General features: G+C 35.4%; 2 protein-coding genes across 31 annotated transcripts; one reads left to right on the top strand and one right to left on the bottom strand.

Moving 5' to 3' along the window:
• The first annotated feature begins 35,124 nt into the window (after nucleotides 1-35,124).
• Nucleotides 35,125-47,625, top strand: LOC112766359 (uncharacterized). 30 transcript variants are annotated; one of them, XR_011874994.1, is made up of 13 exons: nucleotides 35,195-36,009; nucleotides 37,480-37,829; nucleotides 38,300-38,357; nucleotides 39,020-39,131; nucleotides 39,282-39,395; nucleotides 40,336-40,393; nucleotides 44,181-44,237; nucleotides 44,343-44,438; nucleotides 44,818-44,902; nucleotides 45,405-45,516; nucleotides 46,171-46,551; nucleotides 46,725-46,818; nucleotides 47,144-47,532. XR_011874994.1 is itself a non-coding variant. In XM_072222465.1 (9 exons), exons 1-5 carry the CDS (start codon nucleotides 44,025-44,027, stop codon nucleotides 45,478-45,480), a joined length of 357 nt encoding a protein of 118 aa, XP_072078566.1. In that variant the 5' UTR covers nucleotides 42,925-44,024; the 3' UTR covers nucleotides 45,481-45,516; nucleotides 45,618-45,671; nucleotides 46,171-46,551; nucleotides 46,725-46,818; nucleotides 47,144-47,625. The 30 variants fall into 30 exon arrangements, 10 of the variants coding, with proteins under 10 accessions (XP_072078570.1, XP_072078569.1, XP_072078568.1 ...); XR_003184277.3 differs by lacking the exons at nucleotides 37,480-37,829; nucleotides 38,300-38,357 and adding an exon at nucleotides 44,527-44,655 and having other exon boundaries at nucleotides 35,125-36,009; XR_011874997.1 differs by lacking the exons at nucleotides 37,480-37,829; nucleotides 38,300-38,357 and adding an exon at nucleotides 44,527-44,655 and having other exon boundaries at nucleotides 35,125-36,009; nucleotides 44,333-44,438.
• Nucleotides 47,626-56,833: 9,208 nt separating this feature from the next.
• On the bottom strand, nucleotides 56,834-65,436 carry LOC112764040 (AP3-complex subunit beta-A). The gene is made up of 11 exons (XM_025809561.3): nucleotides 64,976-65,436; nucleotides 64,115-64,191; nucleotides 63,510-63,759; nucleotides 62,655-63,269; nucleotides 61,174-61,347; nucleotides 60,934-61,060; nucleotides 60,360-60,469; nucleotides 59,910-60,110; nucleotides 58,464-59,443; nucleotides 58,114-58,383; nucleotides 56,834-57,422 (listed from the first exon to the last, which is right to left on the bottom strand). Exons 1-11 carry the CDS (start codon nucleotides 65,189-65,191, stop codon nucleotides 57,059-57,061), a joined length of 3,384 nt encoding a protein of 1,127 aa, XP_025665346.1. The 5' UTR covers nucleotides 65,192-65,436; the 3' UTR covers nucleotides 56,834-57,058.
• Nucleotides 65,437-72,089: the final 6,653 nt, after the last annotated feature.

Here is a 72,089-nt window from a genome sequence, read left to right as displayed (position 1 = left end):
TTAAACCGATGGGTTCATTTTGAGTCACTGGATTTAATTTTAAGTTGTTTGATCATAACCTGTTAACGTGAGAAATGATGAGTATGAATTGATCATAGTTTGATCTTGGAAATGTCAAATTTATCAATATTTTCCTTTCATGAGTTTCTTATTTTTAGTTCGTTCATTTATTTTCGATTTTTTTTTCATATGTTGCATTTGCTCATTCTAAATATTTCCTTTATTATTATACTTTGATTGATTGTGTTTGAATATTCTGTTTTGTTATTGTTGTTGATGTTTAAAAGTAGAAATCTCCAGGTGATACTATTTTTTTCTTATATATGCTAGCTTCTAATTTTGGATGCAACATCTATGTCCTTTTCCTAATCTACTCTCTCAATTATTTGCAATACTCTTATCATTTTTGGCCTTTTAGAGTCTTGATGATGATGTTGATGAGGAATGGTTATGGAATAAAGAATATGGTGAAGCTTTTTCGGTGATTTCAACATTTACTTATGCCCTAAAGCCTCTTATGCTATGCTGATATTGTTCTGTTGGACTTTGTTTTGTTTTGTTCGCTTTCTAGTTTTGTTGAAAAAAAAATCTATATTCTATCTAGCGATGTCACATCTTGTAGTATGATTCTGAGCATGGTGCATACGGAGGACCAGAAATTATAACCTGCGAAAAATAGTTCTTCTAAACTCTTTCGTTTCTTTTATTTAAGTAATGGTAATCATTAAGTTTGGGAATGTTAAATGTTCTTCTTGGGATGATTTTTGTGGAAGTATGCGCTATAATCGTGCTACGTGATTTGATGTATCGTTCATTCTGTTATATTTCATATCGGGGGTTCCTTGTTTTAATTCTTGTTGAAATGAAATTTAATTATTTTGTTTCATGTCCTACATCTTATGCATATCTCGATCTTATCGTGCTTTTGGCTATTCCATAGATTCTCGACAACATAGGTGTTGACGTTGAATTCCTTTACATGAATTATGTAACTCCTTGATGTAATCTGAACTTGCTTTACTATGATACATCATATCTTCTAGTATTCTCGAATTCTTGTTCCAGACCTTCTTTGAAAAAGTTTTTGATTTGATTCTTTTCTTGCCTTATCGTGTCCCCAATCACCCACTTAAATCTTTGTAAAAAAAAAAAGAAATTGCCATTGACTTTGGTTGCCTTATTTTGGTGAACCTTGTATTTCTTTGATTCCAGTTAAACTTGTTTTGACCTAATGCACTATCTTTTCTATTATTGTTTCTATCAAACTTTCTTGATTCAGATTTTTCGTTAAGATTCAATTGACTCTCTTTCTGGGACACTTCATTGTTTCTGTACATCATTGCTTAATTGAAATCTTAAGCATCCTTCCACGTTCGTGCAAACACCATCTGTGAGGTTTGCTCTTCTCTTCCTAAGTTTTGAATCCTTTCGAGTAAACTCGTGCTTGCTTCGGTATCACGTGCAACTCCCAGATAGCAAACGATACGTTAATTTATTAGGACACAGCTTATCGATGCTGAAGTTCGAAAAGTTGTAATTCTAAGACATGACATAAGACTGGTTGCTTCCATGGATATATACTATAGAACCAAGGAGAGTATGAAATAAGATTGTATTTTGAGGAGATTGACGAACGAAGTGAAGAGTGCTATGTACATTTGAGCTGTCAAGGGAATGAGTCGGTGAATGTCAACCGCATATTTTTAACAAAAACCTATCTTGTAACTTTTGCACCTCTTTATACTTCTTTCTCATGTTTGGTAAAGTGCTAAAACCATGTAAAGTCTTGCAGATTATATCAATTTTCGAGGGCAAAAATTTTTATAAGGAGGATAGAATGTAAAATCCCTATAATACCCTTATTCATCTTTTTCCCAAACCAAACATGAACCCTAACTTCCTAAATTACCAGCTCACACCCCCCAAATCAGAGAAGAGAAGCAGAGAGAGTGAGTATCGAGAAGAAGAAGAGAGAGGAGGAAGGGACGGCACCAGCGGGGCTGGGAGCCGCCGTTGCCGTCGTTGTCGCGGATCAGGAAGAGAGAGGGAAAAGGAGATCGAAATAGGGAATGAGGGAAAGAGAAAGGAAGAAGTGCGAGAGAGGAGATGCTGTCCCGTCGTCCTTGCCGTCACCCCTGGACACCGTCCCTGCCACAGCCGGAGCATCCACTGCCGTCGTCAAGGACTCCATCGCCGCCACGAGAAGCCACTGCATGTGGAAGAGAAAGACGTGACACACAGAACAGAGGAAGGACACGACATCTCGTCGCCGCCGCTGAAAGGGGAGCTCCGTCATCGTCGTCGCGACTACAGATATGGGGCTTCGAAGAGAGAGAGGGGAGCTCACAGAGGAGAAAGAAACACAACATCCAGAGAGAAAAAAGTCTCGCGAGGAGGAAGGAGTTGGTACGCCTCTACTGTTGCTGTAGGCTGCACCACCGCGCCTCTGGTCGCCGGGAGCCGCGCTAATGTCACCAAAAGCCACCGCCAGAAACTCTGCAAGTTTGCCCTATCTTCACTTTACTTCAGCCGGTGAGGATCACCAGAGCTACTGATGCTCCATCCTCTTGTTTCTTTTGGTAAGACTGATCTTGTTCTTCCCTGTCTTGCCGTAAAGCTCTATTATTCACTTTGTCCTATCCTGCTTGATGTCCTTGTCTGCCTTTGCTCAATTTTAAACCACCGTAGGCTGTTAGATTCGCGGTTGCCTCTTGCTACTAGGGCTATTGTTGATGTTACCGCAGTGAAAATTGAAGTTATTTCTATGACCCCAGTCCAAATTCTGCGCAGTTTCGTACCCTTTAATTCGACATTCCGGGTTTGGTCTCTTCGGTCCCTTAGGACCATGCTATGAGTAGGCTTTACATTTATAACCGTTAAGCTTTTGGTTTATGCTATTATGAGTTTTTAATTATATTTATAAAACTATTATTGAAGGATTTTGATTTGATTTGATTAGAATAATTGATTTATTATAGTTGAATAATTATTTTTATGAAATTCATATATTAGAAATTTTACATGAGACTATATATATGTTTGATAAAGCTTTATATTATTTTAGAATATTTATTTTATTCGAATATATACTTTGAAGCATTAAATTATTTGTTGGCACTCACTTTAAAATTATGAAATATGTTTTTATGATTGAGAAAGTATGATTTGAAAATATTTCTGATAAGAAAGTATTATCTAATTGATTTGATTTGATACCTTATATATTTGAGAGATTAAAGATTTATTGTATTTGAAACTATATGTTTTGAATTGGTTTGGGAGGCTCGTATTAGAAAACCGTAGTTAATGGCGGTTATGACGTTACCTTAAATGCATCTTACTTAGACCTCAGCTAGCAGGGGTGTTGCTAGCCTAACGTGTAGGCCACACACGAGAGGAAAGGGCTACTCATTGAGGTGGAGCCGCCCAAGTGTGAACCTTTGATTTGATTTCTGTATGAGAACTCCCTTATTGATTCACTTATTATTATCAACTATTACTTTCGAATTAATATTACTTTGATAATAATATTTATATCGTCTCTTGTTGATTATAGATATATTGTCTAGTCACTGAGTTGCAAAACTCACCCCTGTTTTCTAAAAATATTTTTCAGGAACAAATATTTGACTATGTAAGACTTTCTATTCAAGAGTAACGGTCTGCAATGAATACCTATCTTTGTCGAATTTCTAGAAGTATATGCTCCATATGTCACAGGCTGGATCCAACCATTCTTAGTTTTTTTTTTGTTTTTTTTTGTTAAAATATATAACTATTTATTTTAGAACTTGTAAAATATTCGTAACTTGCTTATTCAACTTATATCTAAGTATGTTAGACTTGTTATAGGATTATTTTCCTGAGCGCCGGTCATGATTCATTTTGGGTTGACATTTCTTTTGCTCAAACTCTACGACAAATCGAATAACAGAGTTTTATGAAGAAACTTATATTGGTTGCACCTTCCTGGTGGAGACTACAAACTACTGGAGCCATAGAGGAAGAAGAAAATACCACTCAAGATAACATCAGAGATTTTTGTCGAAGGGTCCACTTATAGATTTAAAATGAATGTGGAAAACATATCTAAAGGACCAAACATCGAAAACAGTTCAACAGAACATGAACTGGGTTGGTTTAAGAGATTACACAGATGCATTGGTGGTAAAAATAATGGTTTGAAGGTATCTGAAATTAAGGGAAATGGTATAGGTGTTGAAATATAATCATACTATTAATGTATGTACTTATTTCCCCCCTTAATGCCATATCATTTATATACTTGCATTATGTAGCACTGTAGCATATTATACAAGCTGTACTGTTATTTTAATATGAATTTTGAAGTGATCACAAAAATTGACATGAGCCACAATTTAAGGTTGGGATGCAACAATGATGAGAAAATGTATTAAAAGATCATCATATCGCCTTCAGGAAGCTATTATTTGAAGAAAAGATGCTTGCTGTTTTTCCAAATAAACTTTGACCTTGTCCTGACTTGTGTTCATCCTCGCCAAATAAAATCTGGACCACATAAAGGTCAATGAACTATCATATTGATATATGGGATTAAATTTCATCCATAATCAATGTAAAAGTTTATACTGATATCTAATCACGTGTGTGTTTTAATAGAAGGGCACCACCTGTGTTAAATGCTTTTACTAATGTAATAATTCATGATTGACTTTTCGCTAAAAACCCTGCTTATACTCGCAGGTCATATTGCATTAAAATTGAATTCTTTGAATATCACTGCACAGAAAAAATCTTGAGATACTTCTGGTTTTGTATTATTTAATGCATGTATAACATCTTTTGGTTCAATGTGGTTAACCAAACAATTTAACATATTGCCTACAGCATGAAATTTGACCAAATTTGAATAAACAAAAATGACCCTGAAACATTTGGGGGAAAAAAGATATTGATTATTGAATCACATCTAGCAAAACAAATGGACCAAATAATCCACTTTCACGGTGGTCTATGGTAGCCTGGGTTTGGGTAAGAGCAATATGCAATTATTTAAAACTGATACTTCTTATGAGAAGGAACAGAAGAGCACCTGAAGATTGCACCGAATGGCATTGGGCGCATGTGATAAACTGTTGTAAAAGTGCTGCACAAAAATTGATCAGAGTTTAGTCTTCTGATAGTGTTAGAATAACCAATACTCTCCACAATTCTGTTGAAATAAGTAGTAAACTCAGCAATTAGTAGTTGAAGGACCAATGATGGTATTCTTGCCTCTCTTTCAAATTTTGATGCTGCTTCTGAACCTTCAACTATATAGTTTCCAAATTTGAACATTGCTTGAGTTGGTACCATTCTGCCTCTTTATAGAAGGTTGTAATGTTGCATTCTTGCTGTATCCGATCCTCGTCATTGGGAGACTCCTTGCTGCATTCTAATTGGCGCAGTGTTGCTTTCATCAAAACTTTCTCTTTGCTGAAACATAGATAATACAGAATGATAATTAACTTCAATCCAATGTTTGTCATCATATGATAATTAACTTTTAAATTCAACAGACATTTTACAGTGAAAAAAAAAAGAATGAAATTCAAAAGCTTGGAATTGGAAGCTCAAGGCAGCCCGAAAAGCTGTTACTGAAACAATTTGGAATATCATCACATAAATATCCTGCAGCACATATATTACAGCCCTGTTAAGAAGAATTAAGAAATAGAATACGAACATGGTACCAAAATCAAGTCCATTATGTCGAACATACACAAATGCAACATAAACATTGTTGTCACCATAACCACTGCGACTGCATCAGTGCAGCAATTGCAGCTATGTCAACCAATTTTTCCAACAAGTTTCCGCAATTACAGTTATATCTGCCAATTTGTAAGTTATCCACAAAATGCAGTCATTACAAGCCATATATACTCAATTATTATTATTATTATTATTATTATTATTATTATTATTATTATTATTATTATTATTATTATTATTATTATTATTATTATTATTGTAACACCCTACTACATAGTGTTTTACGCTTAAGTCGTAGAACAGAGGTAGTGTTATGTTACGGACCTCTAATCAGTTAAAATATACATATAATAGTGAAAGAGATAATATACTAGGATCCATGAAAAATGGTTAAAACAAATTCGCAAAATGAAAAGCGCAACACTCAAGAAATAGGATTACTTGCGTGCTAAGAAACCTAAAAGGTAACGATAGAGATAAGCAAGAGAGTAAAGAAAAGCCAAAAAAATAGCATAACTAGCTCTTGACTCAGCCTGCGAAGCCAAGGCTGGCCAGAGAATATATATACATACATATACAGATATCCCAAAATACTCAAAACTCAAAATAAGACCCTAGCTCTCCTTTAACCTCTATGAGGAACAAAATAAACAAGTTTCTTGGAGAGCAAGCTAAGTACATAGGTACATATATATACAATCATAGAACCCAAAATAACTCAGGGATTACTCCGCTTCAAGATCCAGACGCCTAGCGAGGAGCCTCACAACCTGCATCTGAAAACAACAATATAGTATGGAATGAGAACCAAAGGTTCTTCCCATGGTAAAGGTGCCACGCGTATAATAGATAAGATCCTAGGAATGCCAGAGGCAATCCAAGAACTCCATCATACAATCAGTGGCGGAACTTGAAATAAAATTTTGGGGGGGCCAGATAGAAGATAATTGTTAAGATGTTTTTGATATGGACCCCATTTAAGATAAGTTCGCCTAAACTCACTCAATTGTAAACCTAACATAACACCAAACCATTTCACCCTTTCCTCCATCCCTCTGTCATCCATAATTCAGCAGAGACAAGCAAACAAACAAGTTCACGCATAAGTGATAAGCAAGTAGTGCAAGTAGCAAGTATAACAGGTAGCAGGAGGTGTATATTCAATTAGGCAAACCCAGGAAATGCATAGCAATTAAAACAAACAAATGCACATGATTTATGCCTGTCCTATGGTTGATGAGGCTCATCTGTCGGTTATCCAACCAACACGACAAGTCTAAAAACCTTAGACTGTCCCCCATCGCGCATCCCCAAGAGTCTATGCATAGATTTCACATTCATTCATCATATAATCACTCAATGGGGGCTATCCATACCCGAAAATTTATACGTGCCCGGTCACCCTTACGACGTAGGGTCAACAGAGTATCGAGGTTCAACCTAGAACACATGGTGGCAAGCCACGATTCTTACCCAGGAAAACTCGTATCTCAGATATCATCATTCATAAGCCATTTCATTTTCATAATCGATATATAATCATTTATCAAGCCATGGCATTAAACTTCATTTAACATCCTCATCTCCTTCATATAACTCATCATTTTACCTCTTATTTTACCCCCAAGTTATCTTATTTTCCTAGCTCCAATTAGCTACTGAACTTAGTACTATACTTTAAGTCTTAAAAGGAAGAAAATGGAGGTTTAGAAGTGAAAATATGGTTTAAAACAGCCAAAATCCAGTTTTGCAGCAAACAGAGGCCATGCGTACGCGTTGGTCACGTGCACGCGTGGAGCGAACAGCAAGTCACGCGCACGTGTGAGTCATGCGTACGCGTGAGCATGCGCATTAGCTTCTCACGCGCATGCATGGCTTCTCGCGCATACGTCGTTAAAATGCCACGCCACGCGTACGCGTGGGCCACGCGTACGTGTGGATGGACGTTTTCCAAAATTGGTAGAATGTCCAGAAAGCTGCTATAAACCAGATTTTAACACCCGGATCACAATTTTATATACCAAATTTCTGTCGTCCATAACTTTCTCCACAAGATTCCATTTTTCACAAAATTGGTATCATTCAAAAGCTTATTAGACCATCTTTCAATTGAAATAAACCATAATTCCATCCAAAATTTGAGGAGCAAGTTATGGACTTCCAAAGTTCACCAAAACTCACTTTTTTTCAAATAATACCCAATCCTCATTTTCACCAAATTCACATTTCCTACCCATAAAATCTGCATATTATCAACATATCAATCCCATTCATCAACAACCACTCCCAAAATTACCTTTAACTAATTCAACAAGTCTTAACCACCAATATATATCAACATATAACACATATATGATCAACCCTTCATTAACATGCATCAACACTTCACATATATTATCCCTTCAACACATATATCAACTCTTTATTAACACATATCAACATCTTCATCAACCCCTCATTAATGATCTCAAGAACACATGTTCAATACTAATAATTCATGCTCATAACTTCCAACACTAGCTCAATTACAAGAAACACATATTCAATAACTTCAACAACTCATAAATTTCAATACAAGTTCAACCATAAATTTATCCAACAACTTCACAAGACTAATCATTTAATGCATTTAACCAATTCAACTTAACCTATGGTTCTCTAGCCTAAGTTTTCACAACACCTTAAATGTTAAACGCGCGAAACCTAAACCATACCTTGGCTGATCACTTTATTCAATCCAAGGCATTCTCACAAGCTATAAAACAGCCCTTCAAGCTTAGAGTAACCAGCCACAAACTTAGCGTCAATCACCACCAAGCCTCCAAATGTCCACTTTTCAAGTTCAATGCTTATATACAAACTTAATTCACTCATAACACACATATATATATCCAAATTCAGATTTTTACAAAATGACATCAAGATTAGATTAGGGTTTAGGTGGTCCTTACCACACCCATACGCGTAGTAACTCAAACCCAATAAGCTTCACAAGCTAAATCGAACCTAAAACACCAAATTGGGCAAAATCTCACCATAGGGTTTCAAATTCAATAATAGAAAGGGAATAGAGATTTTGGAACGAAAATGGAGCTTACCGGTAAAATTGATCCAACAAAAATGTAGAGGTCGACGCGCTGGACGCGTGGCCACGAACGGTGTGGCGATCGGAGCTCAAACGAGGAAGTTATGGTGGTTGGAAATATTGAAGAGGGTTAGGGAAGCTCTCCTCCTCTCCCCTTCTATTTTGGCATCGCTGAAGCTAAATGCGGGAGAAGAAGCTGCTGCTTCTTTTAAGTTATGGGTCCGGTTGGACCCACGGGTCCGGTTTGGGCCTTGGTTCAACCGGTTCGGTCTTTTTGGTCCAATTTTGGGCTAAATTTTTTGAAATTGGTATCAAAATTCTCGTTTTGAAGAGCTCTATCCTATTTTGATATTATTTTTGCATTTTTTATTTTCCTAATTAAAATTCAATTTATTGACTAATTATTTATTGATTTTAGCGGGGTTTACATCCTACCCACCTAATTAGGAATTTTGTCCTCAAAATTCAGAGTGAGTTTCCTGAAAAGAGGTGTGGATAGTCCTTCTACATCTCGGATTCAAGCTCCTAGGTATGTTCTTCAATACCAGCCCGACTCCAAGATACTTTCACCAAAGAAACCTCTTTCCCGCGTAAACGCTTAATGCTAGTATCATCAATTCTAACCGGAGTTACTAGAAGCGTCAGATCTTCTCTTACTTGAACTTATTCCGGCTTTAGGACATGTCTAGGATCAAAAGTGTATTTACGAAGCTGCAATACGTGAAACATGTCATGCAGGTTCGAAAGATGTGGTGGCAAAGTGATCCTATACGCCACTGGTCCAATTCTCTTCAGGATTTCAAATGGCCCAATGTAACGGGGATTTAACTTCTTAGTTTTGATAGACCTCCCTATTCTAGTGGTCGGAGTAACCTTCAGGAAAACGTGTTCTCCTTCCTCAAACTCTAAAGGCTTCCGCCTTTGGTCAGGATAGCTTTTCTGACGGCTTTGAGCCACAAGTATTCGACTGCGGATTTTCTTTATTTGCTCAGTGGTTTCACTTATCATTTCAGGTCGTATCAAGCTCTTTTCTCCTGGTTCATACCAACATAACGGAGACTGACATTTCCTTCCATACAAGGACTCATATAAAGCCATTCCAATACTCGCATGATAGCTATTGTTGTAAGCAAACTCTACCAAAGGCATATATCGATCCCAGCTCGCTGGCTGGTCCAAAACACAAGCTCTCAGCATGTCTTCCAAGGTTTGGATTGTTTCTTCTGATTGGCCATCCGTCTGAGGATGATATGCAGTACTTAGGCTTAATTGAGTGCCAAAAGCTCGCTGAAAAGCTCCTCAAAACCGTGATGTGAAGCGAGGATCTCTATCAGATACAATGGTGGATGTAAACCCCGATTAATTAGTAGATAATTAGTCAATAAATTAGTTTTTAATAAGAAAAATTAGAAATATGAATATTATATTAAATTAGGATAGAGCTCAACGAAACGAGAATTTTGACACTAATTTTGAAGGAAACGGTCCAAAATTGGACCGAATGGACCGAATCGGTTGAACCAGACCCGAACCGGGCTATCGGTCCAATCGGACCAGCCCTTTTAAGTGAACCCAACAGTGCCTTCTCCCTCATTTTCAGCAGCATGAAGCTGAAAGCTTTTCTAGGGAGGAGAGGAACGAAACACCCCGTAACCTTACGATAAATTTCCAACTCCGTGACTTCTCCGTTTGAGCTCCAATCGCTGCACCGTTTACGATCACGCGTACACCGCGTCGAGCTCTACGTTTCTATCGGAACAATTTCATAGGTAACTCATTATTTCACACTCAGCCTTCATTTCTCCCAATTTTCAAGTTTTGAGAAGGGATGTTGAATTTCTTTGATTTTTGATATTTTAGGATCCAATTAGCTTGAGAAAAACTTTCACTCTTGCTTATGTGAAGCTTGGGTAAGGTGAAGATATGATAATTCTATTTTAATTTCATTGGATTTGAGCTTTGAGTATTAAATTGGATATATATGTGTTATAAATATGTATTAGGTTGTGAATAAATAATTTGAGTTTGAAATTGTGAATACTGGAACTTGGAGGAAGCGGATTAGTTGAGGTTTTGAGGGCTGTGTTCTTTTAGGAAAATTGTCTTGGAATAATACTTGGGAATCGGCTAAGGTATGGTTTAGGTTTCTTGTATTTAATATATAATGTTCTGTGAAAACTTAGGCTAGATGACCATAGGATAAGTTGGAATGCAGGTGTATGTTTAATGTTTAGTAATTTGTCGATGAATATATTTGGTTGAAGTTTATTAGATAATTAGTTATTAATTTTAGATGGTGAATGTTGTTATGTTAATTTAGAGAGAATTATGGTTGAATGTTATTATTGATGAACATGGTTGGTTTGGTGCTTGTTGATTAACTAATGATTTGGTGAATTATAGATTTGAGGTATAACTATTGTGGAGGTTGTTGTGATAATGAGGTATTTTGTGTTAGAAGCCTAGGATTAGTGAACTATGATCCTTAGTTGAATTTTGGTTGTTGAATTTGAATATTGTATGAGTATAATTGTTGATCTAAGGTAGATTTATTGTGGTGACTGTTATGATGATGAGGAAGGGTATGTTGAATTGAAAAGAATGCAGGTTTAGACCCGAAAATGGTGGCAAAGTCTGAGTTTTAGAGGAGATGCTGCCAAAATTTTATAAAAATTAGATATTTTGTTTATATGATTATTTAAAAAGATTTAGATTCAAAGGTTATATGGTTTGATTTAGAGTTATTAAGAAAATGAGCATGTTTTAAGTTTGATTCATTTAGAAAAGAATGAACTATGTTTTGAATTGGAACTATTGATGGATGGAATGGGAGGTGTGATAATGAAGGATAAAGATTGAATATGATTGATGTATGATGATGAATGAGATGCGATTGAGAATGATGTGGATGTTGATGAATTATAATTGAATTATTTATATGGCTTATGAATTTGAATGATCTGAGATACGAGATTCCCTGGATAAAGTGTCGTCGCTTGCCACCACGTGTACCAGGTAGAAAACTCGATACTCTGTTGACCCTACGACGTAAGTGTGACCAGGCACTATATAAATTCGCAGGAATGTTACCCCCATTGAGCAATATTGATTATTTGAGAAAAAGCTATGCATAGACTCTTGGGGATGCACGTAGGGGGGACAGTCTAAGGATAATTCAGACTTGTCGGGTTGGCTGGATAACCGACAGATGAGCCTCATCAGCCATAGGACAGGCATGCATCATATGCATATTACTTGAACTACTTGCTTGTGCCTTAATTGGGTGTGCCTATATGTACTTGCCATGCTAAATGTGTATTTGTTACCTGTAATAACTGTAACCTTCTTGTGTTTACCTTTATCTATCTATTTGTCTGTGAAAATACATGGCGGAGTTGGAGGAATGGAGGAATGGCAGTATGGGACCTAGATTTAAGGTTAAGTTAGGTTTAAATATTTTTTGAAAACCACTTTTTATGGCTTCTGTTCAATACTTTAAGCTCTATAATCTGAGTGTTGGCGTTCTAGGATTGCCTCTGGCATTCCCAGGACCTTATATCTTATGTGTGTGGCACCTTTACCATACTGAGAACCCCCGGTTCTCATTCCATACTATGCTGTTGTTTTTCAGATGCAGGTCAGGAGCCATCTCGTTAGGCGTCTGGACTCTTAAAGCGTAGGGGTTACTGGGTAGTTTTGTTGTACAGTGATGTATATATATGTACTTAGCTTTCTCTCCGCATAACTTGTTCTTTTTTATCCTCTTAGAGGTTTATGGAGAGGCAGGATTGTATATATGTACTTTTAGGTTTTGGATACGTATGTATATATGTGTAAATATTCTCCGGCCAGTCTTGACTTCGCAAGCTGAGTTAGGAGCTTGTTATTTTGTATCTTTGGCACTCTATTCCTACTTTTGTTATCTTATGTTTAATAGTTAAGGTTTTCTTAGCACGCAAGATAACTCGTTCCTTGAGCGTTGCGCTTTCATTTTGCGATTTTTATTTCTCCTACCCTTTAAGGCTCCTAGCATATTATATTTCTTCTGCTATTATATGTATTTATTTTATTTTAGAGGTCGTAATACCACACCACCTTTGTTTTACGACTTAAGCGTAAAACTTAGTTTGGTAGGGTGTTACATTATGGTATCAGAGCAGTTCGTTCCTATAGAGCCTGAAAGACGGACTGATTATGCTTCTGTGCATTCTCTGTATATGTGTTTATGTGCTATTAGGATATCTGACTGATATATATGGCATAAAAGTTTGTGAGCATGCATTTGGAACTTAAAGCATTAGACATGCGATATTAAGACTGATCAACTTAATATCACTTATTTAGTGTGTATAAGGACCAGATGTCGACTCGCGGACGCGGTCGCGAGCGAGGTAGGGGTAGGATAGGCACCGTTACTCCTAGCCCGGTAGGGAATGATCCAGTAGACTTTATGGCTACTCTGGAAAATATGGCTGTAGCTATGTAGGCAACAGCTGAGGCACTGGGTAATAAGATAAACCAGGGTAATCACGGGAACAACAATGATGAGGACAATCTTATGACACTTGCTACATTTCTGAAAGTTCGCCCTCCGACTTTTGGGGGAACCTCAAATCCCACTGACGCAGATAATTGGATTTAGGCTATGGAAAGGGCGTTGCAGGCTCAGCAAGTTCCTGAAGAGCAATTGGTTGAATTTGGAACTTATCAACTACAAGGTGAGGCTCAGTATTGGTGACAGGGGACATGATGTATCCTGCAGGCAGGTGGCGCTGTGATAGTCGGGAGATTGGTTATTTAAGAATCCTATTTTGCTTGATTGTTCTGAGAAGTCAGTACAGTTTATGCCGGAAAGGTCAGAAGCGCCGATTGTGGTGAATAGTTACTATTTGAACTCTATGATAGTAAACTGTTCTGGGACTGAATGTCAAGGTATTATGTTATTAACTGCGGGAGTGTCAGGTGATTATCAGAGCTCAGAGCAGATTCCAGTTGTAAGTGAATTTCCAGATGTGTTTTCGGATGATATTAATGAATTTTCACCTAACCGAGAGGTTGAGTTTGCAATTGAATTAGTGCCTGGAGCCGGTCCAATTTTGATTACTCCTTATAGGATGTCACCTTTAGAAATGACTGAACTGAAGACTCAGCTGGAAGATCTATTGGGTAAGCATTTTATCCGACTAAGTGTTTCTCCGTGGGGAGCGCCAGTGTTACTGGTAAAGAAGAAGGACGGGAGTATGCGTTTGTGTGTCGATTATCGGCAATTGAATAAGATCAATGTGAAGAACAAATATCCGCTGCCTAGAATCGATGATTTAATGGATCAGTTACAAGGTGCCGGTGTGTTTCTAAGATTGATTTGCGATCCGGGTATCATCAGATAAGGGTCAGAGATGAGGATATTCCGAAAACTGCTTTCAGGACGCGTTATGGTCATTATAAGTATGCAGTGATGTCTTTCAGGTTAACTGATGCCCCGACAGTATTTATGGATTACATGAACAGAATTTTCCGGCCATACCTGGACAAGTTTATTATTGTCTTCATTGATGATATTCTTGTTTACTCTAAGACTGAAGAGGAACATGCTGATCATTTGCAAACTGTGCTGCAAATTCTGAGAGACAGGAAGTTATATGCTAAGTTATCTAAATGTGAGTTCTGGAAGAGCGAAGTGAAGTTTCTCAGTCACGTGGTGAGTAAGTAGGGAATAGCTGTGGATCCTGCTAAGGTGGAAGCAGTAATAAATTAGGAGCGACAAACTTCAGTGACAGAGATCAGGAGTTTTCTAGGTTTGGTGGGATATTATCGCAGATTCATTAAGGGATTTTCACAGCTCGCTTTACCTTTAACAAAATTGACTAGGAAGGATACGCCTTTTGTCTGGACTCCAGAGTGTGAAGAGAGTTTCCAAGCATTGAAGCACAGGTTGACTACTGCACCCGTGTTGGTATTACCTGAACCAAGTGAACTGTTTGAAGTGTACTGTGATGCATCGCTGAAGGGCTTGGGCTGCGTTTTAATGCAGCACCAGAATGTTGTAGCATACGCCTCACGACAGTTAAGGCCGCATGAAATGAACTATCCGACACATGATTTGGAACTTGCTGCTGTTGTGTTTGCTTTAAAGATTTGGAGGCACTACCTCTATGGCGTTAAGTTTCATGTCTTCTCAGACCATAAGAGTTTGAAGTATCTTTTTTAGCAGAAAGAGTTGAATGTGCGTCAGAGGAGATGGATGGAGCTTCTGAAAGATTTATCATCCAGGGAAAGCGAACGTTGTGGCGGACGCTTTGAGTAGGAAGTCTTTATATGCAGCTTGGATGATGATACGGGAGGAAGAGTTACTGAAGGCATTTCAAGGTTTGAATTTGGGAGTTAGAGAAGAATCTGGAATCCTGTATTTGAGTCAGTTGTAGATTTCAAGTGATTTTAAATCAGAACTTCTGAAGGCTCATCGAGACAGTGAAGCGTTGCGTAAGGTATTATCAGCAGTTGAACAGGAAAAATAGTGGAGAGTGTCAGAAGGACAGGATGGTTTATGGAGGTTCAAGAACCGGAATATTGTGCCGGATATTAGAGACTCGCGACAGAGTATCTTGAAGGAAGCTCATAAGAGCGGGTTTTCAATCCATCCAGTGAGTACTAAAATGTATCAGGATCTGAAAGCGATGTTCTGGTGGCCAGGTATGAAGAATGATGTGGCATGCATGTATCTAAATGTTTAACATGTCAGAAAGTTAAGATTGAGCATCAGAGACCATCAGGGATCCTTCAGCCTTTGGAGATTCTACAACGGAAATGGGAGATTATTACAATGGATTTTGTGATAGGTTTGCCTAGAACCCGATCTGGTTGTGACGCTATTTGGGTAGTTGTGAATCGACTGACAAAATCAGCTCACTTTCTTCCTATCCGAATAAGTTGCACAATGGAAGAATTAGCTCGAATGTATATTAAAGAGATTGTCAGGTTACATGGCGTGCCTTCTACCATTATATCTGATAGGGATCCCCGTTTTACATCAAAGTTCTGGGGAGCTTTTCACCATGTATTTGGGACTCAGTTAAGCTTGAGTACTGCGTATCACCCTCAGACAGATGGTTAGTCAGAGAGAATTATTCAAACTTTGGAAGATATGCTAAGGGCTTGTGTATTGGACCAGCCGGCGAGCTGGGATCGGTATATGCCATTAATAGAGTTTGCTTATAATAATAGCTATCATGCGAGCATTGGAATGGGTCCATATGAAGCTCTGTATGGCAGGAAATGTAAATCTCTATTGTGTTGGTATGAATTTGGAGAAAGGAGTTTATTAGGGCCTGAGATGATAGCTGAAACGACTGAGCAGATAAAGAAGATTCGTAACCGAATGCTTATAGCCCAAAGCCGCCAAAAGAGCTATGCTGATCAGAGGCGAAAGCCTTTGGAGTTCAAAGAAGGAGAACATGTCTTTCTGAAAGTTACACTAACCACTGGAATAAGAAGGGTTATTAAGACTAAGAAACTGAATTCCCGTTATATTGGACCGTTTGAGATTCTGAAAAGAATTGGGCCAGTGGCTTATAGAATTGCCTTACCACCTTTTATGGCTTCTGTTCAATACTTTAAGCTCTATAATCTGAGTGTTGGCGTTCTAGGATTGCCTCTGGCATTCCCAAGATCTTATATCTTATGTGTGTGGCACCTTTACCATACTGAGAACCCTCGGTTCTCATTCCATACTATGTTGTTGTTTTTCAGATGCAGGTCGGGAGCCATCTCGTTAGGCGTCTGGACTCTTAAAGCGGAGGGGTTACTGGGTAGTTTTGTTGTACAGTGATGTATATATATGTACTTAGCTTTCTCTCTGCATAACTTGTTCTTTTTTATCCTCTTAGAGGTTTATGGAGAGGCAGGATTGTGTATATGTACTTTTAGGTTTTGGATACGTATGTATATATGTGTAAATATTCTCCGGCCAGTCTTAACTTCGCAGGCTGAGTTAGAAGCTTGTTATTTTGTATCTTTGGCACTCTATTCCTACTTTTGTTATCTTATGTTTAATAGTTAAGGTTTTCTTAGCACGCAAGATAACTCGTTCCTTGAGTGTTGCGCTTTTATTTCGCGATTTTTATTTCTCCTAACCTTTAAGGCTCCTAGCATATTATATTTCTTCTGCTATTATATGTATTTATTTTATTTTAGAGGTCGTAATACTACACCACCTTCGTTTTACGACTTAAGCATAAAACTTAGTTTGGTAGGGTGTTACAGTGGAAGGTACACCATGTAATCTCACAATCTCCTTTATGTATAACCGTGCCAACTCCTCCATAGTACAACTTATCTGAATAGGCAGAAAATGAGCTGACTTGGTCAGTTGATCTACAACCACCCAAATAGCATCACAACCTATCTAAGTCCTTGGTAAACCCAACACAAAATCCATAGTAATGCTTTCCCATTTCCACTGTGGTATCTCCAAAGGTTGAAGGGTTCCTGCTGATCTTTGGTGTTAAATTTTGACTTTCTGGCAAGTTAGGCATTTGGAGACATACAACACCACATCATTTTTCATTCCTGGCCACCAGAACATCGTCTTTAGATCTTGATACATCTTGGTGCTTCCAGGATGAATGGAGAACCCGCTCTTATGAGCTTCCTCCAATATGCTCTGTCACAAATCCCCGACATCTGGCATAATGATCCGACCCTTGAACCTCCATAACCCATCTTTATCTTCTGACACTCTCCATTGCTTGCCTTTGTCAATCGCCGGTAAAATCTTATATAACTCTTGGTCATTCTGATGAGCCTTTAGTAGTTCGGCCTTGAAGTCGCTTGAAATATGTAACTGGCTTAGGCATAAAGTCCCAAACACTTCTCTGATTCCTAGTTTCAATCCTTGAAAGGCTTTCAGCGGTTCTTCCTCTCTTAGAATCATCCCAGCAGCACGTAGGGATTTCCTACTCAGGGCATCCGCCACCACATTCGCCTTTCTTGGATGGTAGTTCAGCTAGAAGTCATAATCTTTTAGGAGTTCCATCCACCTCCTCTGACGCATATTCAACTCTTTTTGTTCAAATAGGTACTTTAAGCTCTTATGGTCCGAGAAAACTTGAAATTTCACACCATAGAGATAATGCCTCCAAATCTTCAAAGCAAAGACAACGGCTGCAAGCTCCAAATCGTGAGTTGGATAGTTTCTTTCATGTGGCCTTAACTGACGTGAGGCATAAGCTACAACTTTATGATGCTGCATTAACAGGCATCCTAAACCCTTCAAGGACGCATCACAGTATACCTCAAACGGTTCTCTTGGCTCAGGCAACACTAACACGGATACGATAGTCAATCTTTGCTTTAAGGCAAGGAAACTCTCCTCGCACTCAGGAGTACACACAAAAAGAACATCCTTCTGAGTCAGCTTGGTCAAAGGCAAATTGAGCTGTGAAAACCCTTTAATGAACCTCCAGTAGTAACCTGCCAAGCCTAAGAAACTCCTGATCTCCATCACTGAAGTTGGCCGCTCCCAATTCATTACCGCCTCAACCTTAGCAGGATCCACTGCTATTCCTTGCTTACTCACCACGTGGTCAAGAAATTTCACTTCAGACTTCCAGAACTCACACTTGGATAGCTTGGCATACAACTTCCTATCCTTCATGATTTGCAGCACTGTTCGCAAGTGCTCTGCATGCTCATGCTCTGTCTTAAAGTAGATAAGAATGTCATCGATAAACACAACAACAAACTTATCCAGATATGGATGGAAAATCCTGTTCATGTAATCCATGAATATCGTCGGAGCATTAGTCAGTCCGAAGGACATCACTGTATATTCATAGTGGCCATAACGCGTTCTGAAGGTAGTTTTGGAAATTTCCTCATCTCTGACCCTTATCTGATGGTACCTGGATCGCAGGTCAATCTTGGAGAATACACCGATTCCCTGTAACTGGTCCATCAGGTCATCAATCCTAGGCAACAGGTATTTATTCTTCACAGTAATCTTATTCAACTGCCGGTAATCCACCCATAATTGCATACTCCCGTCTTTCTTCTTCACCAGTAGTACTGGCACACCCCACGGAGATACACTTGGTCGGATAAAGTTCTTACCCAATAGATCCTCCAGTTGAGACTTCAATTCGGCCATTTCTAGAGGTGACATCTTATAAGGAGCACTCGAGATTGGTCTGGCCCCCAGGTACTAACTCAATGGCAAACTCAACTTTTCGGTTAGGTGAAAATTCCTCAATATCATCAGAAAACACTTCTGGAAACACTTCTGGAAACTCACACACAATTGGAATTTGCTCTAAGCTTTGAACATGACCTGAAACACCCGCAGCTAACAACAATATTCCCTAACATTCGGCCCCAGAATAGTTCACTGTCATGGAATTCAGGTAGTAGTTATTCACCACAACCGGCCCCTCTGTGTCTTCTGGCATAAAGCACACTGTTTTTGCAGAGCAATCGAGTAGAATATGATTCTTGGATAACCAGTCCAATCCCAGAATGAGATCAAGACCAGTCATCGGCAAACAAATTAGGTTATGCACAAAGTCACGCTGTTGTATCCGAAAGGGAACTTGGGGGCACCCTAACCTAGTCACCATAGCCTTGTGGGTGGCATTATACACCTTTAAATCATACCCTAGGACTACTATTTTCAATCCTAATTCATCAGCCTTCTCAAATGCAATAAAAGAATGTGTAGCTCCAGAATCAAACAAAGCATTCAAAGTTTTACCAGCCGTCTCACAGTTACCTCTGATCAATATCTCTGACCCCTCAGCGCCTACTGAAGAAGTAGTATATACTCTCCCTGGTTGCTACACTCGGCCTGTCTCATACCTCTTCTTCTCTGGGCAGCTATTAGCCAAGTGTCCAGGCTGTCCACAGGAATAACAGACTCCAGTCCCAAATCTGCATGGCCTTGAATGGTACTTCCCACATCTGTGGCAACTCAAATCCTGTTGTGGCTGCTTCCCCTGTCTTCTTCCCTGATTAGCATTGGTATTAGGCCTCCTGAAGTTGCCTTGTCCTTGGTTATTCTGAGGGACAAAGCCTCTACGCTTGAACTGTCTACCCCTAGGTGCAAAATTCCTCCCTGTGGTCCTCTAGAATGGCATCTTTATACCCCTTTTTCTGCTGCAGCCCTTCTGACACACTCCTCGGCCACCCTGCTCATATTCACAAGCTCAGAGAACACCCAAATCTCCATAGGTGCTACAAAGCTCTAAATGTCACTCTTAAGGCCTCCTTCATACTTTATGCACTTCCACTCAGCAAAATCCTCAGGAGCTCCCTGACAGATGCGTGAAAAACGGCACAGTTCCTCAAATTTGCTTGTGTACTCAGTAATGGTCATCTGGCTCTATTTCAGCTGAAGCAATTCAAGTTCTTTGGTATTTCTAACTGAGTTGGGGAAATATTTCTTATAGAATTCCTCTCGGAATAATTCCCAGGAGATCACAACCCCATCAGGCTGCAGGATGTGCCTCATGCCCTGCCACCAATGCTGAGCTTCACCATGCAGCTGGTATAGGTTCCAAACTCAATCCACTGTCCATCAGAAACCTGCTGAGCCTGTAATGTCGGCTCAATAGCTTGTATCCAGTTATCTGCATCAGTAGGGTTTGAGGTCCCTCTGAAGGTCGGAGGGTGAACTTTCAGGAAGGAATAAAGTGACATAGGACCATTATCGCCATTATTGCCATTATTTCCATTATTAATTTGATTTCCCAGGGCTTCAGCTGTCGCTTGCATTGCTGCTGCCATATTGCCTAAAGCAGCCATGAAGTCTACAGAGTTAGGAGTATTCCCTGATGCTTCAGGCATAGCATTGCCTATTCTTTCTCTATCTCACCCGCGTCTGCGTCCGCGAGTAGACATCTGGTCCCTATACACACCAAACAAGTGATATCAAGTTGATCAGTCTCAATATCGCAAGCCCAGTGCTTTAAGTCCCAAATGCATGCTCATGAACGTTTATGCCACATGTATCAGTTAGATATCCTACTAGCACATAAACACATACACAGAGAATGCACAGAAGCACAATCAGTCCGTCCTCAGGCTCTATAGGAACGAACTGCTCTGATACCATAATGTAACACCCTACTACACAATATTTTATGCTTAAGTCGTAGAACAGAGGTAGTGCGATGTTACGGACCTCTAATCAGTTAAAATATACATATAATAGTGAAAGAGATAATATATTAGGAGCCTTGAAAAATGGGTAAAACAAATTCGCAAAATGAAAAGCGCAACGCTCAAGAAATAGGATTACTTGCCTGCTAAGGAACCTAAAAGATAATGATAGAGATAAGTAAGAGAGTAAAGCAAAGCCAAGAAAACAGCATAACTAGCTCCTGACTCAGCCTGTGAAACCAAGGCTGGCCAGAGAATATATATACATACATATACAGATATCCCAAAATACTCAAAACTCAAAATAAGACCCTAACTCTCCTTTAACCTCTATGAGGAACAAAATAAACAAGTTTCTTGGAGAGCAAGCTAAGTACATAGGTACATATATATACAATCATAGAACCCAAAATAACCCAGGGACTACTCCGCTTCAAGATCCAGACGCCTAGCGAGGAGCCTTACGACCTGCATATGAAAACAACAATATAGTATGGAATGAGAATCGGAGGTTCTCAACATGGTAAAGGTGCCACGCGTATAATAGATAAGGTCCTGGGAATGCCAGAGGCAATCCTAGAACTCCGTCATACAATTGTAAAACTTAATTTCTAAACAGAAGCCATAAATAGGGGTAGGTAATCTAAACCTGCCTAAACTCACTCAATTGTAAACCTAACATAACACCAAACCATTTCACCCTTTCCTCTATCCCTCCGTCATCCATAATTCAGCAGAGACAAGCAAACAAACAAGTTCACGCACATGTGATAAGCAGGTAGTGCAAGTAGCAAGTATAACAGGTAGCAGGAGGTGTATATTCAATTAGGCAAACCCAAGAAATGCATAGCAATCAAAACAAACAAATGCACATGATGTATGCATGTCCTATGGCTGATGAGGCTCATCTGTCAGTTATCCAGCCAACCCGACAAGTCTGAAAACCTTAGACTGTCCCCCGTCGCGCATCCCCAAGAGTCTATGCATAGATTTCACATTCATTCATTATATAATCACTCAATGGGGGCTATCCATACCCGGGAATTTATACGTGCCCGGTCACCCTTACGATGTAGGGTCAACAGAGTATCGAGGTTCAACCTGGAACACGTGGTGGCAAGCCACGGTTCTTATCCAGGGAAACTCGTATCTCAGATATCATCATTCATAAGCCATTTCATTTTCATAATCGATATATAATCATTTATCAAGCCATGGCATTAAACTTCATTTAACATCCTCATCTCCTTCATATAACTCATCATTTTACCTCTTACTTCACCCCCAAGATATCTTATTTTCCTAGCTCCAATTAGCTAATGAACTTAGTAATATACTTTAAGTCTTAAAAGGAAGAAAATGGAGGTGTAGAAGTGAAAATTTGGTTTAAAACAGCCAAAATCCAGTTTTGCAGCAAACAGAGGCCACACGTACGCATGGGTCACGCGCACGCGTGGAGCGAACAGCAAGTCACGCGTACGTGTGAGTCATGCGTATGCGTGATCGTGCGCATTAGCTTCTCACGTGCATGCATGGCTTCTCGCGCATGCGTCGTTAAAATACCACGCCACGCGTACGTGTGGACCACGCGTACGTCAAGGGGTGGCAATGGGTAGGATAGGGTAGGGTTTGGATCCAACCCTAACCCTACCCGCAAGTTGAGATTTTTATATAAACTCAACCCTACCCTACCCGCGGGTTGAGAATATCCCAACCCTAACCCTACCCGCGGGTACCCGACCTTACCCGCGGGTTACAAAAAATATACAATATTATTATATAACTTGATGATAATTTAAAATAGAACTAATTTTTCTATAAAAAAAAAGATATTAAATTATCAGTTAATGATTTTCTTTTAGTGGTTAAGGATATTTTGCATTTAGTGAGAGGTCTTTGGTTCAACATCCACTTAAAACATATTTTTATATAAGTATATAACATAAACATATATAGAGTGCGGATTGGTCGGGTAGGGTTGAGGCTCAACCCGCACCCTACCCGACCCGCACGAGAACCCTACCCACACCCTACCCTACCCGCTGTAGATCGGGTTGACAACCTACCCGATCGGGTGGGGTCAGGTTGGGTACCCGCGGGTAGGATACATATTGCCACCCCTCAGTACGTGTGGATGGACGTTTTCCAAAATTGGTAGAATGTCCAGAAAGCTACTATAAACCAGATTTTAACACCCGGATCACAGTTTTATATATCAAATTTTCGTCGTCCATAACTTTCTCCACAAGATTCTATTTTTCACAAAATTGGTATTGTTCAAAAGCTTATTAAACCATCTTTCAATTGAAACAAACCACAATTCCATCCAAAATTTGAGGAGCAAATTATGGACTTCCAAAGTTCACCAAAATTCACTTTTTTCCAAATAATACCCAAACCTCTTTTTCACCAAATTCACATTTCCTACCCATAAAATCTGCATATTATCAACATATCAATCCCATTCATCAACAACCACTCCCAAAATTACCTTTAACTAATTCAACAAGTCTTAACCACCAATATATATCAACATATAACACATATATGATCAACCCTTCATTAACATGCATCAACACTTCACATATATTATCCCTTCAACACATATATCAACTCTTTATTAACACATATCAATATCTTCATCAACCCCTCATTAATGATCTCAAGAACACATGTTCAATACTAACAATTCATGCTCATAACTTCCAACACTAGCTCAATTACAAGAAACACATATTCAATAATTTCAATAACTCATAAATTCCAATACAAGTTCAACCATAAATTTATCCAACAACTTCACAAGACTAATCATTTACTGCATTTAACCAATTCAACTTAACCTATGGTTCTCTAGCCTAAGTTTTCACAACACCTTAAATGTTAAACGCGCGAAACCTAAACCATACCTTGGCCGATCACTTTATTCAATCCAAGGCAGCCTCACAAGCTATAAGACAGCCCCTCAAGCTTAGAGTAACCAGCCACAAACTTAGCGTCAATCACCACCAAGCCTCCAAATGTCCACTTTTCACGTTTAATGCTTATATACAAACTTAATTCACACCTAACACACATATATATCCAAATTCAAATTTTTACATAATGACATCAAGATTAGATTAGGGTTTAGGTGGTCCTTACCACACCCATACGCGTAGTAATTCAAACCCAATAAGCTCCACAAGCTAAATCGAACCTAAAACACCAAATTGGGCAAAATCTCACCATAGGGTTTCAAATTTAATAATAGAAAGATAATAGAGATTCTGGAACAAAAATGGAGCTTACCGGTGAAATTGATCAACAAAAATGTAGAGCTCGACGCGCTGGACGCATGGCCGTGAACGGTGCGGCGATCGGAACTCAAACGAGGAAGTTATGGTAGTTGGAAATATTGAAGAGGGTTAGGGAAGCTCTCCTCCTCTCCCCTTCTATTTTGGCGTCGCTGAAGCTAAATGAGGGAGAAGAAGCTGCTGCTTCTTTTAAGTTATGTGTCCAGTTGGACCCATGGGTCCGGTTTGGGCTCTGGTTCGGTCTTTCCAGTCCAATTTTGGGCCAAATTTTTTGAAATTGGTATCAAAATTCTTGTTTTGAAGAGATCTATCCTATTTTGATATTAGTTTTTTATTTTTTATTTTTTAATTAAAATTTGATTTATTGACTAATTATTTATCGATTTTAGCGAGGTTTACAATTATTATTATTATTATTTTTGAGCTGTATTTTTTTATTGAAATATCAAAAATTTTGTAAGAGACGTGATTCTCCTCCTAAAACCAATCTATTCTTAATATATAAAAGTAGATAGATAATTTTATCCACATTACTTGTAAGACATATTTCTCTGCCTACTAATGTCATGTTAGCAACATTGCTTATTTGGCAAAACTTTAGAAACAACCACTCAATCTTTGCCAAATCAACTATTATTTCCAAATCAGCAAAAAAATAAAATATACAAAAAAATATACAAGTAATAGAAATATATGCAAATTAGGCTACAAAATTACCATTAACAATGAAAATAATTAGAAATTAATAGTGTCTAACCAAATTTGTAACCTACAAGAATCCATATCTCTATATTTATTATATCTTACCGTTATAAATAATACAATAAATTTATAACCCCAATAATTAATTTATTAATTTTTATAAATAACTCAATAAATGTAATAAACATCCATATTACAAATGTCATAATAATCTATTAATCATAATAAATTTTACGTTACAAATATTCAAATTCCATACTATTTGAACTACTTATATAAATCTCTTATCACTATTTCTTCAAATAACATCAAGCACAAGAAATTTATTTTCGCACTACACAACATCTCAAATTTACTCAATGGAGCATCATTCTTTGGACAATATCACCAAACAAATGCAGAGTCTATAGGAAATATTAACACCCACAAATGAAGAAGATTCTCTTTGCTTAGACATGAATATATTAGATGAAAAGGTACAAAAAAACATATTTATTGTATTTTTAAATTGAATTTACGAAAAAAATACTTTTAATTATTTTTATTTTTTATACTTTTTATATTATTTTATAATACTTTATATATAATTGTATTTTAATATCATTAAAATTATACTTCTTTCAATATGCTATTCATTGTGAACTTTTTCTTTTTAATATTGTATTACTAGAGGTGAAATCCTTTATCATGAACCAAATTGTGTGTTGAACACAACTATGGCCATTTACAAAACGTCAATGACGTTTTGTGTTTCTTCAATTAAAATAATATTTTTCTAACAAAACGTCAGCGACGTTTTGTGTTTTAATAATTAAAATAATATTTTTTTTATTACAAAACGTCAGTGACGTTTTGTTCTTTGATGATTAAAAAAAATTTTTTATTACAAAACGTTAGTAACGTTTTGTGCTACTACCACAACCCTGTAGAACACCAAAATCATCAAATATTTTTGTATTTCACATTAAAATTATCCATATATAAAAATTTTAGCCATTCATTGTTCCTTTTCTAATAACTTAAAAAAATGTAATCAACCATTATTTTAAATTTGCTAACTCTCTGCAGGAAACACCTCTTCATGTAATTGTAAAGAGAAATATGATGAACAAATTCAAACATTTGTTACAAGAAGGAAAAGTCTATACTATAGACTAATTAAAGATATAATGAAAGCAAATTTTTTACTCACAACTGTTGCGAAAGAAATTAAAGATCCAATTTTGAATATTTTACAACATTATTTTAAATTTGCATCACTTGAGACATTGTCTAAAAGAGTGGGTCAAAGAAAAATATTAACAGGTAATTTCACTTTATACTATTTCAATTATTCTTATTAAAAATAACTTATTCGAAAAAAATTCTACACATTTTTGTTCTTTTTATTGTAGATATCATTGAAAAACTGCATGCACAGCAAGAGATTAAGGAGAAAGAAAACCATACAAATTCAAGACACATCTTCGAAAGAAGAACATACATGCAAAAATAGAACAAACAACACAATAGAAAGTGCATACAACTCAACAATTCATAAAGATCATGACTTTACAAGAACCTATGACAAAAAGAAGAAAGCAATAACTCTAACAATAACCAATCAAAAAAAGGAGGACGAGTACCACATAAGAAGATTAAGTCCATCAACTAAAACAAATGCAAAAATCAAACCACCAAATAAAAATATCACTTTATACAACTCTAACATCCAAATCTTTTGTACTACAAATTATTTTAAACAAAATACCTTTTAAATTTAACTTCAATTTATATATATTTAATTTAATTCTACAAAATATAACTATTATTAATATTTATTATATACTATCATTAACTTACCGTCCGCGCATCGCGCGGGTCTCATTGTAGTGATTAATTAAAAGGGAAAAAATATCAGTTACTCTAAACGACCATGTGTTGTTCAAAAACTCTAATTTCAGTGACAATTGATGTCTCTGCTATCATCAACCGTGGAGTATATATGATTTTGAACCTTTGTGTATAAATCTTTCACCTATTAACAAACACAATTGTTCAAAAAACTCTAATATCAGATTTTATTGAGTTTAAATTACATTCCAACCCTTGAATTTGTTCCCCAGTTAACTATTGTTCGTTGAATTATGGAATTAATCATTTTCTTTTCACCTAAGTTCACAGGGTTCACCAAGATGCATGAGATGGCAAAAATCAGAGTCAGCATGAACGCCCAATTAAAATACAATATATATATATATATATATATATAAAAGAAAAAAAGAAGGGGCATGTTAAATGGCCCTTTTTCATTGTTAGTTTTTATGAACAATGCCTGCATTCTGAATCTTCAAGAGGATTAATTTAAAACAAACCATTGACATGATGGAAATAATTAGCCACTTTTTTTTTCTTTCATAAAATCACCAAAATCATATTTTGTTCTTGTCTGGTACATATTGTAATCAATATTTTCCATTCTTCAAAAAAAGTTAGAAAAGGAACAGGAACAAAGGCTCTAAACAGGTTTCCACAATTGCAATAATAATAAACTATAAGAGCAATGATAATAAAAGATGCAGTTCATTTAATTGGTCAAAAAAACGAATCAAATTTTGTTTTCTTTTCCTTTGTTCTACAAAGATACACTCTCTCTGTGAAATCAATTTTAAACCTGAGATTTGATTATCTTTTTTTTTTCTTCTCACTATTTTATTTAATTTATCTTATTTGTAATCTTTTCAAATCTTGAAATTAACTTACCTTTTTTAGAAACAGAAGATATTGATTGATTGAAAGATTTAATTTTAATTTGTCAAACCCTATACGGAGGTGAGACCAAATCTCTATATGCGAGAGTTTTCGAGACAATTTTTGAAGGGAGTACTAGAAGAGAGAATTGTCTGATCAACTATTTCTCAGTGGAAGCGCCGGTTATGCCGGAGAAGAAGGAAGAGAACGGCAAGAAGCCTTATGCAAAGAGAGTGTGCCAACGAATCTTCGCGACTCAATCTAATCCTTCTTTTGAAACCTACATTGAAACTCTGTTCGGAGCTCTTCCTAAATGGCTTGATTACCTTTCTAATTTTACTCCTTATGCACATGAATCTTGTTTCTTCCAGGATGAGTCTGAGCTTGTCTTGATATAAACGCGTAATCCTTGAATCTTGTGTGCTCGCTGTGAGTAGAGTTGCTCTTATTCGCAAACCGTATTCTTCAGAGTCAGCTGAGATTCCTTTGACTCTCTATACACTTTGTTCTTTCCACCAAAAGGTCATTGATTTGAAATCTTTTCTTGAGATGCACTTAGGATCCTCTTCTTGTGCATTCCATTATTTCAGTACAACTCTGTTTAACTGTATACGAGATTTTCTTTCTGATTTCTCACAAACATCATTCGTATTGTTTATTCATCTTTTGAGCTTAATGACTTCTTGAAAATCTACTCGAGTCTATACTAGTATCGCGTATGAATCCTAGCTGTAACCGTCGAAATGTTGATTCCTTAAGAGCAAGACTTTTGGACGCAAAAGATAAAGCATGTAAGCGTGCGCCATCAATAGGAGTTTTGGAGTTTTAAATTCTTGCCAACCATAATGTCTATGATTAAGTTAACGCACTAGCTAGAATGCACCGTTTGCATGGATACCCGAATGCAAAGAGAGCTTTTCGAACTCCAAAAGAAGAATTAACCGCTGTGCCAATAGTCATGATACCCGAACTTAATTAACTAGTCGGAATTTTTGCGATGCATTACTAGAGGGGTTGAGGATGCGTGCGAATACAACATCGTGAATTGGTGACGGACGCCTTGAGCAAGAAGTTCCTGAGGAATGCTTGAATATAAATTTCGGAGGAAGGAATGCTAGGTAAGTTGGAACTCTAAGTTGGATATCGAGAGTGTAGCTGAAGGAGTCAAACTAAACCTATTAAAGTCTTAAAACATGGCAAAGACGAGATACAGGAAGCGTAAGAAGACGATAAAGAGCTACCGAGGATGTCGAAGTCTGGTAAATAAACAGAAAATCAAGAAGAGATCGAGGGAAACAAAGAATGAGACTGGGAGGAATGAAGAAACAGATCGAAAGTACAAGAGATTAGTATGCCTAATGCAAAGAGTAGGAACGTAAACCATTGTCCGAAGCCATCAAGGACGGATCTCAATTCAACCGAGGATTGCTAAGGCGTATCACAAGTATAATAAGATAGGGTTGAGTGTCCGATACGATGGATAATATGATGACGAGTGTGACTGAATATCTGACATGTTCGAAGATAAGAAGCAAGTACCAAGAGTCATCTTAGTTGTGATAACCATGGAAGGGTTCACAATGAAAGTACAAAGGATTGCTACTGATTGTGAAAGGGGTTATCGGGGACTAGGATAGGAAGTAATGTTGTTAGGTGATCGTGGGTCAGTCAACCCAAAGCTATTCCACCCATCGGGACAAACTGTTTATCGAAGATATTAAACGAGATTAGACATCAGAAAGTAAGTAAGGCTTCACGGTGCGCTAAAAGCCTCTGTGCTAATTTGAAACTGGAGCATCAAACATTTTCATTTCCTGAATCTGATAGTCGAGACGATGGAGAAAAGCTACAATAGATTCAAGTTAAGATTCTCACTATGAAAAGCCGATAGAAGAGTTATGCGAACCTAAAGAAAAGACTTTTCAAGTTTGAAGAAGGAAGATATGCATTTCTAAAGATTACTTCAACGAACTAGAATCAGATGAGCAATCGAAAACTAAGAAGTTAAACACCGCTACGTTGGTCCATTTCAATTTCGGGAGAGCATTGATGGCTAGTGGCATATCAAATAATTTTCCTGCCGTACCTTTCGAACCTTTTCGACGTACTCCACATTTCGTAACTTCTGAAACACGCTTCTAAAACAAATTCATATCTTACAACCTGCGTTAGTTTAAACGAAAGGAGATGGACACTTCGAGTGATGAGGTCAGCTTCAAAAAACTCTAAGTATGCGGAAGGACTACCCACACCTCTTTTTAGATAACTGAATCTGAATTTTGAGGGCAAAATTCTTAATTAGGTGGGTAGGATGTAAACCCCACAAAATTAGCGAATAATTAATCAATAAATTAGATTTTAATAGAATAAATTAGAAATGTAAATTTTATATTAAAATAAGATAGAGCTAATTAAAATGAAAATTTTGACACTAATTTCGAAGAATTTGGCCCAAGATTGGCCGAACAGACCGAACCGGTCGAACCGAACCCGAACCGAGCCCGTGGGCCCAACTAGCTCACTAAATAAAATGAGCTGAAGCTCATTCTTCCCATTTCTGCATGCAAAAACACGCTAGAAGCAAGCAAACACGGGGGGAGAACAAGTAACAATCCTAACCCTCACTCATATAATCAAATCTCAATAACTTTTGATCCGGAGCTCCGATCGCCGTACCGTTTGCAGCCACGCGTTCGCGTCGTTGAGCTCTACAAAACCCAGTCATTAATTAGGTAAGAAAATTACTTCTTTGTTCTAATTTCTTCCTTCTCAATTTCGAATTATATAAGCAATTATGTTGAAAATTGCTTAATTCCGGTGTTTAGGTTTGAATTAGCTTAAGGAGAACGTTCAATCTTGCTTCTTTGGTGCTTGTACAAGGTGAGAATCCTAGAACTCTAGCTAATTCATTAATTTTGTATTTTGGATATTGAGTGTTGGGAATATGTTTGTGATAATTATGTTAGGTGCATGTAAACATGTGATACGAGGCAATTGGATATGTTGGAAGCTTAATTGGAAGCTTGGAGTGAGTTCTAGTTGCTGGATTTTGGTGGTTGGGGCTTACAATTTTGTCTTGTGGGTTGTCTTGGATAATACGTGAAAATCGGCCAAGGTATGGTTTAGGTTTCTCGTATTTAATATGTAAGGTTTTGTGAAAACTTAGGCTAGATGATCATAGGCTAGGTATGAATGTTTGAATGCGTTAAATGTTTAGTACTTTGATAATGATTGTCGATTTTGGTTGATTATTAGCTTGGTAACTAATGTTGGTGATGGAACATGATGTTATATGGTGAACTAGTGATAATCGGCAATGTATTAAGGAATGAACTTATATATGTGATGAAGGATGATGATCTTGTTGTTTAGTTGAGTAATTTGTATATGGGATTGTGCATATGATAGTATAATTGATTAATCTAGGAGGTGGAGGTTTTTGGCATTCTAAAGTGGTATGTTGGGGTGTGGGTATTGAGTTTGTTGTGGTAAAAATGGAGGTTTGAGGTTTTGAATAAAAACTTGATTTTTAACGAACTTCGGCAGTCCATAACTCGAGCCTCAAATTTTGGACAAAAATAAAGTTTGTTTCAAATCAAAGAGGATTTTACAAGCTTTAAAACGATATAAATTCTGCGGAAAACCGAATCTTGTAGAAGAAGTTATGGACGCAGGAAATCTGGTATAAAAACTGAAAATTTTTAAAATACAGCAGAACCAGAATTTTTGGTGTGTGCCTACGCACACTGATGTGTGCACGCACCCAGCAATAGCAACAACTTCACTTGTGCATACGCACGCCTTTGTGCGCACGCACACCTGGTGTTTTACAGAAAATGTGCGTACTCATGCCATGGTGCGCACGCACGCACCGGGGGATGCTTTCTACTGGTGGCGCTCGCATAGGTGAGGCGCACGCACACTAAGTAGTTCCTGGTTGGTGTGCGCACGCACACTTGTGTGCGTCCGCACAGACTCTGTTTTTCCAGCACTTGTATTTTTATGATTCGGATATGATTTCAATTCTCTAAATCTCTATTTTTATTCTTTTAACCCTAGATCTTATTAGTAAGTTTAGTGATAAGTTGGAGTTAGGAAATTAAGGTAACTTGGAGGTGAAGTAAAGTTGAAAAGGTGATGATTTAGGTATGAGAAGATAGGTGGCATAAATGCATATGTATATATATCTTTTAAATTATGAAACTGGCTAATGAAAGAGCACTCTTTCTCGAAAGAGCGATCCCAGGAGAAGGTGGAAGGTGAGGATCCCCTTCTTTGTTCCTCCTGGTATTGTAAAATCACCCCCAGCGAGATGGTGGGAGGTTAGGATCCCCTCCTTTGTTCCTCCTGGGCATATGAGAACATATCTCCTGGGTAGATGCAAGGGTTGTGGTTCCGCCTCACTTGCTCCAGGTTGGTTAGTATAGAGGCTCCCCGGGTAGACGCAAGGGTTGTGGTTTCGCCTCACTTGCTTTGGGTTATGATAAACTATGTAAAAAGATGCAAACATATGAGATGTTTATGAATGAATATGAATGATGATCTGAGATACGAGTTTTCCTGGGTAAAGAACCGTGGCTTGCCACCACGTGTTCCAGGTTGAAACTCGATACTATGTTGACCCTACGTCGTAAGGGTGACTGAGCACGTATAAATTCTTGGGAATAGTAGCCCCCATTGAGCAAAGTTTTATATATGAAAGTATGAGTTATGAATGATATGAGAAAAAAGCTATGCATAGACTCATGGGGAGGAGCGACGGGGGACAGTCCAAGGGTTTCGGACTTGTCGGGTTGTCTTGATAACCGACAGATGAACCTCATCAGGCATAGGACAGGCATGCATCATGTGCATCTTGTTTGAATTGTTTGATTGTGCATTAACTGGGAATGCCTAACTGCTTATAACATGCTATTTGATATACTTGCTATATGTACTATTTGTATTCTCCCTGTGTTTGCTTTTGTTTGCTTGTTTGTCTCTGTAATATCATCAGAGATGGAGGAACGGAGGAAAGACGGAGAGATTTAGGAACCTAGTTCAGTTTTAGTTAGATTTTAAGGAATCAGTTTACTTTAGAAAGCCTTAGAAAATCACCATACTTTATAGCTTCTGTTTTAGTTCTTTAGGTTTATAATCTGAGTGTCGGCGTTCTAGGATTGCCTCTGGCATTCCCAGGACCTTATATCTTATGTGTGTGACACCTTTACCATACTGAGAACCTCCGGTTCTCATTCCATGCTATGTTGTTGTTTTTCAGATGCAGGTCGAGAGGCACTTCGGTAGGCGTCTGAAGTTTCTACGGCGAAGTGGTTTACCTTGGGATTCCTTTTTGTTATTTTGATATATGTATATATCTATACGTGTATAGTTTCTCCTCTTATGTATAAAAATGCTTTATTTATGTACCTCTTAGAGGTTTTATGGAGAACCAGGATTATGTATGTGCATTTTGGGACTTGGGGATATGTATATATATATATATATATATATATATATATTCTCTGGCCAACCTTAACTTCGCAGACTGAGTTAGGGGCTTGTAACCTTGTATTCTTGACTCTCTGTTCCTATTTTATGTTTAGTCATGCCTTTAAATCTTAATTTCTTCCCACGCAAGTAATCATGTTTCCTGAGCGTTGCGCTTTTATGTTTTGCGATTTTTGCTTTACCTTTTATTCAGGGCTCCTCGTATATTAAATCCTTTTAATTATTATACTATATATATTTTATTGTAGAGGTCGTAGCGCCTCACCACCTCTGTTTTACATCCTAGGTGTAAAGCTGTGTGGCAGGGTGTTACAAATTCAATGGAACAGTACAACAGTAGGGGCCTCTTCTATTCTGATATTTGGTTCAGGTTTTTTTTCCCTAAACTTCTTGATTTTCTATTTTTTTATCATTTTTATTTCTATTAGACAGTTTTATGGCTATTCATATTGGGGGTGAAACAGATCTTAGGTTTGTTACAGTGAGTTAGATTATTTTTTCACGGTGAGTTGGATTATTTTCTCTCATAATTTATACGTGATTTGCTCGTCATAAGGTCTACTGCAATATTATTGCACCCAGTAGTCATGACAAGAGTTGGTATTCATCCATAGTTTATATGTTTATATGTTTATATGTTTAGTCAAATTTTCTAATAAATAGTTTTAGAGAAGTGCGTTAAAATTGTTGTAGATGATCCTCTCTAGAATATTTTAAATCTAGTAACATGTAGTTCTAAACTAGTTTACATTTTTTATTATTGTGGGACAGAATTGTAGAATAAATAAATAAACAAAATATTAAGATTAAATACTGAAAGAACAAACATGAAAATTTGCAGACCTTCATGTGCATTATGAAATTCAACTGGAACACTTAACTGTGTTGGTTGCAGTGATTCTTACAAGCTTGTGCCTGGGGTGATGGAAGGTGTGCCTTCTTCAGGGGATTAAAATAGAGAGTTTGGGTAACAATGCAAGTTTTTGAAAATCAAATAATTAGTTATTTGTGATTTATTTTATTTGTTGATAATTTTACTTGAAGAAAATTATTTTACTAAAAATAATTAAATAGAGTTTCATGATAATTGAAGTTTAAATTAATTAAAATTTTATTATAGTTGAATATTGCACATAATTTTGATAATTTTTTAAAAAAAGAAAGAATTGTATAATTTAATTTAAAATAAATTCTATTATAATAAATTATGATTTAATTTGAGTTCTTTAATTTTAGAAAATAATCTATCGAGCATGATTAAATTGATTTTATGAATACTTTGGGTTTAAGTTAAATCATATTCTTGTTTAATTTTTATAATTGATTATTTTATATGATTTGAAATTAATGTCCCGCTGATAGAAAAATAAATAAAAAGTTATATCATTTAATTTGAATAATTAATATTGAGTTTAAACTATATTTTATAAAAATGTGATTAGTATGTTTATTTTATATTTTAAATTAAAAATAATTAATTTAATTTAATAATATGTTGATAAATAATATTTTTAAATATTTTTAATAGAGTACATTTGATTTTAAAATTATTCTACCATTTAATTTTATCAAAATATCTATTCATATATTAATATATATTCATATTTCTTTATAAAATCCCTCGTTTTTAACCCTAATTTTCAAATTGGATCAGAAATCCTAATTTTTCAAAGGAAAAGTCTACGTTACCAACAACATATCTGCCAACTTCTGCCAACTTTTATTTATAATTGTGTTTCATGGAAATGTGTTCGTGGATATGTCTAATAATTAATATATTTTAAATACATATATAAAGAGACACATCTAGAAAATATATCTATAAAGACATTTCTATTAAACATAGCTATAAAAAAGACATTTTTATTAGACACATCCATAAACACACTTCCATAAAACACAATTATAAATAAGAGTTGGTAGAAGTTGGCAGATATGCTGTTAGTAACGTAGCGGAACCGTTTTCCAAATTAATTGAGAAACCCTAACCCTGAATCCCTTAACCCATCCACCGAAACCCCTTCCCCAAACCCAGCAGCCTAGACGCACACTGAAGAAACGGAAAAGAGAGAGAGAGAGAGAGACCGAGAGAGGAAGCCCGTGAAGTCGCCGCTGAGCCACCGCCGCTGTGTCCTACCTGCGCCGCCGTTCACGCTTGTCGCCGTCCAGCCGTTGGTGCGAGCTCGTTGCCGTCGAGGAGAAGCTGCCGTCGCGTTCTGATCGTCGTCGCGCTCTGCTGCCACGAGGTCGCCGTCGTCGTTGCTTCGAAGGGAGCCGTAGTCATCGCCGTCATAGTCGCCGTCGAGCATGAAGGGTGGAGGAGAGAGAGCTCGCGTCCGAGGCTGAAGAGGAGATGCTGTCTGCGCTGCTGCCAGGGCCCGTCGCCATCACCGTCGCACACATGAGAGGGGGAAAACGAGCAGAACGCGAGGAAGAGGAGGAGTTCTCGTCACTGTTGTGTGCCCAGTCATCACTGCTGCTTCCAATCCCGCCGTTGATGCTGTTGCGACTATCACCATTGAAGCTCGCCAAATCTGCTCCTACTTCTGGATTCTGGAATCTGAGAAAACGCCACTGCCGCTGCTGTTTGTTGGGTTCAAGATCGCTGCTGCTGTTCTTGCTCTGTTCTGCCTCTGCTTCTAGTTTTGTAGTTGCTGGAGCCTTTGCCGCCGGGAACCAATGTTGGAGCTGCTCTTGATGATTCTGATGCTGCTACGTAGGTTCCGAGCTGCTGTGTTGTTGCAAGAGGAAGGGAACTCATAGGAAAAATGTCACCGAGGCTGCTGTTTGGTTTGATTGCGTTGTTAATACGACACTGAGGTAGGGGATTTATTTTTAAAGTTAAACGTTTTTAATTTAGAATGCCTACAAAGTTATTTGGATAAGTGCAAATGGTTAACAATGGTTAAGAATTTCTTAATTGACATGAATGACTTGAAATGCATTTGAAATTAGTTAGTTGTTGTGATTATTCTGAGCTGTGACTGAAATTAGATGCTATTGTGAATAATGATTAATTTAGTGTAATTTATTAAAGTGAAATATGCTGAGTTAATTATTGAAAAGCTGTCATATGGATAATTGATGAATTGAGTTTGGATTGGTGCTGTGAATGCAATTGGTTGTTATGAGAGATTAGTTGGTGGAATTAAGCTTGGATTGAGGTTGTGGAAATGTGATTGGTGTGGTATTAAAATTGATTTTGATTTGAGGCTGTGACGTGAATAATGATTTAATTGTTTGAAAGTGACTAATTACTCGAATTCTTGGTTATGCTGATTTCTTGATTTAGTTGTGGAATTGAAATTTAATTGATGATGGTGGATATGGTTGCAAGCTTGTTTGAGAAATTATTGGTTACTGGATATGTTAATGTAACTGGATAATATTGTGTTGAGTGTTGAGTTGATTTAAGCTTGTGCTCGGTTTGGAATTATTGTGATAATGGTTTAATTGTGTCTGCTTTCTGATTATCTTAGAGTTGCTGGAAAATTCAGATTTTTAGTTGATTATGTCAAGTTGGTTGTTATTGTTGACTTAAGGTTAACTAGAGTTGATTTTGAGGACGGTTAAAGGATTAGAGGTTGATTACTGAAGTATTTTCTTGAAATATGATCTTTAGAATGAAATGGTAACTTTGCTAATAACTAAATAACTTTAAAAATAACTAGAAATATAAAAAGTTGAAGTTTGGGATATTAGTTATGAATTCTTGAAGCTGGACTGATTTACTTTTTAAGAATGATTTATGGAAACTCTGATTTTAATTAATGTTAGGATGTTGGTTGTTAAACTGATTTATGATGAGATGATTATTGAGATTCTGTTGGTGTGATAACTGCTGATAAAAGGGCTGGTGAGTTGTTGAGAAAGAGGAAACCCGTAAGGGTGGCTAAGTCCGAATTTTTGGGGAAGGGCTGTCGAAATTTTATAAAAATCTGAGGTTTTATTTGAAAAGTCATTTTAGAAGATTTGAACTTGGAAAATTATATTATTTGAGTTTTATTTAGATGAGAAAAGAATTATACTATTTTGAATTTGAATTACCAAGGAAAGGTTTATGTTTCAAGTTTGAATTATTTAAGAAAGGAATTATGTTTTGAATTCAATTTAACATGAAAAGAGTTATGTTTTGGGCCTGAAATAAAGGATTACTTTTCAGGAGTTTGGTGAATTTTATAATATTTGAATCCGAATGATAAAGAGAAATGGTTTGAGCTAAGATGTTGTAAAAGTGAAAGATGTAAAGTTTGTATAGTATGATTAAATTTGTATACTATAATTGAGCAGAGAAAGAAAGAGGTACTGCATAAGAATGTGAAAGTGATGATGAATAATGAGAATGATTATGTGATGATCTACCGCGTGAAGGCAGTCAGATAAATAGATGGTGGTGCGACCACCAAGAGTGCTTCCTTGGGATACTTAGCTATAATGCTATTTTGTAAGTCAGAGGACTCTTACAGAGGTATCGAGAAAACACATAACTAGCATATGCTCTTGTAAGTCAAAGGACTCACAGTGAGTGTGTGTGTGTGCTCCTGTAAGTCAAAGGACTCTTACAGCGAGCGTGTTGGGCAGATATAAGTTAACTAGCTCCGCCATGCAAGTCAAAGGACTCCGGGTAACGTCGGGAGCGGGTATGTAACCGACAAATGAGCTCATTACCTGCACTAGGACTAGTCATGCATCATCATTGTTTGCGCATTTGCATTTGATTGGGTTTGCTCGTTGTATTTCCCTGTGATTGTGCTATTTGTCTTGCTGTGACTTGTTTGTATGCTGAGCTGAATCCCTTGTTTGTACTATTAGTTTGTGAATGTATTAAACTGATTAAGAATTGACGTTTTGATTGAGAATTAATTGTGACTGAGAGATGGTTAATGTGATTAGTTTTATATTTAGAATTTGGTTTGAGTTTAGAGATTTTGAAAGACGTAATTAATTAGCTAAAGTAAAACTAAGAGCATTTTTAAAAAGTTTTGATGAAGATATAGTTTCCTTGGGTATGTTAATTATTTGCATTCTATTTCATTACTTTTACGACATTCCCATTCCCTACTGAGAACGTGTGGTTTGTTCTCACCCCAAAATCTTCCACCCCTTTCAGTGACACAGGTTCGAAGACTCGGTTTGAAGCTGCAGGCGATTATAAAACTTATTTATGAGTTAAGTTTATAAGTTGCGTTGTTTTCATAGAGTTCCCTCGCCCTTGTTACTTTAGTTTTTATTTTATACAGAGGGATATGAGTTGTACCTGAGTTTCATTTGAATTCTTTTGTATAATATTTATTATTATTAATAACTATGTGATTATTACTGCTTGTTGATCTTTGACATGATTTTAATAAACAAAAACAAAATTTTCTGGCTTTTTATTAAAAACTGAAATGCAATATCGAACTAAAGGCTCAATATTAAATAGTTAATAAAGAAAACAGGTTAGTAACGCCTTACTTTTGGTACGATCATGACGTACTGGAAGTTGGGTCGTTACAGTTTGTATCCAAGCTTATGGTAAGTAACTGAACATTGGATTGACTTTGCACATGCTCGTGTTAGCTTGATTAACTTTTACCATTTGGAAAGCTATAGCATTTGAAACTGTTAAAAATTGTTTAGTTGGTGAAGAATTTCTTGAAGTAACATCACAAGCACAAAAGATGTAAGTCAATTGCATTCTTGTAGTTGTATCTTAGCAAATTATCACAAAAATCGCAAAGAAATAAGATTTTTTCCAACAAATGTACTTTGATAAGATATTAATAAATTGAAAGCTTTCAACCTATTTTTATATATCTAATGTGCTGAATGTAAATTTCTTCTTAAGATTCCACTGATGGGAGCAGAATTTTGGGACTCGGAGTTTGGAGTTCATGGAAATGGCAATCCATTGGGAAGCTTGATCTGTATATTACAGCTGCTGGGATAAATCCTAAAGGGTATATGTGCAACATTTTCCATTTATTATTTCTTTCACTCTGTTCAAATATTGATAAAATTAATAGCTCTAAGATGTTTGTGTTAAAATATCCAAGTTTTGGTTTAAAAGTTATGATGAATAATACTTAAAAAGCATTTTTTGATCGAAGTTCGTGCCCTGGGATGATTCCGTCGCTGTGAATGACATTGTAGCTGGTCTGAAAGGATTCAGAGATGATGATGTGAAGCCATTTTCTTCTGGTTTGAATGCAGCTGAGACTCAGGTTTGTTTGTAGATAGAAATAATTTGATTCTTTTTCTTGTTAATGTAGGAATATATACAAGTAACTTAGCAAGGTAGTGAACTTAAATCTAACGCCATTGACATGAATACATGATTTTATTGCATTGATCTTGATTAGAACGAAAGTAGAGGATTTTCTTCTCTCTATTCGTTGTATGTCTGATTGCGAATCAAAATAATTTAACTAACAAAGTAAGCAATAAGTTCTTTTTCTAGCTAGGTTTATATTCCCTGGCTCCCTTCATTCTTTGTCTCAATACTAATTAGAACTAGATATTTAGCATTAGAAGAGGGATATAGAGCTAGCGTTAATTTTTTTTTTATTGACTCTACATTATTATTGAGGAACCTTCAACATGGGATAGTAGTAGTTAATTACTTTTGGTAGTAGTTATTGTGTATACTTAATTCAATAAAGCACCTCTTCTTATATTATGTTAATTTGTTTGACAAATTAAAATTAAATCTTTCAATCAATCAGTATCTTTTGTTTTTAAAAAAGGTAAGTTAATTTCAAGATTTGAAAAGATTACAAATAAGATAAATTAAATAAAATACTGAGAAGAAAAAAAAAGATAATCAAATCTCAGGTTTAAAATTGATTTCATCGAGATAATCAATTCTTAAGAAGAAATTTACATTCAGCACATTAGATATATTAAAATAGGTTGAAAGCTTTCAATTTATTAATATCTTATCAAAGTACATTTGTTGGAAAAAATCTTATTTCTTTGTGATTTTTGTGATAATTTGCTAAGATACAACTACAAGAATGCAATTGACTTAATCTTTTGTGCTTGTGATGTTACTTCAAGAAATTCTTCACCAACTAAACACTTTTTAACAGTTTCAAATGCTATAGCTTTCCAAATGGTAAAAGTTAATCAAACTAACACGTGCAAAGTCGATCCAATGTTCAGTTACTCCATTATAATCCCTTGAAGACGGCACACCTTCCATCACCCCAGGCACAGGATTGTAAGAATTGCTGCAACCAACACAACTAAGTGTTCTAGTTGAATTTCATAATGCACATGAAGGTCTGCAAATTCTCATGTTTGTTCTTTCTGTATTTAATCTTGGTATTTTGTTTATTTATTTATTCTGCAATTCTGTCCCACAATATTGAAAAATGTAAACTGGTTTTGGAACTACATGTTACTAGATTTAAAATATTTTAGAGAGAGTCATCTACAACAATTCTAACGCACTTCCCTGTAACTATTTATTAGAAAATTTGACTAAACATATAAACTATGGATGAATACCAACTCTTGTCAAGACTACTGAATACAACAATATTGCAGTAGACCTTATGATGAGCGAATCACATAAATTATGAGAGAAAATAATCCAACTTCACCGTGAAAAAATAATCCAACTCACCGTAACAAACCTAAGATCTGTTTCACCCCAATATGAATAGTTATAAAATTGTCTAACAGAAATAAAAATCATAACAAAAATAGAAAATCAAGAAGTTTAAGGGAAAAAAATCTAAACCAAATATCAGAATAGAAGACCTTTATGGAGGCTAATATTGCTGTACTGTTCCATTGAATTCACTCTCAAAGTAATATACATTTAATCTTCTTCGAGGCCAATACTCTCTAATTAGTAATTTCTATAGTTTTATAATCAACACCCTTCCACAGTGTTAACTAGTTACTATAAAATGCTTTGTAAATAGGCTTGTCGCTTCATATTTAAAATGTAAAACAAATAAACTTTATAATTAAAAGAAAACATAAAAACATGTAATTGATTCTTCCACCTGTAATAAAGATAATTTTATCAACCATTCTAGCCAAAAAGAAGAAAAAACTAACAAAGTTCATTTGGGATCTATCTGACATAGTTCCCGCAATTAGCAAATTAGGCTAAAAATGATTAAAGAAAAACAGAATTAAACAATAAATCAAAGCTTGACAATTGCCATGCATAATTTCTCGTCAACTCGGAATGACCAAACTTGAACAACATCATCCTTTTCTAGATTGTTAGCCTTTGCAACTTTGACCCAATTTGACCTCAGAATGTAGGATATGCTTACTTTCTCTGACTCTGGGCCCTTGTGCATGAACCACTTAATCAAAGTCAACTCGGTGGTTTCTAGCGAGGGTTGGATCAATTTCACTTTTATTCCCTTTTTCTCCTCCAGAATTTCTAGTTCCGTGGGAAGCAAGAAATCTTTGTCCTGCTGTGACGGTATTGAAAGCCGGTTTTGTCGCGGATTCAAATTCGAGTGATAGAGAGTTTTTTCGATAAGTAGAGTGATCCTGCTGCCACCCATATCACTGAAGTTCTTGAAATTTTGTGGCAATTCAGAGGGTTCTTGGTTGACTGGTTTCTTTGATTCTTTTTTGGACCGAGAATCCACTGTCTTCTTGGAATTCTTGTTTGAAATCTGTTCTTGATCGGCACTCAAGCCTGAATTCACGGCACTGGGGCTGTTTCTTTCTTGGTTGACTGGTTTCTTTGTTTCTTTCTTGGACAGAGAATCCATTGAGCTAACGGTATTCTTGGAATCCTCCTTTGAAACCTGTTCTTGGTCAGCAGTGGGGTTGAATTCGCAGTACTGCTTGAAGTCTCTAAATTAAGCCTCTCTAAGAAGTTCCCAGGGAGGTTAAACAGAATATTAACAACTTCAAGTTCATCACCGTTGAAATCAAACTGTTTATTTTGAATAAACAGTCTGTTTTTGTTCTCTTGATATTCATAATCCTCTTCTCCTCCTCGTTAGCCCCATCTCTCATGCCGTGACTTGTACCCTCAGATTCAAGGCAGTAACCAAAGGCGTTTGCTGCCTTCCTCTTGCTTGAGAACGGCAACTCAACGGTAGAATCATCAGAATCAACAGTAACCAAAGGCGTTAGATCTTTTAGCTTGTTCTTGGCGCTGCATGAAGAACGTGGTCTGCATGGGAACCATTGGCAGCTTAGTTTGGCTCTGCATGGGAAGCATGCAGACCACGTTCTTCATGCAGCGGAAAGAATACCGTTAGCTCAATGGATTCTTAGTCCAAGAAAGAAACAAAGAAACCAGTCAACCAAGAAAGAAACAGCCCCAGTGCCGTGAATTCAGGCCTGAGTGCCGATCAAGAACAAGTTTCAAACAAGAATTCCAAGAAGACAGTGGATTCTCAGTCCAAGAAAGAATCAAAGAAACCAGTCAACCAAGAACCCTCTGAATTTCCACAAAACTTCAAGAACTTGATTAGTGATATGGGTGGCAGCAGGATCACTCTGCTTATCGAAAAAACACTCTATCACTCGGATTTGAATCCGCAACAAAACCGGCTTTCGATACTGTCATAGCAGGTCAAGGACAAAGATTTCTTGCTTCCCACGTAACTAGAAATTCTGGAGGAGAAAAAGGGAATAAAAGTGAAATTGATCCAACCCTCGCTAGAAATCACCGAGTTGACTTTGATTAAGTGGTTCATGCACAAGGGCCCAGAGTCAGAGAAAGTAAGCATATCCTATATTCTAAGGTCAAATTGGGTCAAAGTTGCAAAGACTAACAATCTAGAAAAGGATGATGTTGTTCAAGTTTGGTCATTCCGAGTTGACAAGAAATTATGCATGGCAATTGTTAAGCTTTGATTTGTTGTTTAATTCTGTTTTTCTTTAATCATTTTTAGTCTAATTTGCTAATTGTGGGAACTATGTCAGATAGATCCCAAATGAACTTTATTAGTTTTTTCTTCTTTTTGGCTGGAATGGTTGATAAAATTATCTTTATTACAGTTGGAAGAATCAATTACATGTTTTTATGTTTTCTTTTAATTCTAAAGTTTATTTGTTTTACATTCTAAATATGAAGCGAAGCCTATTTGTTTTACAATTACTAATCAGAGAGTATTGGCCTCGAGGAAGATTAAATGTATATTATTGAGAGTGAATTTAATGGAACAGTACAGCAGTATTGGCCGAATTTGGATCCTCTAAAGTTTGAATTTCACTTTAGAGAGTAAAGTGTGATTTTCTACCCTTAAATAGTTTCTCTTTCATATTTATTCTTGGTCTCACCTATAAAATCAATGGTAAGAGAGCACACTTTACTCTTTAGAGTGGAATTCAAACTTTAGAGGATTCAAATTCGTATTGGCCTCCATAAAGGTCTTCTATTCTGATATTTGGTTTAGGTTTTTTTTTTTCCTAAACTTCTTGATTTTCTAATTTTTTTTAATCATTTTTATTTCTGTTAGACAGTTTTGTGGCTATTCATATTGGGGGTGAAATAGATCTTAGGTTTGTTACGGTGAGTTGGATTATTTTTTCACGGTGAAGTTGGATTATTTTCTCTCATAATTTATATGTGATTCGCTCGTCATAAGGTCTTTGTTGTACTTGGTAGTCCTGACAAGAGTTGGTATTCCTTCATAGTTTATATGTTTAGTCAAATTTTCTAATAAATAGTTTCAGGGAAGTGCGTTAGAATTGTTGTAGATGACCCTCTCTAAAATATTTTAAATCTAGTAACAGGTAGTTCCAAAACCAGTTTACATTTTTCAATATTGTGGGACAGAATTGCAGAATAAATAAATAAACAAAATACTAAGATTAAATACAGAAAGAACAAACATGAGAATTTGCAGACCTTCATCATGTGCATTATGAAATTCAACTGGAACAAACGAACACTTGCATCCTCAAGAGGTTATTTGAACATGAACTTTAAAAACTTCTTGACATTTTTTGTTGCATTGTCAATGGGAGTATCCTCTTATTTATTTATTTCCCTTTATTTTTTAATGATGCAGAGTTGTGGTTAAGCTTTTGGTGTGAGGTTCAGTACAACTCACTCTATTCAATTCAAGGTTTTTCCCCTTACAATCTTTTCCTTCTTTGGATATGAAATTAAAATTCTGTTGGGTATTGAATGAAAACACACATAAGTTGCAATATGGTATAGAATTTCTCAGGTTGGTGGCTCCGAGGAAGCATTTGTTGCTGCTAAACCCTTGGTCTTTTCAATGGGAAAAGGTGCAATATGTTGTGGTGGAGTGGGAAATGGTTCTGTAAGTTACATAGATATATATTTGTCATTATCTAAGTGGCTCCACTATAATTTCACGTACTTATCTATTGTCTTAAATCTGTTATTAGGCAGCAAAAATTTGCAATAATTTGGTTTTAGCTGTGAGCATGCTGCCTTGTTCTAGGCCAGTCTCTAGGTGTAGCTTCCAGCACCTTGTCGAAAATATTTAACTGCTCCAGCGCTCGCTGTTGGAGTAGGTATGCCAAAGGCACAAGTCCAGAAGGATGTAATGTTAGAAACATGATGTGTCAGCCACATAACTAGTTTCCAGAGCGTTAATTTCCATTACAGAGTGTCCATTGATGATTACTGAAACATTTTAGGCGAATTACTGAAACACTTAATTGTGTTGGTTGCAGTGATTCTTACAACCCTGTGCCTGGGGTGATGGAAGGTGTGCCTTCTTCAAGGGATTATAATGGAGGGTTTGCATCCAAGCTTATGGTAAGTAACTGAACATTGGATAGACTCTGCACATGCTCGTGTTAGTTTGATTAACTTTTACCATTTGGAAAGCTATAGCATTTGAAACTGTTAAAAAGTGTTTAGTTGGTGAAGAATTTCTTTAATACAGCATTTGCTATTTCCTATTAATGTTGTTTACTCTTACCATGTTTATATCTTGCTTCGTTTTCTCCCCTTTGTTTTGGTCCACTGTGCAATTCCTTTTTTCTTTCTCTTTTTTCAAAAGAAATTTTAGATTCTATTCACACAGAACATGTTGTTTCTACATTGAATCTCAAGTCAATGAAACACTCACTAACACCACAAGCACAAAAGATGTAAGTCAATTGCATTCTTGAAGTTGTATCTTAGCAAATTTTCAAAAAAATCAAAGAAATAAGATTTTTGCCAACAAATGTACTTCGATAAGGAATTAATAAATTGAAAGCTTTCAACCTATTTTTATACATCTAATGTGCTGAATGTAAAATTTCTTCTTAAGATTCCACTAATTGGAGCAGAATTTTGGGACTTGGAGATTGGAGTTCATGGAAATGGCAATCCATTGGGAAGCTTGATCTGTATATTGCAGCTGCTGGGATAAATCCTAAAGGGTATATGTGCAACATTTTCCATTTATTATTTCTTTCAAACTGTTCAAATTTTGATAAATATATTGAGGTGTCTGATTTGTTTGATAAACTGAATTTGGCAGATTACAAAAATTTAGGCTAGAGTGGTTATCCTTGTTTGATACTGTTTTCAGCAGGTTAATTTCTTTTCTTTTCTTTGCTTTATGTGAACTTTGGTTGTTGCTTCGGTACCAAGGTTGTGTTGCCATGTAATGTACTCTCTTGCTGCTAATCTTCATTCCTTGAGTAATTGAAATCTTCTACAGAATGCAGGAATTGTTCATAAAAACTAACAATGAAAGAGGGCCATTTAACATGCCCCTTCTTTTTTTTCTTTTATATATATATATATGTATTTTAATTGGGCGTTCACGTTGACTCTGATTTTTGCCATCTCATGCATCTTGGTAAACCCTGTGAACTTAGGTGAAAAGAAAATGATTAATTCCATAATTCAACGAACAATAGTTAACTGGGGAACAAATTCAAGGGTTTGAATGTAATTTAAACTCAATAAAATCTGATATTAGAGTTTTTTGAACAACAATAGGTGAATTAGAAGTTAATTATCATGTGATGACAAACATTGGATTGAAGTTAATTATCATTGTGTATTATCTGTGTATTGTGTTTCAGCAAAAAGAAAGTTTTGATGAAAGCAACACTACGCCAATTAGAATGCAGCAAGGAGTCTCCGAATGATGAGGATCGGATACAGCAAGCCTTCTATAAAGAGGCAGAATGGTACCAACTGAAGCAATGTTCAAATTTGGAAACTATATAGTTGAAGGTTCAGAAGCAGCATCAAAATTTGAAAGAGAGGGAAGAATACCATCATTGGCCCTTCAACTACTAATTGCTGAGTTTACTACTTATTTCAACAGAATTGTGGAGAGTATTGGCTTATTCTAACACTATCAGAAGACTAAATTCTGATCAATTTTTGTGCAGCACTTTTACAACAGTTTATCACAGGCGCCCAATGCCATTTGGTGCAATCTTCAGGTGTTATCCAGGGTAAGGCTCTTCTGTTCCCTCTCATAATCAATATCTTTTTTCCCCAGATGTTTCACGGTCATTTTTGTTTATTCAAATTTGGTCAAATTTCATGCTGTAGGCAATATGTTAAATTGTTTGGTTAACCACATTGATCTGCTGTTTGATTCCTGTGGTGTTTTGATCACACTCAGAATGTGGAAAGTGTTCAGTGATGACAAGGCTAGGCCAGACAGATATTTGCTTGCCAAGGAATTCATCAACCGTCCTTATTATGCAGATCTTGAGGTTAGCCATATTAGACAATTTCTCTGATGTAGTATTAACAGCCTGGTTTAAGAAGAAAAATAAAAGAAAAATTAAAGCAAGACCTTCCAGAAACTATTCAGAACTGAAAAATATTGATGATTTGCAGATATATCCTTTTAGCTTGTTCCCATTTGCTTCCTATCTCAATTTTCATTTAAGAGACAAGGGAGTATTTTTGTTTTTGTTAATAATGTGTTATTTTTTTCTCATCTTATTGAAAGGACAACTTTAGTCTTAGTCTCTTAGATACTTACTTCTATAAAGTATGTATCTAGATTAAGCTGTACATGAATTGGCTCTGCAGTGCATCGACAGCCATAGTCGAGAAGATGATCATAAAATTGACCTCTCAGACCAGTCCAAGGATTTTGTGTTTTCCAAATCAACACACCTGTATACTTGCGCCACATGCGAGAAGTCCATCCCTCAAGAAGAGCTCTGTATTGTATGTAGTTTCCAAGTTGAGCCAGAAAAGATCAGTTAGAAAAAAATGGATGAAGTTTCAGATCACTTTTCAGAGCAGCATTTATATCTTTTGGTGGAATCTGTTCATTTCCACCAACCCAAAGTGCAAGACTAGCATGATTTCTTAAAAGTTTGATTGTGTCTCTTGCACAAAACAAGAAAACATCATGGTCACTTAAACATGTATTCGCATCTTAAATATAAAACCTCAGATCATCTCATCTACAATTTAGAGGCGTGTATCCATGAAGGTAATTGTATTTTGTTAAATCCAAAAGCTGCACTCTAGAGGAGTCAAATCCAACATTTCTTAGTGTCAAATCCAAAAGCAGCAACTCTGTGATTAAGCCTGGCCAACTACTAATTGCTGAGTTTACTATTTATTTCAACAGAATTGTGGAGAGTATTGGCAAAGGAGTCGCGATCCTGATGGCCGGAGATCATGTGCTTCCAGTATTCACCGGTGAATGTGGCGAATAACCACTTTGTTGGCACGTCTGATTTCAAGAGCTAACACAAGCTAATTCCTCACTCTCACTAATCACAAGTTCACTTAATCACAAGTCCACAGTGACCTCATATATATATATATATATATATATATATATATATATATATATATATATACTAACACTTAGCCTTTTTCACATAAACTGAAATTCATAATGTAAATTTCTCACCTAGCTTAAGACAGAAAATTAAATTTTAAGTGTAATACATGAGAAAAGAGATGATGCTCTGTGCTTCTACAATACTTCCTTATTTGCTGAAATTTTGCTCCCCCTCTTATAAATTTGAATTCAAGCTGAAATCTTATATATATATATACACAGAGGACACATTTTTTGACAACTTCCTCTTCTAGAATCTTTCTCATATGCTCGGAGAATAATTAACTTCTTTGGTGGATCAAATGTAATAAAATGCTTACTACTGCGAAAATGAATAATCCAAACTGGAGCTTCATGATACATATTTTGTTAAAACATAAATACTCACTCACAGTTCCATCATATATACTTCCAACCAAATCCAGTTTTTCAACATACCAATTACAGTAACCTGAACCCACTTCATCTTCTCTACCATGACATTCATTTTTCATACATTATATTATCATCATGATAGTTTATTCATACTGAATTTCATCTACCCATTTTTTAATTGTAACTAACAAGTCATGCTGGTTGTTTATGGAACCTTCTTGAAAGAACTGAAATTTGGACCAGGTGATGGGAAGCTTCATTATTATCTTTACAACTATCGGATAAGGAATGGGTTGAAGCCATCAGAACTTGGCCTTGTGCTTCTGTAGCTTAAAGTTTTCAGAAAATTTATTGCAATTTATGGATTTTGAATTGCAATGGTTTTGCTGATAGACTTTGTATCGTGGTTGCACATGATGCTAGACTTCAAATTTTATACTTATGTCTTTGTGAGCGGCAGGGACCTATTTGCTTCAGTTCATGCCTCTCATCTCCATCTATATTTGTTTTCCTGCCTTTGCTCAACTGATTTATTTTCTTTTTTACTTTCCAATTGTCATGACAGGTTTATTGTCTTAGTTGGCTATGAATATTTCAATAACAGATTAAATATGCTTTAGGTGTATGCAAATATTTCTTGTGTTTTACATCAAGTCTCATTAGTTTTGATAATTATCTTCTAAATTCAACAGACATTTTAGAGTGAAAAAACAATGAAACTCAAAAGCTTGGAATTGGAAGTTCAAGGCAGCTCGAAAAGCTGTTACTGAAACAATTTGGAATATCTTCACATAAGTATCCTGCAGCACATATATTACAGCCCTGTTAAGAAGAATTAAGAAAATGAAAATACAAACGAACATAAATATAAGTATTTTCATGTATTTATGACAGAAAACTAAATAAGAGGATGAAGCTTTCTTTATGTATTCATAAAGTTCTGTTTCAGTTTGCACTCAAAAGATTTCTCACAAACACAAAGGATAAGTATATAGTACTATGCTGTAACACAGAAAATTGAATAGAAACGCTATAATGCAACTAACCTATAGCAGCCATAACAGAATTACCTAACTCGGCCTAATCATTCCTTATTACTAAAATGCAAAAGTACCTGCTACCACAATATTTGCCATATGCACTTCATATTTTTAACATAGTAATTGTTGTTACCATAGACTGCATCAATGTAGCAATTGAAGCCATGTCAACCAATTTTTCCAACCAGTTTCCGCAATTACTTTTATATCCGCCAATTTTTCAGTAATCCACAAAATGCAGTCATTACAAGCCATATATACTCAATTATTATTATTATTTTAATATTATTATTATTTTTTAGCTGTATTTTTTTAAGAGACATGATTCTCCTCCTAAAACCAACGGTCAATTAAAAAGGGAAAAATATGAGTTACTCAAAACGACCATGTGTTGTTCAAAAACTCTAATTTCAGTGGCAATTGATGTCTCTGCTATCATCAACCGTGGAGTATATATGATTTTGATCCTTTGTGCATAAATCTTTCACCTATCGACAAACACAATTGTTTAGCTTCACCTATTGTTGTTCAAAAAACTCTAATATCAGATTTTATTGAGTTTAAATTACATTCAAACCCTTGAATTTGTTCCCCAGTTAACTATTGTTAGTTGAATGATGGAATTAATCATTTTCTTTTCACCTAAGTTCACAGGGTTTACCAAGATGCATGAGATGGCAAAAATCAGAGTCAGCATGAACGCCCAGTTAAAATACATATATATATATAAAAGGAAAAAAAGAAGGGGCATGGTAAATGGCCCTCTCTCATTGTTAGTTTTTATGAACAATTCCTGCATTCCGAATCTTCAAGAGGATTAATTTAAAACAAACCATTTACATGATGGAAAAAATTAGCCACTTTTTTTTTTTCTTTCATAAAATCACCAAAATCATATTTTGTTCTTGTCTACCACATATTGTAATCAATATTTTCCATTCTTCAAAAAAAAAAGAAAAGTAACAGGAACAAAAACAGGTTTCCACAATTGCAATAATAACAAACTATAAGAGCAATGATAATAGAAGATGCAGTTCACTTAATTGGCCAAAAAAACGAATCAAATTCTGTTTTCTTTTCCATTGTTCTACAAAGATACACTATCTCTATGAAATCAATTTTAAATCTGAGATTTGATTATCTTTTTTTTTTTATCTTCTCACTATTTCATTTAATTTATCTTATTTATAATCTTTTGAAATCTTGAAATTAACTTATCTTTTCTTAAATCAGAAGATACTGATTGATTGAAAGATTTAATTTTAATCTGTCAAACAAATTAACATACTATAACAAGAGGTGCTTGATTGAATGAAGTATACACATTAACGTTACTTTCCAAACTTGTGCCAAACTCACGTTCTCTTCAATCTTCATTGCTAAAGAAAAGAATGGAAACGCATAAAGCCAAACTACGCTGCCAATGGTTACAATGCAAACCACGATCTTCATCCAACAAGAGGAATTCTGATGATTCTACAGTTGAGGTGCCCTTCTCAAGCAAGAGGAAGGCAAGAACGGCAGCAAACGCCTTTGGTTACTGTCTTGAAGGGGCTAACGAGGAGGAGGACAAGAGGATGATTATCAAGGAAACAAAAACAGACTGTTCTATTCAAAATAAACAGTTTGATTTCAACGATAATGAACTTGAAGTTGTTAATATTCTGTTTAACCTCCCCGGGAACTTCTTAGAGAGAGTTAATTTAGAGACTTCAAGTAGTGCTGCAAATTCAAGCCCCAGTGCCGACCAAGAACAGGTTTCAAAGGAGTCTTCCAAGAAACCAGTCAACCAAGAAAGAAACAGCCCCAGTGCCGATCAAGAACGGGTTTCGAACAAGAATTCCAAGAAGACCGTTAGCTCAATGGATTCTTGGTCCAAGAGAGAATCAAAGAAACCAGTCAACCAAAACCAAGAACCCTCTGAACTGCCACAAAATTTCAAGAACTTGATAAGTGATATGGGTGGCAGCAGGATCACTCTGCTCATTCAAAAAACTCTATATCTTTCTGATTTGAATCCGCAACAAAACCGGCTTTCGATACCGTCACAGCAGGTCAAGGACAAAGATTTCTTGCTTCCCACGGAACTAGAAATTCTGGAGGAGAAAAAGGGAATAAAGGTGAAATTGATCCAACCCTCGCTGGAAATCACTGAGTTGACTTTGATTAAGTGGTTCATGCACAAGGGACCAGAGTCAGAGAAAGTTAGCATATCCTATATTCTGAGATCAAATTGGGTCAAAGTTGCAGAGGCTAACAATTTAGAAAAGGATGATGTTGTTCAAGTTTGGTCATTCCGAGTTGACGAGAAATTATGCATGGCAATTGTCAAGCTTTGGTTTATTGTTTAATTCTGTTTTTCTTTTATCATTTTTAGCCTAATTTGCTAATTGCGGGAACTATGTGAGATAGATCCCAAATGAACTTTGTTAGTTTTTTCTTCTTTTTGTCTGGAATTGTTGATAAAATTATCTTAATTACAGTTGGAAGAATCAATGACATGTTTTTATGTTTCTTTTTTTAATTCTAAAGTTTATTTGTTTTACATTTTCAATGTACTATTATATATACACTCAGTACATTGGCATTACAAAATCAGTCATCATCGACAAGCCTATTTACAATGCAATTTATAGTAACTAGTCAGCACTGTGGAAGGGTGTTGATTATCAAACTATAGAAATTACTAATTAGAGTGTATTGGCCTCGAGTAAGGTTAAATGTATATTACTGAGAATGAATTCAATGGAAAAGTACCATCGAAAGAAACAAATAGTGCAGTAAATGAAGTTACAAGCGTAGCAGAGAAGAAATAAATGGAAGCTGGCAAGAAGAAAGCATAAAGTAAGAGAATTGATAGAAAACTAACTTCTGAGGCAGCACAAAGTGTAAACTATTGCTCCTCAAATATCTACAGAATAATGAGTTATTTGTGGTGGTTGCATAGCTTTTGCTAGCAACTTTTCTAAAACCAGTCAAATATATTGAGTGTTAAAATTAAATAATTTCTTTTTGAGTACTTGTGTTGTTGGAAGTTATTGGCCGCATTAACTAATTATCATGTTTTTTTATGTGAAGTTAGTTTAATTGTTGTAATATCTGTTCAGTTTGCTGATTTCTTCTCGTTCATTTTGAAGCTATTTCTTTTTTCCAACTACTGCTGTTAACTAATTGATATTGCTTTATTGATTTGTTTTCTCCTCCATAGTGTTGTTTGATATGCATCACTGTCCTCCATCACTGTTAACTAATTGCTATTGCTTTATTTGTTTGATTCTGGGGGATGGGGGGTTCTTAATCCGTTTTCATTTATATCAGTTTCATTTTGTGAAAAACTAAAGTAGACAACTAACTGAGACTTGGGCTAGATGCTTTACTGTGAATTCTTATCCAGTTATGTATTACATGTTTACACACAATAGACAATAGTATAAAGAGAAACTATTTTGATATCAGGATTTATTTGTGTTCATCAGGAATATAGGCACCTTACTGACATATCATTGGGTCAGCTCCAAATCCAAGTCAATTTGCAATTCTGGTCCGAGGAATACCCTGGTCTCAAGAAAGCACATATTGTGACAGTGAAAAAGCTTTTTTCATATTATTATGAATCAACATATTTGTCTCATCAAATGGTGTACAACTGTACAACTCTGGTGTAGTTCAGAAATTGAAGGTCTTGCATGGTTTTTACTTTTGTAGGCTATTTAGCATTATATATTTTCAAGTAAATGTCCGTTTAGGTCCCTAAACATTTGTTTTAAAGATGAAGTATATTTTCACCATTCGAAAATCCCTTAACTAGTTTCTAATTGATAATTGGTCTAAATAGTTCTTATTACTAGTCTTATTACAGAAACTGCTTAAATCAATAATAGGAATCGCTTAGACCAATTATTTAAAAAGTTAGAAATTAATTAAAAATTTTCGAATTGTAAAAAAACACTGTCTTTTGAACAAATGGTAAATTGAGAGGATATTTATTCTGTTTCCTCTTAGGGTTAACCACCAAAAAGGCCCCCGAATTATTTAAACACCGACAAAAATACACTCAAATTTTACTATCGACAAAAATGTCTTCAAATAATTTAAAAACATAATAACAATACTTAACAGTAAATATATATTTTCAAAAAATACCTTAGAGATTGAATTTTGATACAATTTTTTGCAAGTATGATTATAAAAATAAGATATTATTATATATAAAAATTGGTGATTTTTCGTTAAGTATATATATTTTTTGTTAATAAATAATACTTTAAAAAATCACAAAAAAATATATACTTAGAAAAAATTACCAAATTTTAAGAATAATAATATCTCATTTTTTTAATTATACTTGTAAAAAATCACATCAAAATTCAATCTCTAAGGCATTTTTTGAAAATATATATTTATTGTTGGGTATTGTTGTTGTGTTTTTAAATTATTTAAAGGCATTTTTATCGATAATAAAATTCGAGTATATTTTTGTCAGCATTTGAATAATTCGAGAGCATTTTTGGTGATTAACTCTTCTCTTTAATTTGTCCACTTAATAATATTTTATACTATTTAAAGAATTTCATTTTTGTTGTTAGTTGGTAGATGATAAGCATAGAATTCATTATATATAATGTGACTTGCAATTTTAAATTTTTGAATTTCTTCTGTTCTTTTATCTATTTAAAAAGAGTGCCCTAATATTTTCTTTTTGGGTGGACTAATATATAGAGATGATGTATTGGCTATTTGATTATTTCTATGCTTTTATACTTAAGTTGAGAAGCTTGTTGAGAAATCAAAGTTTTGAACTCAAGATTTATTTTGTATTTGAGTACTAATGTGTAAAATAATTATAAAAAAAATATATATGTCACTAATTACTGTTTAATTTGTCTTGTAATAAAAATTGCATACTAAAAAGGACTAAAATTTTATATTGTGCAGTGATAAAGATAAAGTCAGAAAAATAATTTTTTTTTTAATTTGATAAGGCTATCGCCACGCTTTAAAAACGTGGCCGTATCTCTCTATCGCCACATTTTGAAAGCACGGCTGTATCTCTCACATACGGCCACGCTTTTTAAGCGTGGCAATCTGCAAAAGTGTGGCAAAAAATAAAACATGGCGATAGGTCACCAAAAGCATAGCGATAGAACAATTGCCACGCTAGCAGATGTGACCCTTTAAAAAATGCATCAGTAGTTTAAAAAGTATGGCGAAAAATTATCGCCACACTTTTTTCATCTTTTTGCCATGCTTTAAAAGCATGACAATAGAACTGTTTTCTTGTAGTGGCAATGCATCAACCGTGTCAGTTTTATTTGTTGTTTGAGAAGTAGCAAAAAATGTAGCATAATGTCCATGTAGTTAATGATGACAAATATATTTGACAAGTATATATTTTATGTAGCTTTGCTGAATATATATATATATATATATATATATATATATATATATATATATATATATATATATATATATATATATATATATCCCAGCTAGCATAGTTATCAAATCCAGATCGGATCGGTTGGTTCAATTAAAAAATCGGTGAATCGAATTTTAAATTGGTTCGAGTTAACATTTTAATCGGATAAATAAACGAACTGATTAAATTCAATAAATTTGGTTAAATCCAATTTAAACCGAGACTCAAACTGGACCGGTTGACCCGCTGATGTCAGCATCACTCAATTTCAAAAATTGAGAATATATATTAGGCGCTGCTGGGGTTCGAACTTGAATGCAAAAGAGCCTACAACCACTGGTACAAATTTTCTCTTTGTATTATATAATAACTTTTAATAAATATATTACTAACTATTGACATATCCTAATTAATAACTTGTGTATTAATTCTTTTAGTCATGTAAATTTAAGATATTTTTTATCTTTTTATTCTAATGAATAGTGTTCATATTAATTTAATTTATTTTTTATTTTATACTTACTTTTTTTAAAATGAATTATTTTTTAATTATATATAATTATTAAAATAAAAATTAAACTTTGTTAAATATCTTTAAATTAAAAAAGATAAGCAAAAAAATTTTATTAATCAATGACATATTTTTGTTATTGATAATTATATAACATCTATTAATATTAATATTTTTTAACATATATTTGAATATGTAATAGATACTAATTAATTAATGAATTAAGAAATAAGTTGATTTGATATAAAAAATTAAATTTTATATAATTATTTAATTATGACTGCGTCAATCGGTTGAATCTATGATCCACCGGTTGAACCAATAACGCAGTAATCTGGCTGGGTCGATTGTCGGGTCGGTTCTGATAACTATGAAATGAAGTCATTAAGCCCCATGTTTTAAAAATTTTAGTTTGTTTGACAATTTTTTTAAATTAAAAAAAATATTTAAAAATAAATTTTAAAAGCTACAATTTTTATTTTTTAAAATAATAAATAAACAAAATATTTTTATATTGTTATATCTAAACATTATTAATAAATAAAAAATATTTTTATTAAATTACTTTTATTTTTAATAGATAAAAAAAATTTACATCACAACATTAAATTACTTTTATTTAAAAAAAACACCAAATTTTTATATGAATCCATTGTTTGATTAATTTATTATTTCCAATGCGTACCATACACGTTTTACAAGTTACACTTTACACTAAGAATATCTTTTCTTAGTATGTCTATGATTAGGTTGCATTCCTGGGAGCATCAACTACTCAAGTGCTCTTTAGCATTATCATTTTAAGATTAAGATTAATCAATGCTAGGTAAAACGATGGCTACGACTTCTGCAAATTACTGACAATATTCCATAAAAATACTATAGTAGGAACATTTTAATTGGAAAAAAAAACAAACATCCCTATGATAATAATAAATCAGAGTCAATATTTGAAAACACGTTATTCAACTGCGCATTTTCGCATAAAGTTTGTATTACAAGAGTTTATCTCGTAAACTTTAAGGAAGTTTTCTAAGTTTGTTTTAGCCATATTACGCCTTACTTATAACATCGGGTACACAAAAATTAAGCACTAATCAACCACCATGTATAAAAATACATATTCAACATCTCTTAATTTTTTAATTAAATAAACAAATTTGATTATTTGTCTATTATAAATTTAATTATTTTACTATGACATGTTTAATTATTTTGATGACTAATTATTAATTAGAAAAATATATAAATCAATGGGTATAAATATAAAAAAATACAAAGTAATTGATTTAATGACAATTTTTTTCTTTTTTTTTTTTGTAATAGAACATTTGTTATAAAACACCTAAAATTAGAGGGTCTTTAAACTAGAGACGTCTAAATTACTCGAAAAATATGATTTCCATTGAATTTTAGGATTGCAGTTTAGTACAGAGTACGTGTCAATAACAATTGGGCAGAATTGGTTATGCAAGATGCTTGATCTTTGCTTGCAAAGCCAATCATAAACCAGAAAACTTACCGCTAGCAAAACTTAATGGTGCAATGTATTAAAGTGCAGCAGTCCAGTTACTTTATGGGAAGACAATGGAAGCACTAAAAAGAATTAAGAATAAGACATCAAATTCTGTAGAAAGTAAAAGACTAACAATACAATGTTAAATTACAACCACTCCGATCCCCAAAAGCGAAATAACTCACCAAAGACAAAAACCCCACACGAGTAGTCATATTCCTCAGGTTTCTCTAAGTACTTTCCACAGATCAATATTTGTGAATTTCCCATCAGATATTTGACTTATGAGCGGGTAACAGATGGCTCAGCTAAGAAATTGACAACCCTATTTAAGAAATTTAAGCCAAATACAGTCTCTTCACAATTGACTTTTACAGAAACTGTCAATGGATCAGAGCATTTACCTTCAACAGTGACTGTAATTAAGCATGGCATGGAATTGCTCAAGATCTCACTGCTGAAACGCAGGCACAAACCAGATGCATCATCAAGGTTGGAAGCAACAGGCATATCTACAGATACAAGAGAAAGATTTGCATTGCTCATCATCTTTAGTGCCAAGGCTTCACAGATCACAAGAAATTTGTCCTCTGTCAGAGAGTTGCTGCCCTTGTTCAACTCTACAAGGTGATCAGTGAAGGTACAACTGGGAGCAAATTAATGCACAAAAACCAAATTTAGAACATCCACAGATGAAATGAGAATAACAAAAGGAACGACGTACAAGAATAAATACTAATATCTTCCCCACAAAGGTAAAAAACTAGGAGGGCAATTCTATGATGTGCTGTATTATCTCTTACAGGAAAAATATAATCATTCTAGGTTCTTGAAAAATAAGATCAAACTAAAAAGCGATGTTTCCAATAAATTCAGTAAAACATAAAAACACAATTCAAAATTAAGCAGCAGGTCCAGTCATTATTGGCATAAAAAAACGAATTTCATAATTTCATACAAAGGAAGCAGCAGCTCAAAACAAGATTTCCATTTAAATTTAGAATATGAAAAGTGTCCCATCCTTGGAAGTTCAAATTTTGAATTTAAGTTTCCATCATTTTTATCTATGTCAGCTTTACTCTAGTCTTGCATATAGGTTGTCATAAGAATCCAAACACGGATACCCTGATGCTTTATTACATTACATGAGGTGTAGAAAATAACAAGTCGTCTTATGCATTATCAAACAATTTCCGAGTATAAAGTAGGGATGATAAGTATGAAGAACCACCAAAGGAATTTGATCAGATAAATGGTACATAATTCCAGGGAATGGGAATGAGTGTCTTGAACTATTTGTATCCAATGGAAAATAAACAAACAACACACTAACATACCTCCTTATGTATTCAAACATCCCTGGAAGGTGGGATTCCTTATCCCTGAAAGCTTCAATGCTGATTGGAAGTGGTTTTACAAAGTACCCAATGTCGGGCTTTAACTTAACAGGGAATTTTGTGTCATTGCAAAATAAAGCCAGTTTTAGAGGCAAAAGATGGTGATGAAAGCGAACTAGTAGAGTGCGGTTTTCTGTCTGACCAGGCTCCAAAGAAGGGATGTCCTCCATGGAAACCATAGCTGGATTTTCAGTATGGATTTTCATAGTACTGGAACAGAAAAAAAATCTGTAAAATGCCTAATTATAAAAGAACTAAATAAACGATGCCAAGGGCATGTTGAAACTTACTTTTCTGTTGTAGATGGCGTCTGGTTTGTACTAGAATCTGAGCTTCTGCTAGAACTCTCATCTATTAAGACTATATCAGACATGGCCTCTGAAGAACAATTCTCAAAGAATACTTCTAGGGAGACAAGATGAGAGGATACACTAGAAGTCTCAGTTGAAAATGAATAATTAACTTTTAACCCATTTCCATTTGCTGGATCTAAGAGCGTGTAGTATTTGGGTTTAATTCGGCTTCTAATATTTCCAATTGTTATTCTGGCTGAAGATCTACGGGCTCGGCTTTGATTTGTTTCATTTTCTTTAGATGACTTGGCTGGCTCGTCCAACCAAGATTCAAGAGACTTTGTGGACATCAAGTCCCCAAATCTGGAGTGAACCCCACCATTTTGTTCTTCAGATACATTACCCGTGTCTGAAATCTGAATCAAAGGATCAACATTGTTGTTGCCTTCATTTCCAGAATCAATTTCATCACTGCCATCAGCTTCACTTGAAGCAGTAACCGACTGTTCAGAACTATAATCTGAAGCACTTCCCTCATCCACAGATCCAGATGTACTAGGATCACCATCTTCATCTGAATCGCTGTTAGCAGTTCCATCATTCTGATCAAAATCAATGTATGGAAGACTACAAGGTTTGGGGAGAGGCTCATAGCCTGGAGCTGCATGGAATACTAACTGTGACAGAGATCCCGGAAGATAAAATCGATCATTGATGGGTTCAGTTGGCACAGTCACAGCTGTTGTCTGTCTACCAAATATGCATTCCGCAAATACATATGACTGATCTCTTTTTTGTGATTCACTATTTTGTTCTTCAACATGATTTTGTGAATCCACATTGCATGAGAAAAGTTTCTTCAAGAAACGTGATCGATCACGGACGTCATAATTCATGTCGCACTCAGCCAATTCAATTACATAGCTCCAAACTTTTTGCAGGGTCCAAATATCTTCTCCAGTATTACAAATTAGGACCTGTGAGCAAAAGTCGTTCCAAAACATAAACTCATTGCTTTGGATAGAAATCTTTCTTCTAAACAAAAAATAAATGTGCCAAAACCAAAAGAGGCTGGAATCTTTGTACCTGTAGAAATCCAATAATACACACATACTTAACTTACTAAAACAGACTTAGAAATAAGTTATTCAACCAGAAAAAATAACTTTCCTTCCATATGCCCAGCAAAAAATAACCATAAAAATAAATAAATAAATAAATAAATAAATGGCATACAAATCTGCTTTTGTTTATATTTATCTTTGAACAAATCAATGACACCACATGCATATGGTCAACAAATGAATTAAGTCTTTAAATTCAATTAATAGATAAAAGAGGGGAAGGGGAAGAGTAGAAGTAAAACACTACAATAATCAATAAGTAAAATGTATAAAAATGAATTTTTGTATGTGAAAGTGTAAAAATCACTCAGTGACATACCTTTGCAGTTGTATTAAGAATCTGAAGCTTCGTTTCCAGTGCTTCTGAAGTAAAACACCGAGCAAGATACTTGAGTACTGTGCTCACCATTCTTGGAATTATCTCACCCAAAGAGCAATACTCCCCCACCAGCCAAATAATCATTGCACGGGCAGAAGGAATCTTGATTGCATCTAAACTACGGACCAATTGAATTATGACCTTTTAACAAGTGAAAAGACTACAGGTCAGTCTTGATACAAGCAACGTACCAACCACTGAAAGTACTAACTTAAATATTGCGAATTGCAATATTACATTCGAGATATTAAATTCCATCTCCCATTCTCCTGTTAGTTTGTTCCCCATATCTCCGTATTGTCTTATGGACCATTACTTTAATGTAATACATATACTAAAACCAATTACAAGAACAACAGATCAAAGTGTCAGACAGCAAGAACGGATTACCTTCTCATAACTGGGTGGGTCTAATTTTATGATTGATTTGATGGATATTATTGCCTGAATTAACACACCATCTTCTCCATCCATGGATCTAATTTCCCCGCAAAAGTATTCTGCAAATAGTTTTTTTTAGATAAAAAATTATTTCATTAAGATGAGAAGGATAATACAAAATGGGGACAAGGGGCCCTCTATACAAAAGCAAACAAAAAACTAGATTTATCTATAAAGCATAGCTTTCCAAACTCTCAACATATCTAAGAGGGAAGTCCTCTATACAGATCATGAGTTTTACAGCAAATAGATGTTAGGCATTTAATCCTATCCCATAAGACTTGCTTGTTAGAAAATCTGTCATTGAAGGTGTGTTACGCTCCAACAAAAGTCCAGATAGTGGCAAACACTGCAAAGTGTCACAACTTTTGCCTCTTTCTACTACCAAACCCCAAACCTATTCAATAGAAATTGGTCTAGGGTTACAGGACACAGCCAACATTCATCAAAGATGCCAAACAACTGTTCCATAAGAAGCATGATATTTTCTTCAATAGATAAGCTTAATGAAAAGATCACATACCCTGTCTAATTAGAGTCAACAACCCTTCTACACATGTAGTTGCCATTTTTGGAAGTTTCTGAGCACATAACCCAATGGCAGCAACTGTGTCAGCAGCAAATTTCCTATCCGGATCTCTAATATAATCCTAGCAACACACTAAGAGAAGTGTCAATTTATGCACCAAATTCCATGAAAGCAGTGTTGTGGCAATAAGATAAAATGTGAACAACCATAAACAATTGATTTGATGTAAGATACCTGAAATTCTTTAAGAATAAATGAAACAGATGACTCCACAGCTACAGAAGAAAGTATTTCCAACTTAAGCGCTTTTATCTGATAGGAATCTGAAGAACATACGAAGAAGTCTTCATAGTGTGGAGCAAAGAGAGATGGCATGGCTTTAACGAACACTTGAATATTGCATAATACCTGCATAAAGTCAGTGAACAAACAATAATTAATACGACAATATCAGATTCAAATGTGAAATAAATTGAGAAGTATCTATGAAATGCAGTACCCAAGGGGTTAGCTACATAGATCATGCAATGCTATAGAAAATGTGTTAAAAATTAATTTATACCCAAATATCTTCTAAAAATATCTCTCACGCACATATAAATCTCCCCATGCCATATTTTAACCAATAGAATGCTCCTCTCGTAGCATCAAGTAAAGAAATTTGTGATTTCATCTATGCTAGTCTCAAAATCAAATGAACCAACCATCAATTGTTATTCATTCCAAAACAGAACGTTCTCGTTTAGATGTCTGAGCAAAATCTTGTTTATCAATGCATACTCTGTTAACTACCACCACAACTGACCAAAAAGTGACTAGAAGTGAATCCAATTTTGAAAAACATGTTAACATTTTAATTCATGTAAAAAGTCATGCATTTTTAAAGGAAACAAACATGATCCTACATGTTACAATTCCTAGCCACTCCCTGGAAGTTTCTATCTTTGAACTCACCATCCACAGCACCCATGTATAGATCATGGTTTCAACCTAGCTAGTACACAATGTGTCAAGAACTCATTAACATGTGAAAACTGAATGATAAAGCCAATTACTGATATGATCAGAACCAACATCCAAGGGATACAGTAGGTATGCTGTATGCCTTATCCTACTTATCATCTGCAGCGCCAGTCTCACTAGCATTCACTGATTTTTATCCTACTGATGGTGTTTAAATGTTTAAGTGAAATTTTGGGCACAACCAAAAGATAGTATATAATAGAAAATTTTAACTTTTTTACTTAGGCATGTAATAATAGGAAAGTATGGAATACTACAGGAGTTAAACCTTAGACAATAGATAGGTCTTTTCAAGGTCAGTAATTAGTATCACTTCAATGACCCTCTACACAAATTTTCATTGCCCATTCTCTAAAACTAGTTTAAAATATATCAGTTATCAAATATATAGAAGAAATTATTTTCCTTCTGAGGCTTGGATGTTCAATCTTTTCTCTATATAGAAACATCATCTAATAATTCTTTTTATTCATAAAGTAGTAATTTACTAGAGTCAAAGGAATATCGTGTATAAAGTCATAAGACACTACAATTAATGCAAGCTTCTCCAAGAAAGAATCATAAAAAATACATCAAATAGCAATCAACAGAATGTAATAGAGAATGTAGAAGCAAATACAGCCAAACAGACAAGACAAGCAAACAACAAACCAAGAAAAGATATAATAGACGATTCATAAAATGTAGTGTACCACATATCTGGAGGCATATGATGATCTCATTAGAAACAAGAGTGGTTTAACAATTCTTTTAAGATCGCCCTTAGAAGCCATTATCCAATGTACACCAGCAGCTGCAAGAACAACTGCACTGTTATTACTCCATAGCAACGGTGATGTACACTTCAGCAGGATCTTCACAATATCATTACTGCAAGATGTAAACTGTGATACATCTAATTTAGGAGGAACCATATTTGCAGAACTTGACCGTGATAAGTACTCATCTGGTCCTTCAATGTAACATTGCAAGATCATATTTGCTAATTCAGATAAAGTCTTCTCAGAGGCATAACCAGTATCTTCTTTTAAAATAAAATCTTGTTCATCTACCTCCAAATTATCATCTTTACCATACAAAGAAAACATGATGGATTCTTTGACAAGCCCATAACTAGCTATCACATACCGCAGAAGGATCCCAATTAGAATTATTTGACCCCATTCTTCCACATCAGGAAGGATTTCACACAACTTTTTGTAGTTTCTTCCAATCAATGAAAAATTGTTCGGACAGACAGAAGCAAATGCAGAAGCAGCAGCTCCAACAACTCCAGGGGAATTGTCATTTAACAATATTCCAACAATCTGCAGCACATTGAGTATAAAATTTATGAACTCAGCAAGTAAGGCCTTAAAACTATTAACTGATGAAATCAACTATCTTGGAAGGAAAAAAAAATCCTTTAAGGATTCTTGGGTAAAAGAGTCTACTCTATACCCAAAGAAACCATGGAATGACATTTTTCTTCGACTTAGTATGTCGTCTAAGTCATACTGAAGGAAATTCTTAATTACTGTGACAAGGAGCACACATGTTAACCAAACCTCTTCAATTGCAGAAGTATGTTCCTCCATCCGCAAATCATGAAGCTTAGGAAGAGCATTAGCTGCACATTTTCTAACATAGACAGAAGGATCTCTAGCACATTTTCCCACCGCAACAAGAACAAGAGGTGCAATTACATGAAGGCGAATTCCTGCCATGGCACGAAGTGCCCATGCCCGGACCAATGGATTTGTGTCCCCCAGGTCCTTCTGGAAACAATTAATTGATAGCAATGCTTCATTTGGACGCCTAAAGAATGAAACAGAAAAAGCAAGAGAATGATGGCCTCATAACAACAATTCATTATCTAACAAAATTTAACATCTATAATACTATAGCTCATGAAACTGGGGTATAACTACTTGAGGGGCAATAGGACATTTTTCTAGTATAATCATCAAATTACAACCTGAAAACTAACACCTAACTCATGTTTCAAATGTGCAGAAGACTAATAATTACATTTAAACGATTCATAAGACATAAAACAACAAATACAGCCCTCACTAAATAGACCCTGAGAAGGAATAGAATGACAAAAAGGTAAGCGACCATCCGAATATGCTATAAACATCAGAGTTATAGGCTGATTACATGTACATACTTTTCAGCATAATGAAGGAGGTACAAGTACACGAGCTTCTTCACTTCCAACGACTGAGAAGCAACATTTTTAACAACCTGCAATTTTTCGTTCAATGAGTAAATGGAGGGAGAACAGAAAGTGAGAAAGAGTAAATGAGCAGCATATCATTTTCTAAAGCTACACATCATATATATGCATACTCTAATTATTTCCCAAGCAAAACGCAAAGAAATCAATTAATCAACAGCAAAACAATAAAATAAATTTCTCTTTATCAATCAAGACCCAAAAATAAAATGAAATTTGCTATAGTTCAAGATGAAAATCAAGATGTAACTGAGTGCAAAATGAAGAGAGAGAACAAATGAAAAGCGCAACAAGCTACTGAGAAACAATCCATAAATAACCGATGGAGAAATCAACGCTTACAAGTGAACAGAAAGGCAACCATAAACAAATTTAGCTTCGTAAATTATCATCAACTAAACCAAATCAAATTCCCTAGTTATTCTGATAAAAATAGAGATATAACTTAGTTCAACAAGCACAATATCTATGCAAACAATCTACACATTAATTCGCGCGCAAACACTTTGGAGTGCACACTTGCAAGTGGATTATGAGCAAAATAGACCAGAACATCTCTTAACGAAATTCAACCAAACTCATAGTTGCTCCCATACAAACCGAGATGCATGTAACTGAGTGTGACAAGCTCCAAATATATGCAAAATTTTTAGGCAATTCTAATCCATTCACATGCAAATTACAGAGAAATCACCAAAACAAGCAAATTAAACTCGAATATTTCCGCTCCCAAATAACGGTCAACAAAATCTTATTGAATTGGTGGTATTTAGGAAGAGATGGATCTGAAACCTGAGGGAAGAAGTTCGAGACGTCGAAGCCTTGAGCGATGAGAGCGAGTAAGCGTTTGAGGGCTTCGGTTTTCTCGGAGTCGAACTTGCTTTCGAGGAGAGGGGCAATGTTGACGTCATCGGGGTCGTCGTAGAGGTGAGCGTCGGTGCCGATCCGGAACACCGCCGTGGACGCCTTGCTCAGTGATTCCGCCGTCGCTCCGAATTGAGGGAACATTTCTTCTGACGAGCTAACGAGTGAATGAGTGAATGAATTAATGAATGGATTCGTATCTCTCACTCCGTTTGTGATCTGTTTTTGTTTTGAACTCTGAAAGCAGAAAACTGAATATGGAGATTTGAAGAGTCTCTGCAGCGACCAGCGCCAGAAACCCCACTTTACGGACAGAGAAGCAGAGAGAATTTTTTTCGTTGTGTAAAGTATGGCTTTTGTCTCTCCAAATGGATAAGTTTTATTTACAATCTCCTAAGGTTTAAATCGGGTTCTAACATTTATAAAAGTAATTTAATGTTATTTTATCATAATTATATATTATAAATTTTTATTTGAGTTTTGAAATTTTTTTTAAATTAATGATTTATTCTAAAAAATCATTCATAAAAAATTAAAATTAATTTTAATAATATTTATATAATTTATTTTTTAGAAATATATTAAACTTAAACATAAATAATAAATATAATATTAAAATAAAACACATCTAAATAAAATCTAGTTGAAAATAAATATATTTAAGTAAAAATAATTAAAAAATATAATCTGATTTGTTAGTAGAATAACATTGAATCACTTTTAAAAATATTAGAAATATAAATAGAACAATTTAAATATTAGAAATACAACTAAAACTTATTCTAAACATTAAGAACAAAAATGATACTTTATTTTTTCTTTTTTAATTGAGATCTTTATGAATATTTGTATGTTAATAAATGATCTCCAAAAATTAAATATTTTATCACCAAAAATTAAATATTAAAAATATTTTAAAGATGTTTGTTCATTAGTTCACTTAAATAAATTTTGGAGGTTGGCCAAAGATAAATTTTTAAATGAATCCCTCATCTACGACGAATTAATTCTTTATCTATCAAAAAAAATAAAAATGTTTTATAACAAATATAAATTAACTTGTAATGCATTTATTATATATTTCAATATAAAAATTTTAAAATTTTTTGCTAATTAAATGTTAATATATAATCTAAAGGCACGTACTATTAGCATAGATTACAATGTAACCGGCAATTGACCTGATGATATGATTAGGTTTTCGAATTATTGATTTAATCGGTGGAGTCACCGATTCATTTTGTTAATCTGATTATAATTAAATAAAAATATAAAATTATTAAAAAAATAAAAATTAAAATGTATATCTTTACAAATATATTAATAATAATTAAGTATTAATTTATAGACATAAATCATATAACTAATGATACAAATATAAATAATAAATTAGTGACTAATATAAAATATTTTTTAATTTAAATGAACAAAAGAACAAAATATAACATAATCAATAAATTAATAATTAATAAATTAATGAAAAGCATAAATTCAACAACAAATCAATTCATCAAATACCATTATACCAATAATCCAATATTGTCTACATAGCCAATACTCAATATTAAATTAACTCTTATTATTACAATAATACAATTAAAGGCTAAGACTAAGGCTATGAGTCTCTACACGAAAACTATCTATTCTTACATCAATAAATTTATCACAATGATGATTCTGATAATTTTCAGCAACAAAAAATTTAGCTTTGCAACAAATTCAATTCAGTAATAATTTTTAGTAACAAAAAATATAATTTAAAAGATTATTTTTAGCAATAAATTAAATTCAACAATAACAATAAATTTAGCTCAATACAACAATAAATTTAACTTACAGCAACAAAAGACGGTTCAGTCGTAATTTACAATAACAAAATTGACAAGGACAAAGGAAAAAGAAAAATTGAAAAAAATAGAAAAGGGGAATACACGAACTCACCAACTACTACGAAGGAAGCGACGGAGAGAACTCAGGAACCAACTACCGCTAGCGCCTATTTTGTTTCCTATTATCATCAAATTTGTTTACCTTGCCGAAATAATCACTTAGCTAAATTTTTTTGTTGTTAAAAATTTATCATAGTTTACTTTTTTTTATTGCTAAAAACTCAGCTAAATTTTTTTGTTGCTAAAAATTTATCATAGTTTATTTTTTTTATTGCTAAAAATATTAATACTTGATTGTTATTAATATGTTTGGAACAAGTGTCAAAAAAACAGACAAAAAAAATGCTGTAAAAACCACTTAATAGCTCGTTCTTCAATGGTTTTAGCCTGCAATAAATTTTGGTCATAAATTGTGGTTACTCCTTGAGTATTCCTATATTTTCATAAATCATTGAAAATTCCCTTTAAACTAGCAATTTATGCATTGGTCACCCTTGTATAAATTGTAGTTTATTTTCAGGTTTTACATCGTTTTAAAACTTGTGCATTACCACTATTTATATAAAAACTAGGACAAAATTATAGTCATTTTATTTTTAGGACAACTTGCTAGTTTTAGAATGCGTATACACCAATTTCAGTCATCGTATACAAATACATACACAAATACAAATTCAAAAACTAAAAATAAACCCCACTGTCACTCATAACACGCGCCCCTCCCCACTTTCACCAATTTCAGTTACACGTGCTAAAACCACTTCCTCTCGCACAATTCTCTCCTCTTTCCCTCTCTCTCAAGCGCGATTCTCATACTCAAACACACTTCTTCTATAAGAACGGCTTTGGATACTTGAGAGGATACAACGGAGGTCTCCAGGTCTTCTCCATGCACGGATGCGAGCTGGGATATCGTGGAGGCAAGGGTTCCCCAAATCGATATACTCTTTTCTCCTTTTCCTTGTTTAATTCTACATTTTCAGCTCTGCATGAAAGTGAACTTCTACTCCTTGTTTGATTTCTGCATGCTTGATTATAATTTAACAGAATGAGAAATAATCAAAATGAATTCCTACCTGTTCCTACCTGTTTAATAGAATTTTATTTGATTTAGGTAGGAATTCCATTTTGATTATTTCTCATTCTGTTAAATTATAACCAAACAGGAACTAATTATCAGACTCGCACACAAAACAAGTTGCTATTGTTTGCTACTTCCAATTTTCTACCAATTAATCTTCATATTCTTCCTCAAGGTAAAAAACAATAATAATAACAACTTTTCTTGATCTTGCAGAACTCATACTATAATCCAACAAGTTACCCACTCAGCCCACCAAGTTACCCACTCCTCAGCCCACACCTAAGCCCACTCTTCAGCCCACTCCTAAAGCCACACCTGAGCCAACTCCTCAGCCCACTCCTGAGCCCACACCTAAGCCCACTCCTCAGCCCACCCCTCAATCCACACGTACGCCCACACCTAAGCCTACTCCAGAGCCCAAAACCAAGCCATGGAAAAGCCCATCCAGCAGCCCAAACCTTGCACTAAACCTCAGGCTGCTAAAGTTTCTGGCAAGGCTACAGCAGCCGATAAGATCAACAAGAAGGTGAAACCTACAACCAGTACAAGATCTGGAAGGCAAGTTAAGGCAACTCCAGTTGATAATGATAGTGACTCTCATGATTCATATGAGAATGCTGAAGATAGTTTATACAAGCCTCCAAAAGTTGCAGGAGATTCTATATACAGTAGTGACAGTGACAGTGGAGTTGATGGAATAGAGTCTTCTAGGGCCAAGAAAGTAGATCACAGAGAGAAGCATAGGCCTGTTGCTGACAGAACAAGGGACAAAGCTATTGACACTGATGACTCCAGCTATGAGGATATCGAATCTGATGAATGCTCTGATGGAGGTATTGTATAATTAATTGTGCATAAGTTATTGCATTTGCTTGTTTCATAGATCTGTGTGAATTAATTTTTTTTTGTATTACAATTTTGTGGTGAATTCATGTAATTTCAGAGTCAGATGAGGAATTTCTGTATGAAGAATTATCAGATGGAGATGAATGGAAGTCAGAAGATTCTGCCCAGGAGTTAGACTCTGAAGACGAAGGGCCAGCTGTCTATCCACATTATAATGACAAGGCCAAATTTGGTGATCTGAAGTTTGAGGTAAGTATGGTTTTCAAATCTAAGCAACATTTTATGGCTGCCACTAGAGATTATACTATACAATGGGGTAGAAATATAAGGTTCTCTAAGAATGACAAGGTTAGAGTTAGGGCTGTTTGTAAGTGTGAAGACTGTCCATGGGTAGTATATTGTGCACACAACCCCAGTGATGGTTCCTGGCAGATAAAAACACTAGTTGACAATCACACTTGCGCAAGAAAGCGAAAAAACAGAGCTGCGACATTGGAATGGATTGTGAATAAGTTATACCCAAAACTTAGGAAGCACCCTAAGATGAAGCATAAAGAGGTGTATGAGTGGTTTGTTAGGAAGTGCAACGTGAAGTTGAATAGTTCATGCATTACCAGAGCTCTTAAGGCATCTAGGAAGATAGTTGAAGGGGATGAGATTGCACAATACGGGTTGATATGGGATTATGCACATGAATTGCTAACTGCCAACCCAGGTTCCACCGTTCAGGTGGGTGTCATTACCATTACTGACAATCCGCCTCAGTTTGAGAGATTTTATGTCTGTCTAGATGCTTGTAAGAAGGGTTTCAAGGCAGGGTGTAGGCCATTGATAGGGTTAGATGGGGCATTCCTGAAAACATTACCTGGGAGACAGCTTCTGACTGCATGTGGACAGGATGCAAACAATCACATTTTTGTGATTGCGTATGCAATTGTTGATGTTGAGAACAAAGAAAACTGGAAATGGTTTTTGGAGCTGCTCCTCTCAGACCTGGGAGAATATGAAGCAAAGAATTTGTGTTTCATCTCAGATATGCAAAAGGTGAGGACCAATTTGAATCGCGATTTAATTTTTAAGGACATGTCTGATTTAATGATGATTCTTTAGAGGACTAAAATGATGCAAAATCTTTTCGGGTTTGACTGTATGTGCAGGGATTAATACCTGCTGTCAAAGAACTCGTGCCAGCAGTTCCACACAGGTTTTGTATCTGGCATTTGTGGAGGAACTTCTCTAAACAGTGGGGCAACGTTGAGCTTAAGGACTTGGTGTGGGAGTGTGCAAGATCGAGGACCCCAGTTGAGTTCGAAAGGAATATGACTAGAATCAAGAGAATTAATCAACAAGCATGGGAATATTTAGCCAAGTGGCCGAAGGAAGCTTGGACGAAAGCCCATTTCAGTGAAGGGCCAAAGGTAGACAACATATGCAACAACGCTTGTGAATCCTTCAATTCAAAGACCAAGCATGACAGAGGAAAGCCTATTCTGACCCTGGCAGAGGAGGTACGAAGAATGGTTATGAAAATCATGTCTGACAATAGACTGAAGCTTCTTACTTATCAAGGAATACTTACTCCAGTTCAGCAAAGTAGGCTAGAATCTCTTATTAAGTTATCCAGAAACTGGGCTCCCTACTGGTCGGGTGATGCCAAAGAGGAAGTGTACGAAGTTCAAGGATGGCCAACTAACATGGTGGTAGATTTGGGTAACCATACTTGCTCCTGCAGGTTTTGGCAGTTGACAGGTTCAATTCATAACTCATTTCTTCTTTTAGAGTCATACCATGTTTCGTACTTCACTGAATGAAATTATTTTTTATGAAATATATAGAAATGCCTTGTATGCACGCAATATCGGCCATTCAAGAAAAAATGATAAAATGCCTGAGGAGTATTGCCACGAATGGTTAATTATGGAGGCGTACAGAAAAACATACCAATTCAATGTGAATCCTGTCAAGGGACAAGATCTATGGGAGAAAACTGGTTCTCCTGCACCTGTTCCACCTCCAATCAAACCTAAACCAGGCAGACCAACAACAAATAGAAGGAAGGACAAGGCTGAAGGACCACTAGCACGAAGACAAAGATGAAAAGGAAGTATGCTCCAATTCGGTGCATGTACTGTGGAGACGTGGGCCACAATAAGAGAACTTGCAGCAAGAAAAAGCAAGACGATGCTCAAGAGAAAGCAAGGATAATGCAATTGCAGCTTGCTGTAGTGCCACTACCACAAGCTGCACCTAGTCCGGAGGCAGAAAAGGTAGATGACACTCAGCCCATACAGACACTACTTGCAGTAGCACCAGTTGCTCCAGATGAACAGACTGAAATTCCTGTTACTCAGCATGCTCAGCTTCCACTGACATAACAATCACAGACCTCAACCAATGTTACTCAGGTTATCTTCTATTCAGTTTTAAATTAAATTGAACATTAGTTACTTGTAGCTGTTCTTATTTGAGACAATGATGATGACTGTTTGATGCAAACTAGAGGTAGAGGAAGGCCTCCAAAACTCCATGTCACCAGAGGCAGGGCAAAGGAAAATGCCTCTCCAAAGCCTGTTGCTCCAGGACCAGTTGCTGTATCTGCTAAACGATCAAGGGTAGCAGCTCCGCAACAGCCAAGAAGCTTGCTAGCTTCATGACATTTGTTCCAACTCCGGGTTTCAAACCTCCTAGAAAAGAAGACATGGAATGATGCAATTGACTTGAAGACATGAAATATAGGGCAATTAGTATCTGTTATTTTGTTAGTGCCAAATTTTGCCATTTATAAACAATGTGGTGCTTGTTGGAATCTTCAATAGCCCTGTTTTTTGTATAGCCCTTTATGGTATATTGGTATTCGAGTATCAGCTTCTACCTTTGTGTTATTATCATGTTAAAACAATCCTGTTACTTGAATCTGAGACAATAGAAACTAGTGCACCATTGGTGATGTTATTCTATTCCTAGTTCAGTTAATTTTAATTCTGCTTCTTCTGATTTGCTTACATTATGTTATGATCAACAAAAATGTTGCATATAGATAACCTTTTAACTAGTAAAGAAAGATGAACATACAAGGTTTTCACAATAACAGCAAACTATTAAGGTTCACAACATCCACGTTTTCACAATAAGTGCTTCACTTCCCACTAAAGAACATACACATAATCATAAAAACTAAAATCACAACTATTAATCCAAAATACAGTTGCATCCTAAGTGCTCT

Source organism: Arachis hypogaea, chromosome 17, assembly GCF_003086295.3.
Source record: "Arachis hypogaea cultivar Tifrunner chromosome 17, arahy.Tifrunner.gnm2.J5K5, whole genome shotgun sequence".
NCBI classification, from domain to species: Eukaryota; Viridiplantae; Streptophyta; class Magnoliopsida; order Fabales; family Fabaceae; genus Arachis; species Arachis hypogaea.
This window is presented reverse-complemented; position numbering and strand designations above follow the sequence as displayed.

Coding starts and splice junctions, on each gene's coding strand:
- LOC112766359 (XM_072222461.1), top strand. CDS start 44,025: ATGTGCATTATGAAATTCAACTGGAACAAACGAACACTTGCATCCTCA. Junction 44,077..44,180: donor AACACTTGCATCCTCAAGAG/GTTATTTGAACA, acceptor TTAATGATGCAG/AGTTGTGGTTAAGCTTTTGG. Junction 44,439..44,817: donor GTGGAGTGGGAAATGGTTCT/GTAAGTTACATA, acceptor TGTTGGTTGCAG/TGATTCTTACAACCCTGTGC.
- LOC112764040 (XM_025809561.3), bottom strand. CDS start 65,191: ATGTTCCCTCAATTCGGAGCGACGGCGGAATCACTGAGCAAGGCGTCC. Junction 63,760..64,114: donor CTCCTTCATTATGCTGAAAA/GTATGTACATGT, acceptor TTCATTCTTTAG/GCGTCCAAATGAAGCATTGC. Junction 61,348..62,654: donor CATATGCCTCCAGATATGTG/GTACACTACATT, acceptor GACTTTATGCAG/GTATTATGCAATATTCAAGT.